This window comes from Diadema setosum, chromosome 1, assembly GCF_964275005.1.
Source record: "Diadema setosum chromosome 1, eeDiaSeto1, whole genome shotgun sequence".
NCBI lineage: Eukaryota > Metazoa > Echinodermata > Echinoidea > Diadematoida > Diadematidae > Diadema > Diadema setosum.
This window is the reverse complement of record NC_092685.1, coordinates 48,995,859-49,067,947: the sequence shown is the minus strand read 5'-3', so window position 1 is coordinate 49,067,947 and position 72,089 is coordinate 48,995,859. Positions and strand designations below refer to the sequence as shown.

The following is a 72,089-nucleotide window of genomic DNA, read 5'->3' as shown; positions in this document are numbered from 1 at the left end:
CATGCAGAGCTCAGAGCGCTCAAAATGCCCCGTTTAGATGGGGTATGAACTGGAAGAGAAACCGTCGTAAGCCCCGAGGCCAAGGGGAAATGAGTATGATCGTCTTGTATCGTGCGGCTGGCTATCACCAGACGTTGAAAATGGTACAAAATATCATCCACGTCCTCCTCCTCCTTCTCCCACCAAATCCAAATACATAGGGGAATTAATACCATTTGTCATTGAAAAAATTAGCAGTTCAACCGAATAAAAAAGTATAGTACAGTCAAAGGGATGTAGTCCTTCAGAGGACTGCGTTTGGCAAAAGAATATACTACACAGATGAGAATGTAGGAGTGAAGCGGCATTACATAGGGAGAGTGTCGGGAGGCATTATAGTGACAGTCGAAAGGCACAGGTGAGCTGACGAAGGATAGTCAATCTGCCCGAAACGTCAAGTAATTAAGGTATATTAGAGGCGTTCTATGTTACGATCGTCGAGAATATTAGAAGCTCAGATCTGCTGTGGAGGTGTTCCATAATTATGAAAATGGTTGCGAGGATTTATAGGAGAGAACGGTAAGACCATGGCTGTTTCTTGGACTTGCTTGTAGATATATATATATATATTTTAGTTGGGCCACTAAGTGAAAGGAGTTGAGGCACGTGATGAGGATCAGGTCGTGGATTTAATTAGGAGTTAGTTTGGTTCTGGATTGTAGGTTCGGGTCAGAAGATGTGCTGTTTGATGATGTCGTGTGCTTCCGTAACAGAACGCTGGTGAAGAGGGAAAACTGCGTCGAAACCAGTGGCGTATCTAGGGAAAACGGCGCCCGGGGCAAGCACGAAAATTGCGCCCCTAATTTCTGAAAAAGTGTTCAACCCCAACCCCATCCCGGTAGGGACTTTAAACAAAGTCCACATGATGCTTTCTCAAGCACTTAAAAGGGATCTTTTAAGGGTGATTTAAATGTAATGAATTGTGATAGATTTTGGCGAGCGAGCGCAGCGAGCGAGCCGAAAATTTTTGTATTTCAGCTTACAAAACATGGAATTCTTGTCATTTTTTACTTACCAAATCTTACAATTCTAATCAAGATATAGTGACAGCCTTATAGATATCGATTTATACCAAAAAACTGACGAGTTTAAAAAATACTTTAAATTAGTGCGCGCGAGTGAGCTGAAATTTGTAAATGTCCTCGTCATCATCACGTATTGGCGAGCGAGCGCAGCGAGCGAGTCGAAAATTTTTGTATTTCAGCTTACAAAACATGGAATTCTTGTCATTTTTTGCTTATTAAATCTCACAATTATAGTGACGACCTTATAGATAACGATTTATACCAACAAACTGAGGACTTGAAAAAATACTCTAAATTAGTACGAGCGAGTGAGCCGAAATTTGTATATTTCTGCGTCATCATTACGTTTTTTTCTTATCTTTTTTGATTTTTTTTTTGCGCCCCCCCTCCCCCGTATGTTCGAAACCGTTGGCGTCCTCTTTTGATCCAATCGGCGATCGCTTCAGAACGAATGAAATTGCAGTCGCTGCTCCGTGTAACATTTTTCCTGCTAAATATAAAATGACATGAGTGAACACAATAGACATTATCATTTTGTCCGCGTCATCGTCACGTTTTGTTCTTATCTTCTCTTTTTTATACAAATTTTGGCGAGCGAGCGCAGCGAGCGAGCCGAAAATTTTTGTATTTCAGCTTACAAATCATGAAACTCTTGTCATTTTTTACTTATTAAATCTTACAATTCTAATCAAGATATAGTGACGGCCTTATAGATAACGATTTATACCAACAAACTGAGGACTTGAAAAAATACTCTAAATTAGTACGAGCAAGTGAGCCGAAATTTGTATATTTCCGCGTCATCATTGCATTTCGTTCTTATCTTGTTTGATTTGTTGTTGTTTTTTGCGCCCCCCCCCCGTATGTTCGAAACCGTTGACGCCCTCTTTTGATCCAATTGGCGATCGCTTCAGAACGAATGAAATTGCAGCCGCTGCTCCGTGAAACATTTTGCCTGCTAAATATAAAATGACATGTGTAAACACAATAGACACTGTCATTTTGTCATCATCATGTTCTGTTCTCACCTTCTTTTTCATATATATTTTGGCGAGCGAGCGCAGCGAGCGAGCCGAAAATTGTTGTATTTCAGCTCACAGAACATGGAATTTTTGTGTGAACACAATAAACATTGTCATTTTGTCCGCGTCATCATCATGTTTTGTTTTTATCTTGTTTGATTTGGTTTTCTGCCCCCCCCCCCCCACCATTCTCCCTCCCCCTTTCGGGCGAGTTTTTGTTTTCTTCTTCTTTTTCTTCTTTTCTTTTTTTCTTCTTCTTCTTCGTTTTTTTTTTCTTCTTCTTCGTTTTTTTTTTCGTTTTTTTTTGCGCCCCCAAGGAGTGGCGCCCGGGGCACGTGCCCCCCTTGCCCCCCCCCCCCCCCCCCTAGATACGCCACTGGTCGAAACTGACTATCTATGTTGGAGGGTTGGATTTTGTTGTTGGAGATGGTGCCGATTGTGAGATGGTGATGTGGTGTTTGGAGAGTTCTACGAGAGGTTCGTAATGTGGCGAGATGTGATGTTGTGCTTTAGCTCGAGGAACCTAGGTGTATCTTGCGTAGACCGATGAATCTTGATGCGGTAGACTTGTCTGTCCATGACCACGGTGGAGTTGCCCTTTAGAATATTGTCGGCTTGGTTGTTACGAAGATCTTCTGACTTCTTCTTTGATGATGGATTTGGACGAAATAGCGTCGGACAGAGCGTTGACAACTTTAAGTCGGATGCCAGCTGCGGTTTTGGTGAGAAAGCGAAAGTTTGGTTCTGTGCGGTGGATGATATTGGAAAAGGGACTTTCTTGGCAGAAACAGCAAAGTTGAGGTCTAGTGAGATGACTTTGTGTTCTGAGTCAGTTAGGTCGATTGGTGCTGGCTGAAGTTGATTACTGTTTGCTTGGTTGGTAGGGCGCGTCATGTTGCTTTAGTGGGTATCTTATTAGGCTGGAGACTCGAGACTCTAGTCGCGGAGACGTCTCTACGATGTTTCTGCGACGTCTCCTGGAATCTAGACGAGTCTCTCTGTAGTCGAGGGAGAATCGAACAAGTTCGTTTTTTTTTTTTTTTCTCAGAGACTTTTTCGAGTCTCCAACTGGTCTCGGAGGCGTCTTGGAGGCATCTCGGAGGCTTAAAAATCCATGTGGTGAAGTTTGGCACGCATTAAACAGTGACACGAGTAGGAAGTGCATATGGTTATTTGATGAGAGTCCCTTGACCTATAAAATTATGAACGTTTACTATTTTTTTATATGTTTAAAAAAGTATAGAAGATCTTGTATCCTCCACACAGATGCAATGGTGTAGTGATTTGACTTTAAAGAAAGAAAGATTTTATTTTGTTGCTAAATAACTGGCCAAAAGCAAATTTTTCTTTATAATAATATTTATGCAACCAATGAGACGTCAATTTGTTAGATGATGATGTCTACTCATCACAGCTGATACGCACATTGCCCTTTGGGTGACAAGACCTCCTTGCTCAATCAGCATATTCTTAGAGAAAAAAAAAATCTTCCTAACTCATTTCTTTAAACTAATCTTTTGAATTTTAAAATAGTGTTATCAATGTCATCCAAGACAAATATTCTACACTATATTTGACGTTAAAAAAATGACCTTTGTGTTCCTGAAAAGTCATGATCTTTGACATACGAGGTCTTGTCTCCCCATTGTATTATGTAATCGCAACAGTATACTGTTCAGTGAAAACATGAATTTTGACGCCGCTACCAACATTCAGTTTGTCTTATTTTAGTCTTTTTTTTTCATCTAGGACAACTTTAATAATGTGTGAAATGAGAAAATTTTGGCACGCAGTAAGTGGGGAAATTTACATAAGTATCTGCATATCTAAGAGACAAGGCAGCTACTTTCAAACATAAGGCTTTTTGATGTCATGTCGAATGAACAATCAATTTTCACACAGTTTTCCCAATATCCTGTTTCATTTTTCGTTTAAATGAAATCAGTCATATTACCCAGAAGAATCTGCTGCATAAAATTGATTCATCTATTCGTCAAGTATGAACATTTTACAGTATGTAAATCTTATTAGTCTGCAACAACAAATAAAATGCAAATTATCCGATTCTTCGAAAATGCGATGCTATCTTCTCTAAGATTCTTCCATCTTATCGTTAGGCTTGTAGGTGATGAAATTAAAGAATACTACTTGACATATCTAACAATGTGGAAATGTGAAGAGGACATCATGACGTACAAGAGCCTACTGTTAGAACGCTGTAATGTTAATGTGGGAATAACAAAGGTGTAATCTGTGATACTTCTCAATTTAAATCTAAACGACTGAAATCCTACTATGCATATAATTTGACTGTATCCAGGTGAACGGGTCAACATCGCAGTTCTTTCAGTTGGATTTTCAAACATTGAGGCAACAAATAATACTCAGTTGCAGTGTTATTGGAGCTCTCCATCCTCAGAAGCCTCTCGTGACTTTGGCAGGACAGCACCAATCCCCAGTGATACTTCACCTGACCTACCTGAAGCTGAATCTTATGGTGTCACACGCGTACTATTTCCATCCACTAATGAGTGGGATGTGCAGGGATTCGGAGCATTCTACTGTCGTGGTTCACAAGAAGGATATGACGACCAGACAATATCATCATTCTTCAAAAGAAGTGACGGTATGAATAAATTGTAATGATTGCTACATACAGTATGTAGGCCTACAGTTGGCAATATTATCAAATTTCTGATACTACAGGGCATCCTAAAACTTCATCTTCAGTTGAATAGAGCCTTATGGACAATGAGTGTACAGCTACCGTAAAAAGGCAAATTTAATATTGATTTAAGCTTACGATCCGTAAGCATTATGATGCCATTCCGTTCCTTAATGCAAGCACAAAGCCCTGGCAGAAGGAACATGCAAAAGGAAATGCTATATGAACACAATCATATTGGACTTTGCCAAAGGGATACAATATTATATTTTAGTGGTGTATTTGCCCAGCTAAGCTTGGATGAATTCAAAGAGTTCAAAAAGTTCAGTCCTCATTGGCCTCGTCATAAGCCTTGTATGGTTGATACAAATAGTTTTTGCGTACGAATGACGTTATTGCCATTGGCTTTTTATCTATGTGACCGGTTAAAAAAAGTAACAGTATGGTAATTTACTGCTGTGTAGCATGATGCCCACATATTTTGTAGTCTGGTAGAAGTCATCTAAGGATGCCACTTTTTGTTTTTGTTTTTGTTTTTTCAATGAAGACGATGTGTTTCGAGGACAAGTAGTCCTCTAATGTGAATAAGAGTAACAGTCTCATGCAAAACGATTTATATCGAAATAGGCATATTTAGAAGCCGTATCCTACATGCTCATAGTGACTACTTTTTCTAATATATATATATATATATATATATATATATATATATATATATACATAGATAGATAGATAGATAGATATCAGTCTAGTATGAAATTATTTTGCAGCTCTCTAGTTGGGCAGAAACGTAATCAACTAAGCTTTTTTTTTATTTTTTATTTACCACTCTCAGAGAAGTGGTTAGTTTTGAAAATGAATTAAGCATCGCAACTGATTCGGGCCTACCCAGAAGCATCCTTGAATTGATTGAAGGCACAGCTGATTAAGGTTTATATTGTTCCTTTGTATGAATGATGAAATCTGGCTATCACTGAGCACTTGTGTTCTTAGAATAGAATGTGAGTTTCCGGTGGTGTTGTTGTGTTTTCAGTGTGCGTGATGCACTCAATATCAGTCCAGCTGTGAACACTTTTGTACAGTTCTATAGTAGGGCTCTTCTAAGACAAGAATTATCTTAATGATAAAAATCGAAGCAACTATATAAATCGGTGAACTTTTAATTTGCACTCTCAGAGTAGCGATTACTTTCAAAATGAATTAATCATAGCCGCTGCCCCGGATCTGTTCAAGAAGAGTCCTTGAATTAAAAGAAGACACGGCTGATTAAGGTTTAGAGTGCTCCACACAAGAGGAGTCTCGAGAGAGCTGATGGGAAACTTTTGATATTTAACATGTTTAATTTGGGATTTTCCGCCCAACTTCATCAGATTTGCATTTGAACTCATGAATACGCGTTCAAGTATAACGATTTTCCTCAGCACTCTTTCATATACACTGTCTGGTCCTTCGAAACATTCAATTTTGTTTCATGGGTGATTATACAAATAGTGAATGGTCACGAGTGCAATGGTACCAGATTTCGCACGAGGTGAAAGATAGAGGCGCTCTATTCAACGAGGCGAAGCCGAGTTGAATAGTGCGCCTCATCTTTCACCGAGTGCGAAATCTGGTTCCATTGCACGAGTAAAGACCATACACTATTTGTTTTATACAACACATCGAACGTCAACAGATTTGGTACTCACAGATTCTTGCATTTAGCACAGAAATGGCAACCATTTTCCGTGAAAAACGAATGATTAGCCTCACGGTCGCAGTCACTGTATAACACTTCATGTGTATGTACGTACGTACTACATGCGAAACGAAGTTGTTTACAAAAATGAGTGACAAAAGTACGCGCTTGTAAGCGCGCTTGTATTTGTTGAGTGCGCGCGGCATATGTTTGTTTATTGTGACATCAGAGCGCGTGCAATAGAACATTTTGGTCGAACCAAAATTGCACGGCTGAGACATGCAGAGCGTGCAATAGAACGTTTCCCTAAATGTCATGTGATGGGCAATCGACCAATCGGATAGCTACATTCTAAATAGGTGTTGTATAATATACAAATATTCAATGTTTATGAGTGCGACGGTTCCGAATATTACATGAGCGTGCAAGTTTAACCGTTCTATTCAACGACGCGAAGCGGAGTTGAATAGAACGGTTAAACTTGCACCGAATGTAATATTCGGTACCGTCGCACGAATGATAAACATTGAATATTTGTTTTATACAACACATGATATCGAAATATTTAGGCATGGTCTAGAGTCTAGACCAAAATAGATATGCTTTAACCCTAAATAGGTAGGTCGAGAACTATGCGAAAGCCTACGCCTAACGTTATGCTTACTATAGCTACGTAATGTACGGTACTGCCACTGACTCGATCTGTGGTAGGTCTTGAAAAAAAGTCTAACTAAGCCCTATATATATAGGGCTAGAGAGTTTGCTTACCACTATTTAAAGCATACTGTACTAGACCACTTTCTTAGTATTTGCTGCTGCACTTCACTCATGATTACCAATGCGCTGCGATCCTCATCAGAGACGAGAACAGAGCTCGGGTGAGAAGAGGTAGGTTTACGTAGCCATGATAACGTAGTGGCATGACCGTACGTGTGTGAGTACGCGACGCATGGTGGACTGGTGGTGAACCGGTTGCGTGCTGGCACCATGGCCGGGCTGGCGCAGCGCAAACCCAACGGGTGCGCGTATACAGTGCCCAGCTAGCTATAGCTAGTGTACGATACACAAGTTCAGTGTGTCCTAGGGTCTATTGCTCTGCCGGCTCGCTTGTACCGTTCAATAATCGACTATTGCACTGCCATTGAGAGTGAGCGTTGGATAGCCGATTCCTCTGAATGTCATGTGACCCGCATTCATCCAATCAGATGGCAAGATTCCATACATGTGTTGTATAACATTGATTATTTTGAATTGTATTTCATTCAATTGAGAGAGAAATTCATTTAACAAAAATGACTAGAAGTTGTCTGTAAGTGATAGATGTTCGATTTTCCCAAATAATAATTTCAATTTCATTCATAGGCATACAATTTTGGTGTTCTATGTAAATTTTTCCACATTTTTTGTCCCCGCCGAACGAGTTCGAGCAGGGGACTATGAAACGGGCTCCGTACGTGTGTGTGTCCGTGTGTCCGTCCGTCCGTCCGTCCGTGTGTCCGTCCGTCCGTCCGTGTGTCCGTGTGTGCGTCCGTGTGTGATCAAAATCTTCAATTTGCTACTTCTCTGTCATTTATGAGCCAATTTTGATTCTGTTTGCTTTATATGATAGCACTACATGGGAGCTTTGAAACTTCTACACAGAATTTCAGTCGTGACCTTTGACCTTGACCTTTGACCTATATTGTACATTTTGCTACAAAATGCTACTCCTTCGCCATTTCTAACCCGATTTCGATTCCGTTTGCTTTATGTGATGGCACTAGGTGAGGGCTTCAAACTTCTACACAGAATTTTGACCTTTGACTTCTTTGACCTTTGACCTTGATTTTTGACCTATATTGCACATTTTGCTACGAAATGCTACTCCTTCGCCTTTTTTAACCCGATTTCAATTCTGTTTGCTTTATATGATGGCACTAGTTGAGGGCTTCAAAACTTCTACACAGAATTTTGACCTTTGACTTCTATGACCTTTGACCTTGATTTTTGACCTATATTGTGCATTTTGCTACAGAATGCTACTCCTTCGCCATTTCTAACCCGATTTCGATTCCGTTTGCTTTATGTGATAGCACTAGGTGAGGGCTTCAAAACTTCTACACAGAATTTTGACCTTTGTCTTCTTTGACCTTTGACCTTGATTTTTGACCCATATTGTACATTGGCTACAAAATGCTACTCCTTCGCCATTTCTAACCCGATTTCGATTCCGTTTGCTTTATGTGATGGCACTAGGTGAGGGCTTCAAAACTTCTACACAGAATTTTGACCTTTGACTTCTTTGACCTTTGACCTTGATTTTTTGACCTATATTGCACATTTTGTTACAAAATGCTACTTCCGGCGGGGACATATGTTACGCACCGCGTAATTTCTACTTTTCCTTGTTTTTTCTGAAGCCAGATCCCCTCTTTTGCACTGTCTTGTATGATAAAATTTCATTTTTTTTTTGCAGTTTCATTTTAGATTGTTTTTAACTAAATCGTATTTTGTATAATTATTTCTTTCAGTCGACTTTTTTTTCCGTTATGCAGTTTGTACTTTATCCCCCTTAATAGTATGGATGTAGCAATTACAGAATTGTCATTATTTATTTTCTTACATATCCACCGGCATGCATTATTACATTTTAACGCATGTATAGATCATTGCCATCTGATTGGATGAATGCAGGTCACATGAAACTGCCACTATCATTGCCACAATCGACCCAGTGGAACACCTTCTTTTTTTCCAAGAGTGTCGCCAGTTCTAGGTATAGTCTTGCTGATTGTCAAATGCTTTAACGAAAGCCAAACTTTGTCCGTATTCGAGATCTAAATCTCGAATACAATCCCCTGTCATGTATTCATGCGTAGGGGAGACCGGGTCAAGTTGTTACACGGGTAAGTTGTTACATGATCATGTTCTCAAAGTCTAAACAAAAGACGGCATTATAAGCGTTAAGATATCAAAATATATCAAAAGATCTCTGAGTGTTGAAGTTCATCATGTAACCATCCTATGAAGAAGTTAATTGGAAAACAAAAAAACGCTTTTTCATTTTTCTGAGTAAAATTTTGAAATATACGATATTGTTTTATTTCATCAACACCATTCAATGTTTGAATGTTTTCTGCTGTCGCTATAGGCCCTACACCAAAAGGTAGTTAGAATTTAGATCCGATATCTTTCTCTTTTTTTTTTAACACAGTAGTTAATTTTTTAGCTTGTACATATATCCATGTTTATCATTTTATTTTTGTTGTTGCTATACTTCGGAGTTTTCAGTGTGTAATTCAGTGAAATTATAACTCATTGTGAAGTAAAAACAGCAATTCAGGCTGCTGGTCCCTATGTTCTACTGTGTATCTTTTTAATATCAATAAACCACTTCAATTCAATCCAATTCAATTCAATTCACCTCCAGTAAGTGATGGGTTTGTGGCTGAAATTAGTATCTTTGGGATGTCTTTTGGTGGGAGTATAATACCATCTGATGCTTGAGTGATTGAGCACACATAAAGTTACGGAAATACGTACCGGGTCAAGTTGTTACACTGGTAACAACTTACCCGATCTGTTGAACATCGTTGAGGTGCAATGATCAATGGATCAAGGATGATATTCAGATGTTAAACGATACACTCTTCAATAATTAGATCAGTGACTTGCATGTGAACAATAACATTAACTTGGTGAAAAAATTGTTCGTTGCATGATTGGCCTACTGTATGTATTACTGTTCAGTACTCAATTTAATTTACTTTGATGTGAAGTAAGCTGGCATTGAAGTGAAGAGTAGACTTAATCTATCTCGTTATTTCATGACGAATGTTCTTAAGGTAAAAGTACGTCTTATCAACTTGTGTTTTAATGTAAAGATGACATCCCGTCAGAGTAGATACAAATGCACAGTCGTGCACGCACACTCTCAGAGACAGACAGACAGACACACACACACCCACATAGACAAGTACACAGTTATTCATTAACATAATTATATTCATTATCAGATCTGCTTTTACCCGATTTACGTGTACTTTCTGAATTGCAACAAAGTACCCCTCCAATGTATACTGTAACAACATACCCCAGCAGAAATGTTTACAAATTTGTGTTATTAATTCAGTAATATATCATTCATGTTTCCTTGGCTGACAAAGTTTTTTGTATATTAAGTTAATAGATCGAGCATATAAGGTATTCTCACAGAGAAAATAAAATAGATTTCTCTGTTTGGTTAATAGACGAACGTAAAAAATCATAACAACTATAGGCCCGGTCTCCCCTACTCTCCTCGAGTCCCCCCAATGGTCGTGTAGGCCTATGTCATGAATGTATTTGTATTACAGTGTATAAGAGCTGTTGAGTTGATGACGGTTTTCAGAGGAATAAAAAGGCCAAGGACCCATCTAAATGTCTATTTGGTGTGCAAAATTTCTTTCAAACACAAAAAGGGCAACGAAGAAGATAGGCAATAAGGAAAAACACTCCCCAAATTCTGTAATGATCGCCTATTTGTGCTTTTAGTTGAATTCCTCAACGTTCGTCACAGCATTGCTCGTGCCCGATTTGAATGCATTTCACGTGCCTTTTCAATTTGGACGCGAGTTCATGTACAAGAGCACCATGAAATTGCACGATAGAATCAGTTCAATTGAAATAGTTGGCTTTTTTAATGTTGATCTTGGTTATTATTTACCTTGTTTTTAGATATCTCAGTCATTTCAAAACCAATTTTCATCAAATAAACTTTTGATTCCCCTTAGAATTGCATGCTCTTTAACATCTCATAGAGTGGTTTCTAAATATCTCACAAATCGTTACAACCTGAATCCTCACCTCAACCAGTATACTGTACAGTATCTTTAAATCGAGTGCAACTGTGGCGAAATCTGGCGGGAAAACCTAAATATAATCATGTCAAAAATGTATGTCTTCATAGTGATCCTAAGATTAACTGGAGGACTAGCGGCATAGGGTAGAAAGAGTATATACCTAGATCTATACGTGTATTGTGTAATAGATATTTTCATAATATATTGATGCATTCTTCACAATGTCTGTGCATTAGCCTGCTTTGAGCCTGTGGATGGGAAATTCACCCGTACAGTGAATGTAGGTGACACAGGAGTGATGATTGAAATGAGAGCTACCAGTAATAACTCTCTTGGAAACCCTGTGTGGAGAAAGGATGGAGGAGACCCCGTGACAGGACAGGCAAACACCACGTTTGCGTTTTCTAATCCAATCGTGGCTGAGGATGAAGGCATCTATGAGATTTACTACAGTGGCATGCGAAGTCAAGGAAGAGGAGCCTTGTACAGATTGATTGTTCGAGGTTAGTCATTGAAGTCAGGATAGGTTTTGATGTACATATAAAAGAAATATCACAATAAAAATAGATATGAACTGTTAAGGCCGTGTCACACCTTTCTGGGCAAGCCTTGCGTGCGACTTGCAAAGAACAATTTTTACTACCCGGAGGTCCTCGCAGATGACCCGCACATGACAGTACCTAGCACGTATCTCACCCGTAGTCGCCTCTAGCAGTAAGACGCAAGTACGGAACTCGCCAACATCCTTGTTCGCCCGCAGAAAATTCTCCTGCGAACTGTAAAATCCCTACTCGCAACAAGCCCGCGTAGCTTACCCGGAAAGGTGTGACAGGGCCTTTAGATTTTCAATGTTTCTTAATCTGTCTGCTTGTGTCGGAACTTAACCTGGGGTCACTGTTTGATTACAAGATCATAGATATGGTATGGTCAAAATGCAGATTTACGCACATCGATTACAGTACCTTCATCTCCAGTTTCATGCATATCTGAAGAAGAGAAAAAAAAATCCATTTGCACTATGAGTATACTCTGTATATAAATTTCTTTACACATGCTGACAAACGCATTGGAATGGAAACTGACTTCTAAATGTAATCTGTAAAATGGCAAATCGAAAAGTCTCCAGTTTGAGCCTTGTTCTGTGTGATTGCAGTGATGAATACTTGAATAACGAAATACAATGTTAACTTCAGACGAAATTACAAATAATCCACACCCTTCTATCAAAAATGTACAGGTACTTGTTTGTTATGTTGCCAATCAGTCTATATCCATACGTTTGTCGTCCATGTACTAGGTGTTACAAAAAACATTTCCCACTCTTGATACTTAATAGTTCGAAAACAATATATATAAGATAAAACTGTCATTGATATGAGTAATAGCTGAATAGTGTACAATTTAGTTGGAGGTGATTTGAATATGATAACCTATATCAGTTTCATGAAATCCATGATTAATTTCAAAGTTAGGTCCCAGATTTTGGTCAAATTTTGACCCTCTGTACAAAACCTGGGGCCCGTTGCATAAAAGTTACCATTATGGTAACTTTGCCATCCAATGGTAACTACCATGGCAACAATACTCAACAGCCAATCAAAATCAAGAATTCCATGGAAGTTACCATTGGATGGCAAAGTTACCATAATGGTAACTTTTATGCAACGGGCCCCTGAACTTTACACAGGAACTTATGATGTATACGTGAGTGTGTACTTACAATGACCCTGAACAATGGACATGCATACCACCTGTTCAGAGCTCAGCTCCAATTGCAGGCACATTAATGCTTTATTGATTATTCATGATGGATTGCCCTGGGCACTGCTAGTCTGAATTCATGGCACAAGGTGAAATGTATGCACATGAAGAAAGTAAACACATGTTTCCATGTGCTTGCATGCACCGCATTTCAGAACATAAAAAGAGTGGAATTCCTCATGAATAAATCATGAACATTCCAATCCTGGCCATTGTTCAGGACCATTGTCTGGGCATCAACTACACACTCCCATACACACCAATTGACTTTTGTGCAAAGTTAAAGTTTTGTACAGAGGGTTGAAAAAAGAGCAAAATCTGAAATCTAACTGAAAAATTAATTTTTAGTTCAATGAAACTGAATTATGCTGTCATTGTAAAATTGTCCCCAACAAAATTGTACACTATTCAGCTGTTGCTCATATCAATGTCAAAGTGTTATCTGATATACAGTTTTTGAACTATTAAGGATCAAAAGTGGGAAATGTTTTTTGTAACACCTAGTATAATTGCTCGTGTTTTGTTACCCCATTATAGACCGAAACCAATAACATTTCAAACATTTTCAGACTCTGGCATAATATTATGTTTGCTTGTGAGTTCTTTTGCCTTGCAGGCCACTTGAGGCTTGTAATTTAACCATGTTGAATTACGTTATAACAATAATCATCTCCGATTCCATGATCAGTTTCATCTCAATGAACATTGACAATCCCTACATGCATCAAATTCCAGTAAAATGAAATATATCTTCATCTCGTTAGCCAAAGGGGAAGCCGAGTTTCACATTATGGTGTGACACAATGGACGGACCGAATTTATCTGACTACTTTTCTAACATCGACTACAACAACAAAAACACTAGAAAAAAGACTACGCGAACAAAGATACACCAGGATAGGGAAATCCACCCATTTAATTTTGGAATGTTTTAACGATGAACAGTCGAAAAATGATAATGAATTCATAGCATTTCGTGACACTTATACTTATGACGTCGTATACTGCAGTAAGGATATTCTTATGTAATTCTATAGAACAAAGTTATATGTTGATGCGACATGCATGATTCTTTTTTCTTTCTCTCTCTCTCTCTTCTATCTAGACTGTCCAGCTGGTAAATGGGGCCCCCCTAACTGCGTCAGAATCTGTGACAAATGCTACAATGGTGGACTTTGTGATGACTATACTGGCAGATGTGTATGTCCAAACAATTTCAGGGGACCAAATTGTTTAGATAGTAAGTCTATGGTTTACACCTATTTAAGATAAAATACATACACTGTACGGAAGATATGACCTTAGTCTGGACTTAGACGTAAATGGACATTGCTGATGATATCTTTACGTTGAATGCATAAATTGTGTGTCTAGGTTGAAGCAAATTCTATGGCCAAATGACCTTTTTAATGATATAATCGGATAAAGAAACGAGTCATTACTGGCATTCTAACTGGACAAAGGAGATTTACTAATGAAATCGTAAGGAATTAAGCTTACACCTAGCAGTGATTTTTATGTAAGTGACGAACAATGACACTGGTTATTTGCTTGCACAAAGCTTAATTTTCACTGAATTTTCTTTTTGAAGTGATTATTATAATTGAAAAGATTTCATGCATCACATAAAACATATTTAGAGTTATAATACACCAATGACAACAATTAGAAGGAAATGAAGGGCTTTACAAATGAATAACGAGTTTAGAATGTAGAATTATAATGAGAGAAAATGAGTTGATGGCATCTTTACTATGTCTCATTTGAAATTATAATTTTGACTGACATAGTTTCTCACAAAAACATGTTAAACTTAAGTGGCAAAGAGTTTTGTAACTATAAATGTTCTTTTAGTTGGACAATACCCTCCTATGTCTATTCAAATGCAGATTTCCCTTTAAAATGCTTCTCAACTAACAACCTAAAGCGTAGGTTACAAATAGAATAGTTGGCTTGTAAATTATTTTTCTGGTTACAATAAATGATGAGGTATCACAAAATTGCACATTTTACTTGCTAAAGAGGTTTACCTTCACAGTTTCTGTGAGGTCTGGGCCCAAATTTGACAAACACGGTCTGTAATAAGAATGCATTTGCAATGTAATCGAACCAGGAATGTACGATCAGATTTTGGACTTAGGCTTGCTAGTGCTTCACTAAAAGCAACGCTTCTAGGATCGCTTAGAAAGAAAACAAATAACAACAATTATGTCAATAAAACGTGTTTATGCTAAGTTGAACTATAATTATGTACCATTGGATCCTTTTATAATTGATATATATATATATATATAATGCTGATAATACAAAACATGATATTAACAGAAGGTCCTACTTGTTTTAAAATACAAACGAAATACAAACTCAAAGTAACATAACACTATTCATTTGGCCGTGTGTACCAGGAAAATATGGTGACCAAAACATAATACACACGGGTGGTCACGAAAAACCACACACACACACACACACACACATACACACACACACACAACCCCCCATATAAACAGAAATGCACGCAAGAACAAAATACGCAGTACGGAAGTACTGCACAAAGAAGAACTTCTGCTGTTAGCAGCATTTGATAGCAGGAGAAAACTCAAGTAAAGAAGAGTATGCCCTTCTAATCACGGTGCATTATAGTGCACTGACAATTCCTAAATCGCTTGCTGGCAAGTGTTGACATCTAGGGATTCCTATTTATGAATATTATTCCTATCATATATTCCTGTTATGCATTCCTATTCATATAGAGAGCTGAAACCAGCTGGAATAATTACTCTTGGGATTGCAAAAGTAATTTTGAAGGTGTATGGATACAAAGCTCGTTTGCCATTCATTTGCAAATTCATCAGCTCACGGGGTGAAATAGGTGTTTTACAACATGATCTGCAATCTGATGTGATGCGCCCTTCGGGCACGTCGGGCATACTAACGGCTGATTCTGAAGTATACATCTTTGCAGACACATTTGATGACTTTACCACACTTAGGTGAATGCATACATACATACATAGGCCCTATTACAACTCAATATTTACTGAATCATGAACTTTGGAAAAGGGTTGCAAATAGCTGTAAACTATATTGGTGTGTTACTGATTTCTTCGTAGTCTGCAGAACCGAAGGTGGTAATCGATTTGGACCAAACTGTGAGTTCAGATGTAACGAATCGGAGCACGCCAGTGCCAGTAGTCCTCATCAGTTTTGCCTTCCTGATCCATTCGGGTGTTCTTGTGATACAGGAACACAAGGAATCAACTGTGATACAGGTAGGAACCATTCTCCTGTGAGTCTATTAAGGCTTCAATCATATAGCAAGCCTGTATTTATTAGTATTGGTCTCCCCACTGTACATTTATACGCTAAGTACCTGATACAACTTATGCTACTTGTTTACTGTAAAATATTTTATGATGGAAGGTAATATGATTAATGAATAGCAAGGACTAAGAATGAGATATTATAGGGTATACCTGAAACCAACTGCTTGATGTGACATATCTTATGATGAAATGCATATGTTGAATTGAGCGCTAACAGCTCATTATAACAGCTTCATATTCAATTCAAGGCAATTGTGCACTTCAAGGCAATGCAATTCATTTTAATTGTCCAACAAAAATTTTTCAGGAAATTCAGTGCGGGTTTTTTACATACATGAATGGTTGTCACAGACGTCGAGAATACGAAATATTACATCATAAATAAATACCTGAATTCAATTCAAGGCAATTGTACACTTCAAGGCAATGCAATTCATTTTAATCGTCCAACAAAAATTTTTCAGGAAATTCAGTGCGTTTTTTTTTTACATACATGAATGGTTGTTAAAAACGTCGAGAATACGAAATAGTACATCATGAATAAATACCTGTACATGCAAAAAACAAACAAAGAAACAAACAAACAAACAAGCAAATTGGAAGAAAAATATCGTATACAAACACAATAAAAATCGCTTCAATTGGTTTTATAATTAGAACATAAACTTCCCAGTCTCAGCCCCCCTCCCAACTCACGATAGACTATGATTTGATAGCGAGGTTTTGGTGAAACAAATTTTACTGCCGTCTCTCGGACTTCTCTCGGAACTCAGACCTACCACGGTGTCTGTTTCTACGCTGATCCAGTGGCTTCGTTTAGGAGTCATTTCTCGTTGGTACCAATGTCGACAAATCTATGGGGGTGGCACGCGACGCCACGGCTCCAGCGAGTCCATGTAGTACACGTTGGTCATATGTAATTGGATTGTAGGATTGAGCGGGAGATAAAACAACCAGAAGTAATACCAAACAGACCGACACGACGTTCAAAAATTTGTTAAACATATTCACCACTATACATTAATCATACTGACGCAGATGAGAAGTTGAAATCAGTCTCCGAAGATGAAAAATAAGATAATAAAGGTTGGCAAAAAAGGCGAGAAGTAAATATTCGTAGTTCCACAAGAGCAGCGCCCTCTAATTGATTAAGTTTTTTTTTTTCTGATGAATCATTCATTTCTCTAAATAAGTATTGTTTCAAAATTTTTGTTTTAACATCTTTTCTGTCAATCACTAATAAAGATTGTACCAACGGAACCTATGGAGCTGGATGCAGTCAAACATGTCACTGTCAGTCAGGTCTTTGTAACAGATATTCTGGAGTCTGTAACAAATCTTCTGACTGTGAGACAGGCTGGTCTGGTGACAATTGTCAGAGTGAGTACTGAAAGTTCCTCCACCTTTCATTTGTAGTCTTATTAGAATCTACCACCTAGTGTTAAAGAGGTAATCAAAAAAAAAAAAACAACAAACAAAAACACTCCAAAAGAAAGAGAAAAATATCCCTACAGAACGTTCCAAAATTTGACAAAAATCGGTTTCAAACTTATGGAGGATTTAACATTTTGAACTTTCACATTTTTTCGGAAACTATTTCTTGATCAGTCCTTATGAGTATTCCAATGAGGGGAGTTGATGATGTCATGCCCTTATAATTTTTCATGTATGTTATATGAAATTCCGAAAACTGTTATTTTTATTTATAGCTAATACCGGCAAAAGCATATTTCCATACTAAAATATATCAGAGTGAACATTTGTTCTATATTATTTTGAGTATTATTATCATTTTTTAGGCAAGATTGCTGATCATCTTGTGATTTGACTATTCACAACGTATTTTCCGAAAAATTTTGAAATTTCAGAATGTCAGAACTTCCATATTTCTTATCTGATTTTGATCATATTTGCACTGTTCTAGGGGAATTTCTTTCACTTTCTTATGAAACTGATAAAATTTTGGAATGGATTTAATGATGGAAGTTTCGACAAACAAACTAGAGTCCAAAAACAAGTTATTGCTCAGTTTGCTGTAACTATATGTCATGTGTGATTTGCACTATAGTGCTGGGAGAACCAATTGAATAAACTAAACAACCATCTCATTAAAAATGGGGGAAAAATTCTGCAATTCATGGCAAGTTTAAACACAAGCTCCTTATAAAGTGGAGGCTACTGTATTACAAAGTTTGTTCACCTTGAAGACAGAGTAAATAATATAAGGTGGTATAGCTTCAGAACAGGAAAGATCTGAACTTACAATGAGTCCATAATCACTAGTGTCTTCCAAAGTAACTGTCAACAAGTGTGTATTTAGAGCCAGGATGGTTGTGATATTTGTCAGATAGATTTAATAATATGTTTGTGTTCCATTTTGTCCATTCTTTCATCAGTCCCAGATATCTGTGATGATGGTTACTATGGAACTAACTGCACATATAAATGCCACTGTTTAAACGATGTATCATGTGACAAGATAACAGGAGAGTGTTCAAATCGGCAGTGTGCTCCTTTCTTCAACATCTATGATGGAGTGAACTGCCGAGGTGATTACATAATGCGGTTTCATGGCTTTCTGATATTTTTTCCCGTGGCTTTTACTGAACGCACGACAAGAGACATTCATAAACATTATATACCTGTGCAGAAGCGGTACGTTTTTCTGTAATACAGCAAACTGCATCATATCCTGTGGTTAAACAATCAATAGGTATACTACAAAGGGTGCAAAATGCGTGGGATGTGCTAGATTATTTTGCAGTTTTCCTCATTGTAGTCCATTATTATGTGAGTTACATTGGTTGCCTGTAAATCCGAGAGTCATATTGAAAACTTTGTTGATTGTAGGCCTATATAATTTATATAGAGGTATTCATGGTTCAGTACCAGTGTACATACAGTCATTTGTAGAGTAAAAATAATAATTTCAAACATTATTCACCATCTCCGAAGTTCATGGGATCAAACGCTATTGAAATATCCATCAGGGAAATTAAACTCTACTGTTGGTGACAGGGCATTCTTGTATGCTGCACCGAAATAACGGAATTATCTCCCTCTGTTTGTAAGGCAAGCAGCCACAGTTAATGAGTTTAAAACAAGGTTAAAAATTGATCCTTTGAACAATGTTATGTTTGTTTGAATTATGCAGGTTATGATTAGTACTTTTTAATGCGCAGTAGAGTCTAACATTATAGTAGCTGCGTAAAAAATATAAATGTCCGTTATTGTTATCATTAAACTGAGCAAATTGATGACATTCTTACTTCTGGCTTCTGTAAGTTAATAATGACAGTTATGTTTCCCATCGGCTCCTTCTTGAAAAATATAGAAATCAATGCATTTTGTATAAAGGCAAAGATATCTGGAATATCGTCAATACATAATGTGACACAAGTACCTATTTGATCTATACCAAAATTTGATATAGTCATCATCCTTGTTGTATTGGCGGATAGTGCAAGTTTCTTTGACCCCGTTTACAGTGCGGGGCCGGGCTCGGCCGCGGCTCGGCCGTGGCCGAGTCCGGCCTCAATTGCGCGGCCGAGCCTCGCAATTTTGTCCGTTTGCACTGCTGGGCTCGGCCGCGCTTTTCATTCAAACCTTTCAATATTTTGTCGTAGTGGCGCTCTGCTTGTAAACAAACGTAATTTGGTATTGTCTGGTTTTCAGACCCTTTGCCAAATGAATTCCGTGGCGACGAAGTCGCCGTTCGGGCAAAGGCCTTTGCCGAACGAAAAAATCCTTTGCAGGACAAAACCATCTTAAACTATACTAGTTTTCCACGTTGAGGGGGTTAATATCGTGAATAGCTAAAGATACAGGCAGAGGGTTTGGAAGCCAGACTAAAATTGGCCGCGCAATTGGCCGCGCATTTGGCCCAGTTTGCGTTTACACCAAGAAGAGGCCGGGCTCGGCCGCGGCTCGGCCGCGGCCGAGACCACCTCCAGAGCGAGGCCAAATGCGAGGCCAATTTTGGCCTCGCATTTGGCCTTTTGCGCGTTTACACTGAAGCGGGGCTGGGCTCGGCCGCGGCCGAGCCGCGGCCGAGCCTCGCACTGTAAACGGGGTCTATCTTTCACTGTTCTAAGTTTGTTATCAATAAATCAAACTGACGTTGGTGGATCCATTGTCATTTCTTTGCATGATGCAACAGAGTGCCGTGGAGCATTAAATAAGAACATAATCATTATCTCATTATCATTGCTGTTATGAGAACTATTACTATGTTTGATAATTACGTCATTATTATTATCATTATCATCAGCATTACAAATAGTGATAGAATTGCAATGGGAGTTTTTATTATGATCGTTTTTGCGCCAGTTCATCAGTAGCCATCACAAAATAAAACATTGGACTTTTATTGATGTAAAAGTGTAGTCAAAGAATTTCAACTTGGTCATCATGCTAAATTCTAATTTGAACGTTGTGGAAAGGAGAAAACCCGTTCAATTAGGTCCATGGTGGTCCGCTCAGCTAAAATTTGTTCATATTTTTGCAATGGGAAGTAATTGAGAAACTTTGAAATAGACCCCGTTTACAGCCCGGCCTCAATTGCGCGGCCGAGCCTCGCAATTTTGTCCGTTTACAGTGCTGGGCTCGGCCGCGCTTTCGATTCAAACCTTTCATTATTTGGTCGTAGTGGCGCTCTGCTTGTAAACTAACGCAATTTGGTATTGTCTGGTTTTCAGACCCTTTGCCAAATGAATTCCGTGGCGACGAAGTCGCCGTTCGGGCAAAGGCCTTTGCCGAAGGAAAAAATCCTTTGCAGGACAAAACCATCTTAAACTATACTAGTTTTCGACATTGAGGGGGTTAATATCCTGAACAGCGAAAGATACAGGCAGAGGGTTTGGAAGCCAGACTAAAACTGGCCGCGCAATTGGCCGCGCATTTGGCCCAGTTTGCGTTTACACCAAGAAAAGGCCAGGCTCGGCCGCGGCTCGGCCGCGGCCGAGACCACCTCCAGAGCGAGGCCAAATGCGAGGCCAATTTTGGCCTCGCATTTGGCCTTTTGCGCGTTTACACTGAAGCGGGGCTGGACTCGGCCGCGGCCGAGCCGCGGCCGAGCCTCGCACTGTAAACGGGGTCTTAGTGACTGTATAAAAATGTTCTTAAATGAATTTTGAAATATAACATAGTGACACCAGGGTATGAAGAAAACTATTTAAAACATTATTGCAAGAAGGGACTGCGAGTTTTAGTCATGTGAATGTAGCACCTGTTATTTTCTTCCCTTTTAGGAATTACTAATGTCTTCATGAATGTCAAAGTGAATCCGAACCAGCCTTCATCCTTCACCTGTGTTGTTGAAGGAGACCCACCACCTAATGCAACAGATGTCAGCTTCTACAGGCTCGGCGATGGTGTGCGTGATGATTCCGGCATCAGTCAAAATCAGAGTTCTTTGGATGCATCTGGAATAAAGCGTTCGATAGTCTTCATAGTGGATCAGATGACTTCCGGACGATATGAATGCGCTATATATGGAAACCGAGCTAACCTCTCTGTTGATGCAGTGACTTACGGTAAGACAAATGTTCTGAAATATATTATTATGAATACTAGTATGGTTGGATGTGCGTTATGTTAACTGCAAAAGAGCGTTCTCCGTACTCTGTCTTGGCGTGAGGTCCGTGCAGCAGTCACATAGCAGGAGCATGGGAGCGCATAGACGTCGAGATACAGAAGAAGTTCCAGCACGTTTTTTTTTTTTAAGTTTCACTTGACATCTATACATAAACTATGTAAAAAAAAAAAGACACACACACAAAACGAAACAAATCAAAAAGCAAAAACAAGCAAACAAACAAACAAGATACAAAATATGATACAAAGTGGGTAATGACTAGAAAGTATGTCAGCATCTGTACATAAAAGACAGTCGTTCTCTATAGCATGGGAAATATGAAGGACCCACAACCTTGTTACCACGGGTCCCAGGAAAAAGAAAAATACCAATGTAACTTATTCGTTTCGCAATGAAGATAAGACACAAAGTACTGATGACAAAACTATATGAAAGCTAAAACAGGAAGGTACAAAGGGTAGAAGAATTAAAAGAAAAGACAAAGAAAAAAGAAAAAAGATAAGAACTGAGTGAGAAAATAGCATATAAATACACAAGTATACGAACATACATAATCTATACAATCAAGTTCATAACGAGTTCAAAGTATGAAGGCCTACATGTACTAGTGTAACAATTTTATGGGAACATGAATGCTGGAACCAGAGGTACTTTAAAAGCAAGCGTACACTTCAAATTGATCCGCCACGCATTGAAAGATGATAATGTAAAATAACAGATTAACTGATTCTTATAATCAGGCAAGTTATACTAATTAAAGGACAAGTTCACCTTCATAAACATAAGGATTGAGAGAATGCAGCAATATTAGTAGAACACATCAGTGAAAGTTTGAGGAAAATTAGACAATCGATGCAAAAGTTATGAATTTTTAAAATTTTTGTGTTGGAGCTGCTGGATGAGGAGACTACTACAGCTTGTGATGTCATATGCGTACAACAGTATAAAGACTAGAAATGTCGCTATGGCGACTGATATGCCTCCGCCATAATGCATGATTCTCCTAATAGGTGTAGATAGTACATGTGGACAATGTGTGATTACATTTTCACAAAATTGGCAAAATATTAAAATGACAAGTTTGTCACAAATGTGATGAATGTTCACCTTCCTTGACCTACGGTGTGGGTTTAATTGGATGAATAGGAGAGCATGTATTTGGGATTTAAGGACTTTAACTTGACTTGACCCATTCATACGTTTATGCATTGAGTAATTTTCAAGGTATAGAGAAAAAGTGCAATTTCTGTACTGAATAGTAAATTGTTACCATTTTCGTCTGGCCTTTGACCCTAAAATTCATAAAATAATCACTGTCAGGCAGAACATGCATAAATATGTAGTACATTTCAAGATAACTTGAGCCACTTCCGACATATGGAGGAAAAACTTAGTTCAGCACTTTCACTTTATCTTTGACCTTTTGACCTTTGAGGCAAAAACAAAAGAAAAAAAAAACTTTCCAGAGAATCTCTATTAGGTTATACATGCATACACCAAGTGTTAAAAAAAAAATAATCCTGCTGGCATTGCATAAACATGACGGAAATAATAAAATTTTGAAGTGTTGCCCTTGACCTTTGACCCCTGACCTTTGACCCCATTAACCCTAAATTCTCTAGATAATCACTGCCAGTCAGTACATGTATATATACTATGTTCCATGAAGATACCTTGAACAATTTCCAAGGTGCAGAGATAAAAGGTGAAGTTTTGATATTTTTACTTGACCTTTTGACTTTTGACCTCATGACCCAAACTTTCACAAGAGAATCTTAATTGGGTAATACATGTATATACCAAGTTTCAAGAAAATATCTTCAGGCATTGCATAGATATGGTGGAAATAGTGAAATTTTATGCATTTGACCTTGACCTTTTGACCTTTGACCTTGAGCAAGTGCACCCAAAAGTTGATAGGAACAATTTCACCCCTAATACACATACATGCCAAGTTTCATTTGGATACCTCAAAAGGTTTTGATAGTTACCCTGTCCACAAAATTCATTACGGACGGACGGAAGGGCGGACGGACAACCCGAAAACATAATGCCTCCGGCACCACTTCGTGGCGGAGGCATAAAAATGTAAAGAAAATTCAGTATAGTTTCACTTTTTTTCGCATGATAAAAGAGCACTTGACTTGCCTCTTTCTAAAGGCAGGGGGAATAATATTACCCATAAGATATGTCATTAAGGAGTCAAGGGAATGTGTACTTTTTTTTCAAACTTTTTTTCAAAAGATGAAATTTTGTGAAATTCTCTTTATATTTTCCTTACATTGTTGTACTCATGTGACATCATACGCTGCAGTAGTCTTCTCATCCAGCGGTGACTGCACAAAAACTTCAAAAATTCATAATATTTTAACGGATTGTCTGATTTTCCTCAAACTTTCAATGATGTGTTCTACTAATATTGCTACATTCTCTCAATCCTTATATTTATGAAGGTGAACTTGTCCTTTAACTAGCATTAATTTGAACTTCTGTTTGAAAATAAACAGAAGAACATTTGATGTGCGGGAAGATCATTCCAGACTTTTTTTTTTTTTTTTTTTTTTTTAGCAAAGAGTCTTGTGGTGATGAGGATCGAAGGGGATTCCTTGTAGCTTTTGTGAGTTTGAGGGGGCTTGGTTGCGAATAGCTTAGTAGACAAGGAGGACGATATGGAAGTCGTTGCTTTTCTGTATTGGTTTAGCCAATGAAGCCAAAGGTCCTCTATTTCCGTTTTGAGAAAATTTTACTGTTTTGTGATGGTTGCATTTCGTGCACCCACACCTCCCCCAAATTGTGAGAGATATGGCATTTAGCTCCAGTCTTGTACATTTTTCATCAATTAAACCAGGGATTTCTTAGGCAGTTACAGACCTTCTTGAGTCTGTCAAATGTTCTATTCTTTACTTATACTTACAATCATGCGAAGTGCATATTGCAGTGGCAACCAGTGGTTTTAATGTCCTCAAATTATTCAGTTTGAGGAAGTGTAAACTCTTTTGAGACTAAATTCAAACCGACGAAAATATAGCAACGAACAAAATGCCCACACTGATCACATTGCATGGCATGTATACATACATATAGACATGCTCTAGACAATCAGAAGTGACATATCCACCAAGCTACCCCACAATGCATCTGTGACAGGGCTCTACAATGGTGTTTTCTGCTTTGGTGATACCAAGAGATGTACATTTAGAATTTAAAGCCCAGGATTTGGGGTGTGTATCATAATAGTGATTGTATTTTATTTATTTTGTATATCAGGCATTGTATAGGTGTTCATACAGATAGGAGGTCTTCAAAATTTGATGATAATTAATGGACACCCTTCTATGAATAAATGTGTCATATACTCCCGCGTGTTATTAGATTTGCTAGCATTGTTAAATTTCTGGCAAAAAGGACCTGTTAATGTGACATTTATTTTTGTTCCTGTCATACACATATTTGTTTTGTTGCGAGGAAGCATTCATAGATGAAATAGTTAGTGGATCAGATTCGAATAGGTCTGAATTATTTAAAGTTGTTTGTTTCGTAGACAGATGATGATCTATTTACACATTTTATATAAGTGGTTCCATATAATGCTGATTGAAGGTTTTGTACCACTGCTGTTTTCATGCGAATAAAAATCTTCACAATATCGCTTCAAATTAAGTTGCTGCTGAATTTTCCTCAAATGGTGAAATTATTAATGTAACTTTCATGAAATTATGCATAACCCTTTGTGAACTCATTTATGGGCCTGATGACCACACATAAATTTTGCATAAGAATAGAAATTCAGTTTTGAGTAGGTTTCTATCTCAAACTTTTTATATGAGCTAGCGATGCTGGTGATTCTGTAACTGGTTAATGTTTTATGATTTATTTTGGACATCAGAAATGCAGCAGGCTTTGTTTAAGTCATGTTTCAGTAAAAGCCACAAAATCCAGTTTGCAGCCTCGTGTATAGGCCTATCATTTATGCCAATTTGCATTTGTAATTACATACAAGATAATGCACATCGTAGAATATGAAGTTCATGAGATTAGTATTTTGTTTGATTCCTTTCCTTATTTTTTGTGATATATCTTTCATAGTTTTGCCTGTAATAGAAGCTGCTCCAACACTGAATGCATCAACATTCACCTCTCTTACCATTGAGTGGATAGCTTGGAATGAGCAGAGTGATATTGGAGACCCACCTGTAAACTACACCATCTACTACAGGATTCCTAATGAAAACTGGATTGAAGGACCAAAAGTACCAGCCTCAATGACATATGTTGTATTAAGGGGTCTAGATCAATGCACTAAGTACGAGGTCAGTGTAGCAGCGGTCAGGAAAGGTCCAGGAGGGACCGGACCCAAATCCAACTCATTTGCAACAGTGACCGAGTGTCCAAGTAAGATTTTGTGGTCAGAAATCGATACTACCAGGATTGTAGAATAAAAGTTTTACAAAGCAGATCATTCTTGCTGCTATGTATTGCTACCAATATGAAATAATAAGATAACAAGAATGATGCTGCACCGATACTCAGACTAGGGCGTATAGTTTGACATAGTAATCCGTAAATCCATGTACAGTACAACTAGCAATGTAATTTTCATTCCTTTGCTCATGCTTATTTTCACCCTCTAAAGATTGTTTGACCTCAGTAATCTCTTCGCCCAAAGACACCTGAGACTAAAGCTGTATTTTGCAAACCACCTAACTCTGATAAGACAGACATTGACATATTGCCATTTAGAAGAACTTGTCAACCAATTAGAAATCAAATTCAGCAACATGTTATTATATAAGCATGCCTTTGAGCAAAAATTCCTCATAATGTAATACAGTAATTTTGCATGTTTTGTTGCTTTTTTTAACGCTATTAAAAACATTGAGAATTGGGATTCAGCTTTAAATAGACTGTTTAAAAAGAGTGTTTATTAAAACGGTGATGCAGCAAGAGATCGTGAGTTAACGTCATGTTACTGAAGCACCTGATATTTTCTTTCCTTTCAGGAATTACTAATGTCTCCATGAATGCCACAGTGAATCCAAACCAACCTTCATCCTTCACCTGTGTTGTTGAAGGAGACCCACCACCTAATGCAACAGATGTTAGCCTCTACAGGCTCGGGGATAATGTGCATGATGATTCTGACATCAGTCAAACCCAGACTTCCTTGGATGCATCTGGAATAAAGCGTTTGATAATATTCAGAGTAGGTCGGATGACGTCCGGACGATATGTATGTGCCTGTGACCGAGCTAACCTCACTGTTGATGCAGTGACTTATGGTAAGACAAAACATGTTCCGAAATATATTGTGAAGTATAGCTGGATGTGCATCATGTTTTTAAGTAAATGTTTGTGTTATGCTGGCATTTGCAGTTCACGTGAGCCAAAAGCCTGGAGAGCTATTAGTTGTTCTTCTAAACTTTGAAGGAATTGAAGAAGTCAAGTTACACGAATGGGTGCTATCGTGGCCCAAGCCTCTAACTAAAAATACACCTGTGCTAGATCCTACCCTCCTCGGCCCCTTCACTCAATCAAAAATAATGATAACAATGATTGTAGCGCACCCAATGCAATGTTTCTCAAGGAGGAGAGAAAAAAAAGGAGAGGGAAAGAAAATGATAGATACCAAAGAAATGTGTCAAATCGCTGAAGTACATGTTACTGTATTACATATTCTCCTGCCTGTTGTTAGATTTGCTAACATTGTTAAATTTCTGGCGAAAAGGACCAGTTTAGTGTGACAGTTTCTTTTTGTTAAAGTTATACATGTTTTTGTTTTGTGGCTAGATAGCATTTATAGCTGACGTAGTTTGTGAATCAGCTGTGGTCTAAATAAGTTGAAACTCTTTGTTACTTAGACAGCTGGTGACGTATTTGCACCGTTCATATAAGTGGTCCCATAATAATAGCATGCAGGTTGGAAGTATGACATGGATTTATCATTCATATACCAACAATGGTTTTGGGTGAGTGTATCAATAATGTAAGAGCGATTTGCAAATACATAGGAGAATGATAGCCTGTGTTTTACAGGGGTCTAGTGCTATTGCCCCCTGGGCAATTACCCCGGACCCTTCTTTTAACCCTAACCCTAAGCCTTTTCCTTAACCTAATCCTAACCCTAACCCAAACTCAATGTAACCCTAAAGCTAACCCTAACCCTAATCTTTATACTCTAACCTTGTCACTAACAGTAATTAGCCGTGGGGTAATTGTCCTGGGGATAATTGCCCTGATATGCAGTGTCAAGTGGAGGAATGAAAAAGCAATATTGTCATCTCATAAACAGCGTAATTATTTGTCCAGGAATAGCAACATTTATGCCACTAATGCTAATTGAAAGTTTTGTATCACTGCTGTTTTCATGCGAATAAAATCTTCACAATATCGCTTTAAATTAAGTGCTGCTGAATTTTCCTCTAACATGTCAAATAATGACATTATTAATGCACCTTTCATAAAATTATGCACACCCCTTCATGAGCTCATTTATAGGCCTAATTTTGCAAAAGAATACAAATTCAGTCATGTCAGTTTTGAGTAGGTTTCAATCTCATTTTTTTGTTTTAATAGGAGCAAGCGATGCTGGTGATAGTGTAATTGGTTAATGTTTTATGAATTCCTTTGGACATCAGAGTTGCAGCAGGAATTTTTAAATTCATTTCGCTCAGAACCTTTAGTCGAAAGCACTTTATAAAAATATTTATCTATTTTTCATTAAATGTCCTAGTAAAAACCACAAAAATCCGGTTTGTAGCCTCGTACATAATATTAACATGCAAACTTACAATGTTATAATCACAAGATAAATGCAGATCGATGCACAGCGTGGCATACAACGTTTATTGGACTGGTATGTTGGCTGATTCCTTTTCTTGTTTTTATGATATGTCTTTCGTAGTTTTGCCTGTAATGGAAGCTGCCCCAACAGTGAATGCATCAACATTCACCTCTCTTACCATTAAATGGATAGCTTGGAATAAGCAGAGTGATATTGGAGACCCACCTGTAACAGAATACATCATCTACTACAGGATTCCTGATGAAAACTGGATTGATGGATCAAGAGTACTAGCCTCAATGACATATGCTGTATTAAGTGGTCTAGATCAATGCACTAAGTACGAGGTCAGTGTAACAGCGGTCAGAGAAGGTCCAGGAGGGACCGGACCCAAATCCAACTCATTTGCAACAGTGACTGAGTGTCCAAGTAAGAACTTGTTGAAAGAAAGATATTATTCAGAGGGGTGAAGGTTCAGATGCGAGTTTCTTCACTTTGTCTCCCTCTACAAATTAAATTTGTTAAGATCGCATCTTGTTGTCAGAAATCGATACTACTAGGATTGTAGAATAACAGTTTTTACAATGCAGATCATTCTCGCTGCTATGTATTGCTACCAATATGAAATGATAAGATTGATAAGATAACAAGAATGATGCTGCATTGATACTCACACTAAGGTGTAACGTTTGACCTAGTAATCTATAAATCCATGTATACAGTAAACTAGCAATGTAATTTTCATTTCTTTGCTCATGCTTATTTCCACCCTCTTAAGATTGTTTGACCTCAGTAATCTCTTCTTCCAAAGACACCTGAGACTAAAGCTGTACTTTGTAAACCACCTAACTGATAAGACAGACAATATTGCCATTTAGAAGAAACTAATTGTCAACCCAATCACATTCAGCAATATGTTATTATATATACATGCCTGTAGGCAAAAAAAAATCCTCTTAATGTAATACAGTAATTTTGCATGTTTTTTTTTTTACGCTGTTAAAAATATTGAGAATTAGGATTCAACTTTAACACAGTGCAAAAAACTTCAGAAGCCACTGAAGATTTAATTGAACTTTAATATGACATGTTTGAATGGTGACCGACCAAATCACTCGTAGGTTTTGTAGAAAATGTAATTGAATCAGACTTGAAGACATGTGGTTGTGTAAAAAACATTCTCTAAAAGCTTTTGAAATAGAAGATATGGCAGCAGGGTATAAATAGTTTATTAAAACGATGATGCAACAAGAGATCGTGAGTAATCGTCATGTTAATGAAGCACCTGTTATTTTCTTCCTTTCAGGAATTACTAATGTCTCCATGGATGTTAAAGTGAATCCAAACCAACCTTCATCCTTCACCTGTGTTGTTGAAGGAGACCCACCTCCTAATGCAACAGATGTCAGCTTCTACAGGCTCGGCGATGGTGTGCGTGATGATTCTGGCATCACTCAAAATCAGAGTTCTTTGACTGCATCTGGAGAAAAGCGTTCCATAGTCTTCAAAGTAGATCACGTGACCTCTGTAAAATATCAATGTGCTTTATATGGAAACAGAGCTAATCTCTCTGTTGATGCAGTGACTTATGGTAAGACAAACGTTTTGAGATATGTCAAGTATGGTTGGATGTGCATCATGTTTTTAAGTAAATGTTTGTTCAGGGTTCAACAATGACGTTTTGTGCATTGGTAATACCAAAAGATGTATGTTTTGTGGATTTTGCTCAGGGTTTGTTTTTTGTTTTTTGTACATTATTGTGGTTGCAAAAATAATCTGACAGCTTGGATTTGGTGTGAAGAACCATTATTTGGTTATACGTTATGGTATCGAGTATCGTAAAGGTGTTCATAGATAGGTCTTCACGATTAAGACGTCCTTGTATGAATAAGCATGATTCATGCCCCCGCAGGTTAGTTAACCAAACATTGTAATATTACATTCTGCAAAAAGACCTGTAAGTCTGATTTTTTTTTCTTATTTTTTTCTTAAGTTATACATGTACATATTGTTTTGTTGCTATAGGTAGCATTATTTTGTAGATGAGGTAGTTCGTGGATGAGGTCTGAATTTCGTAGAAAGATGGTGGTATAATTATTTACACCTTCCGTATAAGTGGTCCCTAAGTAATATAGGCTACACGATCCAGTTTGAAGTATGATACAGTCTATGGTTGTAAGTGGGTGTATCTTTTTTTTTTCAAAGTAAGAGCAATTTGCAAGTAAGTAAGGCAGTTTGTGTTTGCAGTGTTTAGTTAAGGAAGAAAGAAACAATGCAATTTCATAAACAGCTCCGTTTTTAATTGATACGGAATATATAGCACCATCTATGGTAAATACTGATTGAAGGTTGTTATGTACCACTGCTAGTTCGTTCGTGAATAAAAGCTTCACAAACGTGTATAACTACAACTATCACAAAATGATGCATAACTCTTCATGAACACATCTAAAATGACCGCACATAACTTTGAATATGAATACAAATTTAGTAAATTTAGGTATCCATGTCACTACGAACAAGTGATGCTGGTAATTGTGTGACTGGTCAGTGTTTTATGAAGTTGCCACATTTCTTTCGGACAATAGAGCTGCAGCAGATTTTGTCTACTTCAGATTTCAGTAATAACCACTAGTTTGCAGCCCGTGTATCATTTATGCCAACTTACATTCAGAACTAATCATGCAAGGTACATGCACGTATGCACATCGTGACATACGAAGTTTATTACTGGTATTTTGGTTAATTCCTTTTCTTATTTTGACAATATGTCTTTCATAGTTTTACCTGTAATGGAAGCTGTCCCCAAAGTGAATGCATCAACATCCACTTCCCTTACCATTGAGTGGATGGCTTGGAATGAGCAGACTGATATTGGAGACCCACCCTTAACAGAATACATCACTTACTACCGGATTCTTAATGGAACCTGGATTGATGGACCAAAAGTAGCAGCCTCAATGACATCTGCTGTATTAAGTGGTCTAGCTCCAGACACCAAGTACGAAGTCAGTGTAGCAGCGGTCAGGGAAGGTCGAGGAGGGATGGGACCCAAATCTGACTCGCTTACAACAGTGACGAACTGTGCAAGTAAGTTCTTGAGATCAGAAACCGTAAGCTTCATCTAGTAAATATTGCCAGAATTGTACATACAATAACACTGTGTGTACAATGCAGTTTTGTGCTGCTGTGTACATTGCTAACAATAGGGAGCTTTATAGATTTGCGGCGCGGATGTTTGAGACGACGCTTGAGCTGGACGTTCTCTTCTTCCCTGCGTCGTGTTGAAAAGCAGATTTAGATTACGCCAAGACGCAACCTATAAAAAAAGTAGAAAAAAATATATAAAAAAAATGGCGTCCCCATAATACAATGATCGGTGCATGAAGTAGCTCTCTACGTCGTGAATTGACCGGACGTAAAAATACCACAAAAAGCGAAGTGAAAACTCAGACGACCCGAGCTATAAATAGATCGACTTTGTTACGCGATTCTGATTTTTTTCCCCTCTGCACGTCTCCGTCGCGAAAATCTAGAGCTCCCTAATATCGAGTGATAAGATAACAAAGACGGTGCTGAACTCAGACTATCGATATTTAGACATACGTGGTAGATGCATGCACAGTGCATCTAGCTGTAAGCAATTAACATTCGTTTGCTCATACTCATTTCAACCCTCTCAAGATTGTTTGACCTAATTAATCTCTTCCCAAATGACACAAGAGATTGTAGCTTTATTTGTTTGTTTGTGTGTGTGCGTGTGTGTGTGTGTGTGTGTGTGTGTGTGTGTGTGTTTTTTTTTTTGGGGGGGGGGAGGGGTTAAAGACCTAATGCTGATAAGACAGACAATATTGCCAATAAGAAGAACTTGTCAAACCAAAATGTATGTTGCATGCTTGTGAGCAACAATTCCTTAAAATGTATAATATAGGAATTTTTGCATTTTTTGTTGTTGCTTTTTTTCACTGATTGCAGTTATAACGTTGATGATTGTGATTCACAAGTTGATTCTTCTCTCAACATTCATGTTCAGATCTTAACCCCCCAGTCCTTGTCTCTGCAACAGCAAATGTATCCAGACAAATCACTGTGATATGGCAGGTATGTTTACTGTGCCTTGATATACTTAATAAAAGGCAAACAATGCTATGATAAAGATAATTCTCATCTCGTTATGTTATGTATAGATGGTAGTTGAAGAGTACATTCCACACCATGTAAGCTAATTGTATGTTTGTCATTACATGATGTAGATATGGATTCTGCTGTATGGGGACTATATATGTATTCAAACCCCATGTAGATTATAGCAAATTTAAACTTTGAATAAAAACCAAGGTCTTACGCAGCTTCTAAGTCTGTTCGTTGCCTCTCGTAATATTGACTCTCAACTATATCAATTGTGTCTCTAAGCATGTGTATTTCGATTCTGAAGAGTTCCTCTACGTTTTTGACTTATTTTTGAAACTTTATGTTAAAGTGTTTTTTGCACTAATTACAATTCTATAGCAAAGTACTGAATAAGATCTGACTAATTCAAGCATATTATTGCATCGACATAATAGTCAAATGGGACATTTGAAGATAATACAGTACTATTATAAAAATATATCATCAATCCAGAACAGAGTTCTCCGTGCTTGTCGATATTATTGAATGATTATCAACTTGCCTGTCAAAAGTATTCCTGAGTTGCCAGTTTTGTCATTTACTTAAGCCCTTTGATGGCTGTTACAAAGTATGTACAGTGCACTCCCGTCATAACGAACACAGTTGTATTGAAATTCCGGTTACAACAAAGTAAAAATTCACGCCGCAAAATTATCCGCTCTTTGTTTTTTATTGTTTATTTGTTCGGTTATAATGAAATTTCGATATAACATAAGAAAACTGCCGGTCCCGAGGACTTCGTTATAACGAGAGTCTACTGTACCTATCAAGTGACTTTACATATTTGTTGACTTGTGCCGAATGAAGGAAGGTTCTGTCCAGCATCTACGATTTAGCATGAGGCTGACACAAGTTGTTCTGCTGGACGTTGACTGAGTCGCAAGGTTCCAAGACATTTGCTTCTGCGACACGTGCTCCCATGAAATATCTGCACGCTAAGCCAAACGTAAATTCTACCCACAAACATAACCCTAACCCTAACCCTGATCCCACAAAAATAACCCTAACCCTAACCCTGATCCTCACATCAAACTAAACCTAAAACCCTATCACAACCCTAACCTTAACCCCAAGTAATAAGACCGGAGCAATTGTTGCAGGAGCAAATGTCGTGTCACCGAGTAGCAATACTTTGAGATCTCTAGGGCAGTGGCTGGTGTAAAGAAAGAAAGAAGTTTGATATTGCTTACTCAAGCCTTTGGTGAAAAGATAATTGCGTACCTCAGAAGCCTTTTTAAAACATGATAAAATGATGAAAGCGATATTGTGTTTCAAATGTTCTCAGACAATTTTCTGAATAAAATTGCCACCATGTACATGATACTTCATGTTCACATTTAGTGCATAATCCAAAAAAAAAAAAAAAAAAATGTCTGAAAACTATAGAATTATGAGTTGTAACTTTGTGTATCTTTTTTTTTTTCATGTAACTTCTTTGTCATGCGTACATGCAAATTCTTAATGGTTTGATCCCTTCAATCATTTTCCAGGCACGCCCCACTGGAACCAAAAAGTGCAGCACTGGCTTTACCAACTACACATTCCACTACACAACAGAAAACACACACTTCTCTGGATCTGAAGCGTTGAATAATTCTGAGGTCACCCAGACAGACCGAGAACCATATCTACAGTACACCTTGACAAACCTAGAACCATATCTACAATACACCATCACCGTGACTGCTATCAGAAACGATTCAGAAAGTGCAACAAGCAGTGAGGTCACTGTGAGGACACTAGAAGAAAGTAAGATATGTTAATATAGTGTTGTCTGTGATAATATGCCTAATTGCTAACAACAGCCGGGTGCATGTCACGAGACCGACACCCATGAGTCATACAGTCCACGAGTTATACAGCTCACCAGTCATACAGCCCACGAGTTATACAGCTCACGAGTCATACAGTCCAGGAGTTATACAGCTATGAGTTGTACAGCTCACGAGTCATACAGCCCAATAGTTCGACACTATAAAGCTAACAAGGCCCACGAGACTGACACATTAACTAATCTGTCGAACTCGCTGTATGACTCATGAGCTGTATGACTCATATGGACCTGTTTTAAATGTCGAACTCGTGGGCTGTATGACTCGTGGGTGTCGGTCTATAGTGGGATGACCCCCAACAGCCATGTATTCCAGATGTACAGTATATATACCAAACGTATATCTATACTTTGCATGCTCTAGTATGTTTTCGCACTGAGTGTAGCATGTATTACAAGGGGCCCTTTAATCATACATGTATTGACAGCTGATTGATATAAAATTTAATGTGTTCTTTATTTTTTACAGCAACCATCCATCTGACTTCTCTACTTCTCTACAGCTATCCTCCTTGCTAAGTTGATGCGTTTCACCTCAGACGTTCTCGAACAATCTTCACTCCCCCAAAAACAAAAATAAACAAACATAAAAACACTGATGTATACAGGGCCCAGATAATGGAATAATCTTTCCCGTCACATAACAAGCTGTTCCTATTTACTTTCCCAACGTAAATTGAAAGAGTTCTTATTGAATTCTTATCTCGTACACAATGAATAGATTTACAAAGTATTCTATATTATTACATATAACATTGTTCTATATTCATTACTAATATGTCTTGTCAACACGCTGATGAGCGCAATCTATGTCTTGTCGTTGCGCTCTCTAAAAGCACTCTGACGTTGTTTCTTTCTTTCTCTCTTTCTCTACTAAGAATTTAACGCCAGACGCGTGATAGCTCCATGATTGCGCATTCAACTTATGTGTGTGTGTGTGTGTGTGTGTGTGTTTTATGCTGAATACTTGTAGGTCCAATAACAGTCCTGTGCATGCCAAAGTACATACATTACAAAAAATCACATCCTATTCTGTATGCAAAATAAAAATTTGGCCACAGTCATTGTTCACCTTAAGTTTGTATTGTTAAGATATACCTCATTCTCTTTACTTTTTGGTACTAATATTTGCTTTGATCTGAGCTTTCTTATAAATGCTCTGCTTTATTCACAACCACTGATAAAGGCAGGGCTTACAGCCGAACAAACTTGCACCCCTCAAACTTCTCTAATTATATTTGTAAAATCTGAACTGTAATTTAGATATTGACCCATTATCAAAACTATTTCAATTTGTGTATACACGCACCGCGTACACACACACATGTATATACTTTTTATACACAAATTCACACACATAATATTATATATATGTATACAAAGGTTATGTTTGTTAACTATTATATTGACAAATAGTTCTCACATTATCTTCAACGTATAACATGATATGAGAAGTATGAAATAGATAGAAAATAAACCTGAATTATTGACACGCTATGCACATTCAGATCGAGACCACTGTACATACTCTTCACCCTGACCTTGCTTTCAAATATTTATTTTGTACCTGTACTATACATATTTCTTAAAAGGCACTCCTGAATTTTTTATACCTGGTCTTTTTATCAGCTCCACCCGCACCAGTTAATGTAGCAGTATCAAACAGTACCCAGGATTCTCTTATTGTGACGTGGTCTGCAGCCACTCCTATACACCGTAATGGAGAAATTCGGGCGTATAAGCTGCAGTATCGCCGTACGGCACCAGAAATGGATGATTACTACATTGTCAACAATGTCACTGAAGTACAGTATGATATGAGGTACCAGATTCTTGAACTCTCAGCTGGAAGTATGTATTCAATACAGGTATGTTTCTTGCCTAATTATTTTATTTTACCTGTCATAAACTCAAACAGAAAGTGCCTTAGTCCATTGTTTCACTTGATCATAACAATCACAGATACAACCATGAATTTGTAAAATTGTCAAATGACCCTTTCTGAAAGTGCTTTTAATATTGTAAGAGCTGATTTGGAATGATACACTCTAAATACACACAGTCATGTATTGGGGTGCCATTGGTTGATTAAAGACATGAAAATATGTATTTTGGATCATCCCTCGATATTTTGTGTTTGGATGTTTTCTGACAGTGTTCACTATATTTCTAAATTCAGAGTTTTCGTAAGTGTTATGTTCACATGAATCAAGACAAGTACTCCATGAGTCTTTGTGTATTGTGCCTGTTAGTTTCATTCACTCCAACATGACATTCCGAGATAGTCTCGATATTTTTGGCAAAAACGGAACTGATCCCAATGTCGAACTATTACAGGATTTCGAACACAACTGAAGCCATATTTCTGATTACATTCATTTTTTAAGACCTTTTTTTTTTTCGCCATGAGATACTCGACAATGGTAAATATAAACCGTCATCAAAGTTAAAACTGTTGTCGACTTCCTTTGATTTCGTGGGATATGAACATTCGATTTTGATGAGTTAAATTCTTACTGGCCGTCTCCTTCTGAGGTATGGAACTAAATAATTCATTTTAATGCTTGTTCACACATGCTTAGAAATGTGCATTGATTTCATCCCATTGCAACGAATAAAAACCTCTAGATTTGTAGGAGTGAAACCTAAAGAGCATTCGAATCTCAGGGACTCAGTGTTTGAAGTCCATAAGACCGTAAGGCAGATGTTGGCCAAGGAGACCAAGAAAAAAAAAATCAAAGTCCCACAGGACTGTACTGGTTCACTGCAAGTAAGAATTGTGAAAATGATTATGACGCTATGAAAGAAGTTTTCATTTGATATCAGTACATACAAGGAAATGGAAAGAATGGACCACTTATCAAGGCCTGTATGTCTCTTATAAACATGTATATTTCATCTTTATAAACTTTATATCCCACAGGTTCGCACCGTCAATTGTGCCGGTGAAAGCAACTGGTCACCTATGACCACTGGTGAAACAAAAAGTACGTTGTTAACGAACTGACAGTTGGGTTGATTTACTTTGGTTACATAATATAGGTTTTCCCAGCCAATTTCGCACTTTTGTCAGTCCATTTGATAAAACGTTCATTCAATTTAGCAAAAATCCTCATCACTGCACATTCTGTCATTCAAAATTGCAACTTGTTCGTTCAATGTAGCATTTCGGTCAATGAAATTCGCACATGTGCCTTTCGAATTCGTAAAACGGGCATTCAAATTGGCACGTGCTGTTCAGTCATTCAAATTCGCCAGCACTGGCGGAAAATGGTATTTCAGTCATTCAATTTCGCGTATGGGCAGTCAAATTCCAAACATGTTCATTCAAATTGGCGTAATGTTATTTCTATTTTGAAAAGGTGAGAACCGTGATTTATACGTATTTAAATGTGAATTTTTGTTTCATCCACACACTGTTAAGTATATAGTAAAGGTATCTTTGACCCTAAATAACTCAAGTTTGTTGTTCTGTAACGCCCCTCTTCTTCCATACATGTTATCAGAACTATACATGCCATGCTTGCACCAGTACCATAGATTCACTTCACTTTCTTATGTCCAGTCATGGCAGCACGAGTTAGATACAGGCGTATCTCTCAAGAAAACAGGGAAAGAATCATAGAAGCATTTGAGGGTAATAACCTTGAAAAATTGATGGCTAGAGCTGATCCAAGAACTTTTATTTATTCCTAATGATAATTAACGCAATCTAGCACCCACCAAATGAAAATAATGAAACATGCAGATGAAAGAAATATTCATGTAAATTGAAACCTCCTTCTCCCAATTATTGACAAAACAAACTTAACCCTAACTAGGCCGGGGGGTGGGGGGGCCTCCGAGGCCCCCCCCCCCCTCGACGTTTCGCGCGATGTATCGCTATCGCGAGAAGTTATCGCCGCGACGTTTCATGACTTTTTTCTTTCGAGTCTCCCGCATCTTTTGACACCAAATTTGCGATGCCCAGGTGCGCGGTTCCGAAGTTGCGCATAAATATGCACGTGCATGTCAGACAAAAAATTGCTCAAAAACGTGAATTTGTGTACAATTTTAATGCAAACTGTGTTTACAGACAAATTTCATAAAAGCATGATTATTTTGGGGTTTTATTGATTAAAATCAATTAATAACGCATTTTCTTGTTCAGAACAATGTCACGGACAAATTTCATCGAAAAAACGAAAAACATAAAGTCGAAAAAACAAAGAAATACATAAGAAATTCAAAAAACAATAAAATACTTAGGAAATTTTTTCTGATTGCGCAATTTTTTCTCTTACATTTGCTAAGGACACTAAAAAGAATATTTACACAAAAAATGTGCCTGTGTTGAGCTTTATTTAGTGATTTATACCAAATTGTCTGATTTCATGCATCATTATGCATAAATTAGCATAATTTAGTGTAAATGATAATTTTTGAAAAAATTAACTTCATGGTACTTTAGATTACATCACAGGCAATGCGTGTGCTAATTTTCGTCGCGATCGCGCGGTCGACGGCCGAGATCCGGAGGGGGGGCCTGGGAGGCCCCCCCCCCCGGCTCTATCATCTACCTGAATAGCCCGGCCTAGTTAGGGTTAAGATCAATGTATCTGTGAATGAAATAATGCTATCGAACATTATAAACACATACACTTATTTTGAAAGCACTGTTGCAAAGGTGATATCAGAATAAAAGCATAAACGCGTCTGCTAAATTGACTGCAGCAAATGCGAAATTGGATGCCCATTTTAAGAATGAATTCGAATGAACGAGCGCAGCGTTTACGTGATCATGTGACTATATCGTGCTAAATTGAATGAACGATTTGCGAAATGGTGCTTGTCTTACGAATTTGAACTGAAAAAGTGCTGATTCGAATGATGTAAAAGGTAATTTGAATGCTCCAAAATGAATTTGAATGAAAAGATTATAAAATTGAAATACCGAACATGCCGTCTAGTCTAAATTGTGCTAAATTGAATGCAGCAATTAGGAATTGGAATGAAAAAAGTGCGAAATTGGCCGGGAAAACCTATACTATGTATGTTTCTGCGCTGATTCGCACTGGATGCAGATGATATGACTGACTTACACTGTCTTTATGACAATATGAAGGCAATTTATTATTTCTTGGAATATACACCCTGGTTTGGGAACTTTTAGCACACAAAGTGCAATGCTTCAACGTCCTTCACCACAAAGGCAATGGATTGCACGTGCTTGAAATGTTTTAAACCTCGCATCACCAAGGTAGATTGCCATGAATACAGACATGACAGAGGTGAACAGTAGAAAGTTGGCCTATGTATAGCAACACATCAAGAAGACATAAGGGATGTCTATTTCATGTGTGTTTGTAATCCGTGTGGTTGTTGCAACTGTTTGCACAAAAACTAAATTCCTGCATGCATAATATGCATGCAAAGGGTTCATAATGTAGTGTGAATATGTGCATGATACCCCTTAGTACAAATTTATCTGCCACTTTGCAGTTGTGTATGATTATGTGTGTAATTGGTCCCGCGTACGTCACATCTCACAGTAATCTGTGTGTTACAGGCAAACCTGATACAACTGGTGCTGTAGCTGGTGGTGTCGTTGGTGGTGGTGTTTTCATCTTCTTCATTATTGTTGGTCTGGTGGTAGGCTTCATTTCCAGGAGAAGGTATGTTTTATTAGGAGCCAAAACCATCGATGCATTTTGCTTACTGCCGTAAAAGTTGTGTGTTCTTTACATTTCAACAGAGTCACTTCGGAGGAAAGGTTTGGCAACATAAAACTGCCTCTTAGCAACCAACACTAGAGCAGTATAGGCAAATTGTCACCATTTAACTATTGAATAAGTCCACAAACTTTCCAGACTAATTGTTTGTTGTTTGTTTTTGAATGGTGTATAAAGTATCTGTGCAATCACTGCTGGAAGAGAAGACTACTATAGTGTATAATGTCACATACGTAGAACGGTATAAGGGAAATAAAAAGAGAATTTCACAAAACTTTACTTTTTTGAATAAAGAAGTCGAATGTTCTCGTTAAAAAGTTAAAACATGTTGAATTTTCTTTATACTTTCTTTATATCGTTGTACACATGTGACATCACAAGCTATAGTAGTCTTCTCATCCCGCCGTGACTGAGCGGAAACTTCAAAAATTCATAACTTTTGAACGGATTGTCCGATTTTCCTCAAACTCTCATTGAATTGTTCTATGCTGCATTCACGCAACTCACATGTCTATGAAGGTGAACTTGTCCTTTAAATTTAAAGACCTATAATATATATCACATAACTGTTATACACAAATTGATAATTGCACTACATAGGATCCTTTCCCAGCCACAGGCTAAATTACATGATTATTGTGTTAGTGAACAAAATAACAAAAAATGATCACTAGAATATCTCATAATACGAATTGGCAAAGTTATTAATCAAGGATTTAGAAATTTACCGTGAATTGTATTGTATTTTATTGAATTTTATTTTCCTTCATATAAAGATTTACATACAAAGATATACAGTGTATTAGATGAAAATGGATACTTTAACAGAGGGATGACCTTAATCAGCGCTGCTATCATAACAGCGGTGTTTTAAAAAGGGGTCCCTTAGATGAGAAATATAAACAAACAGAATATCCACTAACATGATAAAAAGTACATACATTGAGATTAATATTTCAGATGATAATCATAATACACTTATACACCTCGATGATTAAAATAAGCATATAAACACAAAGAATAATTAGGAATTTACGTATATGCAACAAAAAAAAAAAAGAAAGTGAATGCCGAATAAACGTGTTAGATAACCAACAAATAAATTGATAGTTATTTACATGAAATCAGAAATACAAGTTTTTATACCCTTCAAAAGAAATGTGTGTAGAACAGGGGATTGTAACATATCATCCATAAATGAGGATAAAATATTACGGATTAAGTTAAATACAACTATGTTCAAGTTATTATTACGTCTAGGGAAGACCAATCTAAGAAAGAACGGATTTGTAAATTAGACACGAAGTTCGTAAGGAATTATTTTCATGATAACCCTCCTAGCGTGATTTTGAAGAATTTGCAATTGTTTGATATATTTCTTATCACTTGAATCAAGTATGATATCAGCAAAATGAAAAAGTAGCCTTGATCCATCAATAACTAAAGACAAAGTCTTTTCAAAATGAAAAGTTTATTGCACACATCCATTTGTAGACAAAAACCAGATCATTATACCAAGATTTGCATGTACACTATCAATATCATCATCAGAAAAATACTGAACTGAACAACTAGGAAAAAAAATATCTGAATAAATCACTGATAAAAACGATAAACAGAAGTGGACCAAGAATCGATCCATGTAGGATTTCAAAAGATATGGGTAATGGAGCTGAAAGCTTTGAATTAAGTGAAGCACAAATGGATCATCCCTTCAGATAATCGGTAAACTATGGCAGACACTCATCTGATACACCAAAGTACAAGCAAATCGTGATCAATGCAATCCAAACGCTTTTTCTTTTCAAGTCTATGACTACGATCCCTGTGTGTTTCCCTTATTTGGCTTTCATGTATTCATCGGTAGCTTTGACTAGGATGTGACGGTTTAATGCTTTCACATAAATCTAAATTGTTCGGGAAATAAAAATTTATTTTCTTCAAGATAGACCATAAATTGTTTTTGTACAAATCTTTCAAGCAGTTTAGAAACTGGGTACTGCTGAAATGGGATCAAAATTATTTAGAGAATTAATAATACCAGATTTATGAATAGGAGTAACCTTTGACATTTTCCGTTTTGGGGGAACTTATTATAGGTTAAACGAGACACAATAATGGGAGCGCTCAGAAATCCCATCAAGACTAACTGAAATACTTTCTCTCAAATTCCTCAATTCTCTATGTACATCATCCTCAGAAAAGAAGAAAAGAAAGTAAATTCTTTTTCCAGTTATTATTTTTCACAGAAGATGTTGATAAAAACAATTTTGTCATACACCATATTGAAGGACAAGTTCACCTTCATTAACATAAAGATTGAAAGAATGTAGCAATATTAGTAGAACACATTGAAAGTTTGAGGAAAATCGGACAATCCGTTCAAAAGTTATGAATTTTTGAAGTTTTTGTGCAGTCACCTCTGGATGAGAAGACTACTTCAGTGTATGATGTCACATGCGTACAACAATATTATACAAATAGTGAATGGTCACGAGTGCAATGGTACGAGATTTCGCACGAGGTGAAAGATAGAGGCGCTCTATTCAACGAGGCGAAGCCGAGTTGAATAGTGCGCCTCATCTTTCACCGAGTGCGAAATCTCGTTCCATTGCACGAGTAAAGACCATACACTATTTGATTTATACAACGTCCAAGTAGATCTTTTTGGTCTAAGTAGGCCTAGAAGTCTATATATGTATGAAAAATATGCCCATACTTACATGTGGATCCACTGCGATTCTCTTTCTGGCTTGTGCAATCAGTGTAGATTGATACAGGTCACAGCTATACTAGCGCTCATACACGTACACTAGCACTACGTAGGCCTACGTACGCGCATGCATGTACCGCACACGTACCTGCGCTAGCTGCATGCGATCCTCAATATGCAACACACAGTACACGCAGTACCGTACAATTTCTCGAACCGTGGAATAGAACGAAAAAATCGAACCAAGCTGCACGCAAAAATAGAACCAAAATTGCACGGCGCGTTGAATGGAGTACTTATTCAATATCACGTCACCAACAATCTTCCAATCAAATTACAAGGATCTACTTGGACGTTGTATAAAAGGAAAATATAAACAGAATTTCACAAAATTTCATCTTTTGAAAAAAGTACACATTCCCTTGACTCGTTACTGACATAAACTATGTTATGGGTAATATTGTTCCCATTGCCTTTAGAAAGAGGCAAGTCAAGTGCTCTTTTATTATTCGAAAAATGTGAAAATATGTTGAATTTTCTTTACATTTTCTTTATACTGTTGTACTCATATGACATCACAAGCCCTTAGTAGTCTCCTCATCCAGCGGTTCCAACACAAAATTTTTAAAAATTCATAACTTTTGCATCGATTGTCAAATTTTCCTCAAACTTTCACTGTGTTCTACTAACATTGCTGCATTCTCTCAATCCTTATGTTTATGAAGGTGAACTTGTCCTTTAAAGATTATTAAATTGGCTATCAACCTGGTAGGTTTATACAAAGGGAACTTAGCATGAGTGAACACAATCGTTTTTGGCCTGTAAGGCAGAAAAGTAAAAATTGCAAAAATTTACATATTGAAATTAATTTACCAATACCATTTAAGATAACAATGTAAACAAAAGACCAATTTAACGCAATGAGAGACATGGATGAAATAGCAGAAATAAGTTTCCGTTCCCTTGTTTCTCTTGATATTCTAAAACAAAAAAAAAATAGTGGGGAAACTGAAGAGGGAACATAAGAACTTCTATCAATTCATACGTTAAATGACATAGAGAGTAAGCCGCAAAGGTGAGTCAGTCGACAAAATTTCTTCGTTTCACTTTGTAATTGAGGAATTTAAGAACGCGAGAAATTTCAAGAACCAAATATTATTTCAAATTTTCTTAATTTGTAATAATATTTCAAATTTAACCTTCTTTGTTATCATAACTTCTTTTCTGATGACTTTTGACTATGGATTTGACAGAAGATCCTTCATTTTCCTCCATTATGCTTCGCCTTTCTTTACCTTCGGAGGGGATACAGAGACATTATAGTGATCATAGGTTGATTTTTGCAAATTTATATACATTTTTATTGTGTTGAATTTGTCTTTTGTTCTCATTGTTATGTGGAAGAGCACATACGCCTGAATAACAACTTGTCCATTTTTGCAATTCTTACTTTTGTGCCTTTGAAGAGAAAAACTTATGTGTTCACTCATGTGTAAAGTTTCTCTTTTCATTGGCCTGCTAGGTTGATAGCCAATTAAACTACCTTTAACATGGTATGTAAAACATCATTATTAGCCAAATAGTCTATGAGGGAGATGAACTTGAAAAAGTGTTTACCTTTTTTTGTTGAGTGTTAATGTCATTTTTAAATTGTGACACAGTGGTTTGGACAAACAAGCAAACAAACAAACAGCCGCAGAAAACTATCAAGCATGTAGGGTCTACACTATACTAACTATAGACTGAAATTATAGACTGAAAAAAGACTGACAAGTTTGGTGATCTGTTCAATTCGTGATGTTATAGATCACTTCTGACCATTTCATTTTTGAGATGTCCACGTTCATCAAAGCACAGTTACAACAAGTTTTGATAGAACAGACTGGCAAAAAGGCTATTGGCGGGCATTAAAGGCTCAGTTTAGTTTGTCTAAGAAGACACAAACATAACCAGGAAAAGGTTGCACAATATATATATATATATATATATATATATATATATATATATATTAAATATGACAGGAATTCCACATCCATTTCTTCATTCAGATTTCTTCATATTTTCACATGTTAATGTAATTTGCTCTGTACAATTCTTGTCTCGATATACAGGAACCAGAACCAAAAACAGCTTAATAACACAGATGGTGAGCAATATTTTCAACACAACTCTTCGTAGATGTATAATACTTACTTCGTTGTGCCGAAATGAGAGCGGCTATAAAGAGATTATATATAGATTTACCCTTGTATTGGTAAATTACTCATACAAAAAAAAAAACCAATACAAAACAAAACAAAACCCAAGTCTTGTCAAGAATTCTGAAAAAGGAGAATAGCTGAAATGTAACAAATTCGTTAAAAAAAGAAATGAATGAGTAAAAACTATCAAACCTCAGATTAGAAAAGGAGATCATAATTCACCCAGCACCAAACCGAAATATTACCTTTCAGATTTAACGACGCAATCTTGATGCTGACGAGTCTCAAAAAAGTAATCAACTACTAGTATACGAATCGAAAATTCAGCAACCCAATCCTCCTATATGGTGCATTGCAATCTTTGTGATGACAATAATGGCAATTCTTTGGAAAAATGTGTGACATTTTATATCATCTCCGACGAAATGAAACAAGTCAGTCTGAGAGAAAACGTTTCTCACTTAAATGTGTGCGGCATCAGTTACACAAACGGCAGCTGATGGGTGAAAACCACATTTACAAATTTTATTGTTTATCATTTATTACCAACATAATTCATTTTACACTGTAATTCTGTTATCACGTGGATACCATATTAAAGTTAGGTACTAATATTTAATTGTGCATTTGTTTAATTGTATCAGGAGGCAATCATTTTACACCTGATGAATTCCTATTCTACTTTTGATTTTTCACTAAAACATATTTTCTTGTGACATTTTTGTTGATCCTGCTGTTCTCATCTTTTTATCCTGGAATTACAGGTTCTGCCACAGAGCAAGGCCATACTGTTGTGTGTGAAAATGCTTATGCTGGTGTAACAGAAGAAAACCTGTATGAAGGTTTAAAAGATGTTCCAGTCATTGAACTGACTGCAGCTTTCTCTAACCCAGAACGCAAAGAATCTCTGAATCCCAGGTACTACCACAGCTACCGGATGTTTCAGAAGGATGAGGGTGGGAATATAGAGATGAGTACCTTCAAGGGGCGTGACTCCCCCAGTTGTAGCAAGAAATGGAGTGGTAGCCATGACAACCTTGATGAGCCAGAGATGGAGGAGAGTAACGAGGATAACATCTACTTGAATCTTGCAGCTCCTGGTCCTATAACTGTCCATGAGCTCCAGGCGTACATTGAGCACAAGAAGGCAGAGAAAGGCAATGGACTCATCCAGGAATATCGGGTATCGTTATTGTGTTCACATATTTTCTCAACTGACTAACAATGTGCTTTTACATGTCCTTCAGTACAGAAGTCAATAGGCGCCATACTAGTACATGTATCTGCATACAGATTCAAGAAACAGCAACTGTGGAAAATTGAATTATACAAAACAGATTATGAGCTCAATTAAAATGTTGAATTCACTTCACCAAGATCGCTGAACAAAATGCCTGTGGGGATGCAGTATTATGAAATATAAATCACTGACTTCAATTATTAAATTTGATCCAAAATTCCCATAACTATCATATATATATATATATATATATATATATATATGTGAGATATGAGAAAGGAAGGAGAAAATCGGTGCGTAGCTTTGACATCATTATTCCTCTTACTGTTCCTCCTTTTCGGAAAAGCGCAAGAGTTGAAAAATTGGTCTCCGCCGGGACTCGAACCCGGGTCTTTGGCATGGAACGCCAACGCCTTAACCGCTCGGCCACGGAGACGTCATAGCGGTTCAGGCAGACCCAAGCTCGAATACCCGACGGACCAACCCTTCAACTCTTTGACTTTATGCACACGTTCCTTTTTGGGGCATATATAAATAAATATAAATATATATATATATATATATATATATATATATATATATATATATTGAAACAAGAAAGGGAAAACTGACCAGAAACAAATAATAAATAGTGAAAACTTTGAGCAAAGAAAATGGGTTTTCATCGGGATTCGAACGCGAGACCTCCGGATTACTAGACCGGTGCTGTATCGACTGAGCTATTGAAAGCCCTATATCCGTGTTCGTCCCAAACCCTTAACTCTCTTTGCTCGTGTGGTCAGAAGCTATAGTGTGTGTATGTGTGCCACACACACACACACACATTAACCTGACATAAACCCAAAGGATGTAAATCAACTTTTGAATAAATGCGAGGGATCGCCGAAGCGATGCAGCTTTTTATTTTTTGTAATATATATTGAAACAAGAAAGTGAAAACTGACCAGAAACAAATAATAAATAGTGAAAACTTTGAGCAAAGAAAATGGGTTTTCATCGCTCAAAGTTTTCTCCTTTGGGTTTATGTCAGGTTAATGTGTGTGTGTGTGTGTGTGTGTGTATGTGTGTGTGTGTGTGTGGCACACATACACACACTATAACTTCTGACCACACGAGCAAAGAGAGTTAAGGGTTTGGGACGAATACGTGTGTATATATATATATGTATATTATATATATATATATATATATATATATATATATATATATATTCAATGGGAGCACAAATGGATTATGCATTGTATCAAAAATTGTTTTCTATTGTTAAGATGCTGAAAAACAACCAGCTTTACCCATGGAATGTGGCATCAAAGGAACAGAACAAGTCCAAGAATCGGTTCAAGAACATCATAGCATGTAAGCCTCTCAAACAATTTCATGCCAATTGACTAAGAATGTTCTGTCTTTGCTCGAAAGTATGCCTATTCACACACACAAAAAAAAATGTATAGGCCTATCGTACTAGCTTTTTGTGTCTTGTTTCACCTGTCAGTTTGGACGCTAATTTGCCTGGACCCTGTTGTGACTCAAGTGTTCAGATCTCTGAGTTGAGCATAGACTGATTTCTGTGCTTCACATGCATGTCTGATCTCGGTTACTGAAAGTGTCAAGGTGTTAGTTACGAGTCTAGTTTGATCAATGCAATATCTATGTCTGAAGTGCCGCTAACTCCGGTACGGTTGAAAATGATATCAACATTCAAAATGTTCACTTCTGTATACATTTGCTGTTGTTTTGCAGCTGTGTTTAAGTTCAGAGATGTTAATATTTGTTCAAGATTGTGCCAAAACTTTTTGGAGATGTTTAGCAGTTTTATGTGAAATCATGTGACAGAAAACATTAAAATGTTGACTTGTTTGTTGTGCACTTGCATAAGTAGGATTGCTATGTTTTGTTTTTAATCAAAGCCATAGCAAACTGTTTGTCTTTGTCACGGTGCAAAACTTCTTCTCACAACAATTGTTGTTTGTTTGTTTTTTCTGTTCTCTGTTACTGTGTTTATGAATACACTTCTTAGTGTTGTGGATTCATAATTTGTGTATAGATGTCAGTGTACCAACTCACTATAACTGACACTTAGTAATTACGATGCAGATGCCAAATATCCCATCAATGTTTCAGCAGTCACAAATGTGGCATGAGCTGTAGACCACTATTGACAGTATTAGATTTTGAAGATGTACTAATAGAACTGGTTTTGTTTTTCGCACACACTTGTTTTGAATGATGAAGGTTTTTAGTGGTAACCTATCTTACAAAGTCATGTATTTAATGCAAAAGAAATCCTGCATTTGTTAGAAGATATATATTTTACATTACTTGTTGCAAAAATGGCAGCCTACAAATGACGGTGTTGTATGACATAACTGAGTTTTTACACATTGCCAACAACGTACATCTATAAAAACCTGTTTATCTTGTGGTTCTTAAATTGGACAGACGATCATTCCAGAGTTGTTCTGGAGACTGTGGATGGTGATCCCCACTCAGATTATTACAATGCTAACTACATCCACGTGAGTATCATAGTCATTCCATGACTACAATTTTTTCAGAGGTGTAGCATAGGGTTTGGTATCAAGCAAACATTATGAGATATTCTCCGTGAAAGAGGAGAATGTTTGGATCACAATTTTGTTATTTCAGATAATACCTACAAAAGCTAGTTCTAGACTGATAAATGCATTCGTGTGGTGCTTCAAGCTGTCTCTCTGTAGCTCACTGCCTTCTCTACAATATGGCTTATAAAATGAGTGATGTACGACAAATAAAATCAGAAATCTTTCTGATAACATTTCCCCTGGTAAGTTAAAGACAGTTTACCCATTTTTAACGTTTAAAGCAAACATTAAAATCCTTCTGACTGAAACACACCGTCTCTTATGTTATGATCATGGGATCATGGACAGACCACTACTTAAAATTCATATTTCTTTGCAACAGAATTTCAGAGGAGAAAAGGTGATTATTGCATCACAAGGTAAGAAACTACTATAGATATACAGGATGCAATCATATGTGGTGTATGCAATTTTGTTTTTAGATTTGTTACTAATCCTTTATTTTATATTGAGTTGTGTGCATATGAAATTTATGTGACATGCATTTTTAAAGAAGGTTGAACTGAAAAATGAGGGTAAATATAAAGTAGCGACATTAGAATATGAGTGCTGCCAATGTGCATATTTACATTTCTTTGTGATTTGTAGTGTTCTTCGTCCTGAAACTGATGTTGAGAATTATGACAGATGGATTCAACATATTGCTTAAAGTACTGTATGACAATTTCAAACGGGTGCACGTCACGAGACCGACACCCACGAGTCATACAGCCCACAAGTCATACAGCCCATGAGTCGTAAAGCCCACGAGTTATACAGCTCACGAGTCATACAGCCCATGAGTTCGACACCATCAAGCTAATAAGGCCCCCGAAACTGTCACATTAAGCCCCGTGTTATATCTGTCGAAGTCGTGGGCTATTTTCACCTAGTGTCGAACTCATGGGCTTTATTTTCCTAGTGTCGAGCTCATGGTCAGTATGACTCGTGAGCTGTATGACTCATGGACCTGTTTTCAAAGTTGAACTCGTGGGCTGTATGACTCGTGGGTGTCGGGCTCGTGGGGTGGTCCCTTTCAAACAAGTACAAATCTCTTCCTTATACCACTGCTGGGATCTCAAAAGCAGACCACTTTGCAATTTACTATGATAAAAAATTATTGTTCTCATGTCACTATCTACCAAATTGAAACATTAAAAGCCTACAGAAAAGGACAAACCAGCTGTCATGTGTGTGTTCCACATAAGTAAACAAAAGTGTTTGAAATGACTGGTACTGAACAAGGCATGCTTTAAAAGGACAAACAAGAAGTAGGAGAAAATACAAGATTTTGACTGAATATCTATATCAGTCATGATTTATCAATTTTGTTTAACTGTTGATGCAAGACCCGAGTAATGAAAGTACTGGGTATTATGTAACTGATGCAACACGTAAAATGGAGCTTTTTTGATACCATTTGATTTTTTTTATACCAATCTTGCAATGTTACGGGAATGTATTCTAAAAGTTGCAATCCCTATCAATTGTGTCTGATATCATGTTCAAGATGTTAGTGTTCTATAGGTGATGAAATCTCAAGATTTCAACCATCATCATCTAGTGATATGTTAGAACTTTGCGTTCTGTAAATTCTAGCTGAAATGTGTGTTTTTTTGTCCTATTATGTGCATATATTGACTCAATACCACAAATTGATCAATATAATGAAACAAGATATGCATAGGAAAGGCTAATAGGATACTTATGATTGATTTGTTCTCATAAGCACATTAAGTCAAATACCAGTTCTGGATATACAAATATTTCATTTCTATGAGAGTTACCGCCGCCATGCAATTAATGTCTTCCCCCATGCACACCCCAAATAAAATGTGCCTGTGACAACAGCACTTCATTCATTTTCTGCATGGTATAATGTAACTGTGTGATAATATTTGTTATTGTCTTCAATTACTTTGTTGTGTAGCACCAAACGAGGCATCACTGACTGATTTCTGGAGGATGATATGGCAGGAAAATGTTGAGACCGTTGTCATGGTGACAACTTTGACCCAGAATGGAAAGGTCAGGATCACTTTCGTTTGAACAATGTTCATGATAATAACAGATAATGAAATGAGTGTGTCGTTTGATCGTTGATTGTGACCACAAAACTGCTTACAACTCAAATTCAAGGCAATAAAAAAAACCAACAACAAAGAACTTCTATACTCCTTGAAAAAAAAAATAAACTGTTGCACCCCCTATGCCTCTGCCACAGAACAATGTTTTATGATACTTTTATTGTCACTTTGCAAGTCTTGGATAGTTTATTGGCATTGTTAATGATAACTAATGAATTATATGGACTATTATTCTTGATACCTGCTATGACAAAGCTGTCCTTATGTATAGGAACTGAAATGTAAAGTATCTCTTTTTATTAAGGACCAATGCACGCAGTATTGGCCAGAGGAGTCCCGATCCATCAACATTGGAAACTTCTCCATTTTCTTGTCTGAGGAACACACATTCTCTGATCATGTCATCAGGGAGTTGGACGTTAAGATGGTAAGATGTCTTCTCTTGAACTTGAAATCTGCATGTGAGAAATAGATCTTCAATGAGATATAACTTAAGCTACGGTCACAAAGATTCATACGAACGATGCTTTCGTACGAATGTCACTGTTTGTACGAATTCTGAAGTTCGTACGACCACCTTACGAAGAGAGGGATTCGTACGAGGTTAAAAAAAAAAAAAAAATCTTGGACAAGACCATCGACCAGGCTACAAACTTACGAATGGTCTACGAATGTTCTACGAACGCTGGTTTCGTACGGCCTTCTTAAGAAAATCTTACGAAATTGTCTAAAAATTGTTCGTACCGCGTTCGTAGCAGTTCTTGATGGTATTTGTGATCGAGCCATTAGCAAGTATGTTACATCATCTTAAAGAACCCCGACCCTCCTTAAAAAAGTAACAGAGGACAGTCACTGGGTAAAAAATCTATTTTGCTGCACAGTAGATACTTAGGCTTTTGGGACAATCTACAGTGTGCCCCTCCTCCCTCCCACCCCCCCCCCCAAAAAAAAAAAGATGCTGAAGTTTGCTTTGTATTGCTTTGTTTTGAATGAACTCATAGCATAAAAAAAAATCAACAACATCACAGAATTATTGCGACTACAATCACTTGAAAATTGCAAATTGCCATGAACCGCTATGTTTTTAACTCCTAAAGGCTTGTTTTAATTTCAGGTTTCATTACACCTGCTGAAATGTAAAGTGTAAAGTCCACTTTCACTACTTTATTCAATTTGCAGGGAAGAGGTGAAGAGAAAAGAACAGTCACCCAGTTCCACTATATGTCCTGGTCTAACAAGGATGTCCCTGAGAACTACACAACTCTCCTTGACTTTGTTGACGTTGTTCTCCGTCACCACGCTACTATGCCTCTATCTAAAAGGAACAGACCAATGCTTGTACACTGCAGGTTAGTATGCAGCAGTCTGTGCTCCGTCGTCTTCACGAGTTACTTGTAATTTCTGACTTTAGTCACTGTTTAATGGTGAATACAGGAGATGTGTTTAGCATGAGAATAATTGGGCAGAAATACATTATTTCACAGAAAGTGTATTTCTTTTGTTTTGCTCATGCAAAAAAAAAAACGAAGAAAAGAATCTGGTAAGAATATTTCCTTAGCGATGAATTACAAGAGGGTTTTTGTTTTCATTCTTTATTTCATAATGCATCCAATAACTGTATTTTTACATTAAAAAAAAATCAAATACTGCTGTAGACTTAAAGGCGTTTGTAATGGATACATGTAATAGGGGTTTGTAATGGATTAATCTTCTAAACACTCAATCTATTCAGTTTGAGATCTTTAAAACTTTGTAGTGTTGTCCTACAATTCACAAGTGCCTCATATTCTATGGTATTGACATAATTATTGCATAGTTCTTGTACATGCTCCATTTCATATTCTTGAAAATTCTGTTTTCTTTTGCTTGGTTTGGAAAACTGATAGTTTGCTGTGATGGCCTACACACTTGTCATTTGCTGCATATACCAGTGGCTGAATATGACATCATTAGCTTTTTTTATGTTACTTCTCTGTGTCTTTCCTGCAGCGCTGGAATAGGAAGAACAGGTACCTTCCTCACCCTCTATAACATGCTGTTTATGATGCGAGAGACTGGAAAGGTGGACATCTTTGGCTTTGTCAACAAGATGAGGGAAAACCGTATCAAGATGGTAGACACACAGGCAAGAACATGCGATTCATTTTGACTTCTCCTATTTAACCCTGACATTGAAAAATACTTGTGCAGCTTTCAAGCCTTTCTTAATATTCTCTGGTCATGTTTTAAAAACACTCTTGCAAAGACAGTTAATCAGAATCTAAATCCTCCTCCTCTTTCAGGATCAGTATCTGTTCATCTACAATGCTCTTCTTGAAGTCTACTTCCTGGGCCAGACCCACACTCCTGTGGCACAGTTCAAGAAGAAGCTATCTACTCTGAACAGAGTGGACCCAAAGACAAAGAAAATCAACATTCAGCTTGAATATGAGGTAAGAAAAATTGAGCAAAACCAATGCCACCACACACAGCTAGACTTTTGTTCATGACTGGCTGAATAAAATTTTGAAAATGTATACATTCTCTTTTACCTTGGGGAAAAAATGATGAAACAGGGAAATGAGAGAACATTCCTGCAAGATCTACCTCAATGCAAATATGTTGTGGTGGAATGTTGCATAAACATATGCAGAGATAGGCTGACATGACAAAAGGCATCTATTGTCACAGTGATCACTTATCACTGCACTCATAAATGCTGAGGTTATTATAGAATCACCCATTGCTTTTCTTCCGAGGACAATTTCGAGAATGCTCTTTTAACTTGAGAGAATAATTTATCTCTTACAGTTGCTCGACTCACTGGCACCGGTTCCTCCAAGGAACGCCTTCAGAGGAGGAAAGATGCCTCAGAACAAGAACAAGAACAGATTCCCAGACATCTTGCCCTGTGAGTCACTGCATCCAACTGATGGAACTTGCACTTAATAAGAAAATAATTTTAATCATTTCTCCACTTATATTTCTTTTTTTTTTCAGTATTCGGAGAAAATAAATTCCTTTTTGGAGAGATGATGTTCAAGAGATGATGTCAATATGATAGCGGTAAGAACAGGGCTGGTGCTGCATTTTTTTTTTTTTTAAATGGGGGAGGGAAGTTTATATTTCCTGTGCCACTAACAGTTTCATCAGCTGACAAGCAAAAAAAAAAAAGTCTTACCCACACTTTTCTCCTGCCACTTTTTGGTTTCATCAGTTGACAAACAAACAAACAAAAAGACAAACAGACAAACATAGGCCTTTGGCGGCAATTTTATTGATGGTACAACTTCTGGGGGTTAATCGGCAAACAGGCTTAACCACAATTTCTGGTGCCACTTCCAGGGGAAAAAAAAAGTAAGTGGAGCCCAAAGTGGTTAGACCCTATGTATTGTGAAAAAAAAAAGTGGAGGAAAGGGGGGGGGGGGGTCTGAGCCTCCCCCTTGCACCTGCCCTACTTGAGTGGGGGGGGGGGGGGGAGTACCTTGTACTCTGCTCATTTGTGCATTATTATAATACATATCACCGTGATTTATTCTTTGTACCTCAAGTGGAGAGAAAGAGACCATGTCTTATCTCAGAGGGACTTGAAGATTCCACCGATTACATCAATGCATCGCTAATGAATGTGAGTATTGATGATTACCTCACCTTTTCTAGGAGTTCATTCAAGGCCATAGTTTCCCATGACATGTTGAAAACAGACAAAATCAAATAGATATGACAGAAATGGGTTTAGAGAAACTATACATGACTTATACATAATTTACTGCTTTGAAAACTCAAATTCAGATTTCAAAAAAATGGTAACCCCCATAAAAAAAAAAACCAAAAAAAAAACAAACATTGCAGTGGATTTTGTATCCATATGATTAAGCAGGTTTACTGGAAGATTTCCACTTCTTGAATGCTTCAACAGAGCAGACAGAAACAAGAAGCAGACTGCTTTTACTACTACTTATTGTCACTTCTGTTACTACTACTTCTGTCGGCACTACCTGGTGCAATAGGTTACACTGTTATCATTTTTCTATTTTTTATTTTACCACTGCAGCCATCACTCTGCTTCAATAATTGTTGATTTTTTTTTTCTTTGCAGACCTTCACAGAAGAGAATGCCTTTGTAGTTACCCAGGCTCCCTTGCCCAATACAGTAGTGGACATATGGCGGCTTGTTTTTGACTGGAAGTGTCCTGTCATCGTCATGCTTAATGAGCTTGACCCGTCTGATTGGGTAAGTGGCAACTCCAAAGAACCAGCATATACAACCGGGCAACAACACCCCATGTGGTACATCTTGTCTTGTAAACAATTGTTGACAAGATAGGGACCTGTACGATATTCCTTTTTTTTGTACTAACTTTCAACTTTATACGTTCTGAGTAATTTCTTAATATACCTTATGACTTTTTAGCTCACTTTAGGCAAAAGACTCAAGTAAGCTATTGCAATTATTGATCATCCGATGTCGTGTCTGGTATGTATCATGAGCTGTGCTTCATGTGTAAACTCTTTAAATTGTCAGCTTCTCTTGAAAACCCCTTGATGGATTTTCACTTCACTCAGCAAGAAGCATCCCTAAAGTTATGGGATCTTGCCCGACCTTGCCTCACCCAACCCCCTTTCCTCTGAAAGGTGAAGCATATAATTATATTCCGACAATGTCCTCACGACAATGCAGATGATTGAGCGTTGAAAGTGTCGGGATATTCGATCACTTCCATGTCAGAATTTTTGTCACATTGAAAATTTCAATGAGAAAATTTAGCTCTCTCCCGAACGTGAAGAAAAACCCAGAAGTATTTAGGAATGAAATGGAAAAAGACAGTGAACGGAATCTTTCAAGAACATGTGCAGAGGTTGCCAAATGAATATGGGTGTACTAAAATTTTTTCTGCCTTTCAATCATGCCCTTGTGAACGCTAGGTTTTACAGATAATCTGAATTGTTATAGTTATTATAAAGGATTCACCATGTTCCCCGAGGCATTATGTTAACATAGCCCATGTTTAATTACTATCACTTCATTTTACTCCTCCACCATTTCAGACATGTCCTCAGTACTGGCCCAGTTCAGGCACCATTCAGATGGGATCTCTAAAAATTACACGAGTAGGATCTTCGAGTGAACCGCACTTTACCCGCGATACCTTCACTGTCTCAAGCAAGAGAGAGGTTTGTATAAAATTTGAAAGCAAAACTAGATTTCAGGGTTGTCGTGCTTTCTCTTTTCTTATACATAGCAGCTCTATACTCTTGGGGGGGGGGGGATGTCTGTGTCTATGTGTGTGTGTGTGTGTGTGTGTGTGTTTCCATTATTTCCAGTTAATGCACTGAGGAAAAGCTTAGAATGGCATGGGATTTTCGTGTATAATTAGAATTTTGTATCATATCAAAGAGACAAAGCTTCAAGCCCATTAATGCTCTATCTAGTGTGTGAGTGGATGGAAAAACGTACGGATGAACCAAGAGACTGAATTAAAAACCACAGTGGCTTTATTATTGCTCGATTACTGCATTTTTGGATAAAATCATTACAAGGTAATTGACAGATGTTAACATGATACAGCCATCATACCAACATATGAAATCCAAACTACCGGTACTCTAGGTATGAACTACTAAGTAATTTTTGCACAAGGCAAGTCTTATCATCTTCTAAGAGTACTGTAATACACAATGAACGGAAATTAGATAGTCTTGATTAATAAGATATGAAAACCAGTTACAGCAACATCAGCTTAGATTGCTAAGATGGGGATGCTAGTAACAATGTTGAAGTTTAACATTATGCAGATGATAAGGATTCCTCTGTTGGCCATTTTGTTGTCACAACCAGAGTGTGACTGTGACCCAATTCAGACTGCTTGGATGGAGTGCTGCGAGCACATACCTGAGATCTCGAATGTCACTCATCCACCTTGTGAGGGCAGCACAAAAGGCAGTCAAGATTGCCCACAACTCAGGTCCAGTCATCGTCCACTGCATGTGAGTATTACCCCTAGTCTTCTGACTAGGTACAGCATTGATGGTTCCAATAGAAAACTCTTTACTAATATGGATAGCTTCTGTGTTTAACCAGCAACAAACTCTTTTTTCTTTCTTTTTTTGTTATCAAAAGGCCATATTTCTGCCTAATATCTAAGTAACAATATTTAATGTATAATCAAAGAAAAAAATATTCATTAAAGACCTGACCTTTTATTGAATATTATCCTTCTCAGAGCACAAATACTACAAACCAAATACTCTACATAGGTAAAATGGATTGTTTGGAATTACCCTCTGTCTTACAAAGCTGTATAGATGTTGTTGAAGTCATCTTTAAAACATTTTTTTTAATGATGCAATGAATACAGCAGACCCGGCTGTTGGTACCCATGTATTAAGTTATGCTAGTTTCAAACAAATGCTGGAAGATTCTGCAAAGCAGAAAATTATTAGAACTCTCTAATATCATGTCATATAAGTAGATAAGACCCCTTTTCATGCTATCCCCCTCCCCCCCTTTTTTTTTACTGCATACACAGGTCTTTTGAGCAATGTGGCTAAATTTTGGTGTGATTGCGTGATTTTAAGTCTAGTGGCTGAGTAGTATTATGTTGGTTTCATAAATAGATGTGTAAAGTGCAAATAGACACTTCCTACCCTCACATTATCCGTCTGGATTCGATCATGAAATTCACTTCACTTTCGGCACAATGGTCTGTCTGATATGAGCAAACATAACTATGAAAGATAATGACCATCACACTTACTTAATTGAAAAAAAAAATAATATAAACCTATATAATTGATCACACATCATCGCTCACATTTTACATGAATTGAAATATGGTTGTGGTTTTATAAAGTTATGACCTTTCATCCTCCACAGAAATGGAACAGGTTGGAGTGGAGTGTTCTGTGCTCTGTGGTCTGTGATTGACAAGTTCGAGAGAAAGAACACGGTAGACATCTTCCATGCAGTGAAGAATCTGCGTGCCAACAGACCAAACATGGTGGAATCACTTGTAAGTGTCTCATCAAGGATGCATGTAGGCCTATAAGATGCGAATATGACATTCTCTATACAATTTGTCGTATGTGATGTGGCAAGTCTTGTAGCGTTGAAAAACTGTGATGGTTTGAGAGGTCTCCCTCTGACATAAATTTTAGGCTCGTAATTCCAGTATGATGTACATGATTTGAAATTATATTTGCAACTCTGTTTTTTTTTGACATCATAGAGCATTGTCAATCCAATTCTTTCTGTCTTAGAAAACATTGCTGCCAAGAAATAATTGAAGAGATTGCAGGAGTTGCAAAGATGAAATTGTACGCAGTTAAACTTCAAAACAATTCAAGCATATCCGATATTCTTGATAATATCCCATATCCCTCAGACACAAACAACTCGCACTCACCCTGATATTACATGTAGGTACCAGTGTAGGAGTTTTGTGCCTAACATTTATGTATATGGAATGATTTAGTTTTAATTTTTTTTCTCAATATTGTGTTATCTGCAGGACCAGTACAAACTGTGCTACGATGTCATGAGCAAATATCTATATGGGGAGTCAGCAGGAGAATGTGTACGTGGATATGCATACTTTTTACTACGAGAGTTGGAAGGGGAGTGAGGAAACTTACTTTGTTTGTTCATTTTCCATCTGCTCACGAGAAGATGGCTGGATAGCCCATATTCAGCTACGCAAAGCTGGTCTTTCATGGGGTCCAGTTGGATTTGAGGTGGGACCAGTTCACCGGGTTATACACCCTACTCTTTGCGATGAATGAATGAAGCGGGATCTTTTACGTGCATGAGTTGTTACTCTCTCATACCCGGGATCTCCATTTAATGTCCTATCCGAGGGACAGAGTGTTTTGCCTCTTGCTAGAGGGGACGGTATGCTTTCACACAACATTGCTCAGTCCAGACTCGGCTTCGAACCCGGGCGGCGTGATCGTGAGGCCGACGCGCTACCGACTGAGCCAACTCACCGCCCAAAAATAACAAGTCACAGTACAAGTTGAATATTAATGTATTATTATCCTAACATTGCACCATTTCCTTAAAAGTAAGTTTTCTTTAAAAAGATAGTATAGAATTATCATGCATAATCAAATTGTTATGAGAATCATGTAGAAATATTCAAATTTAGTAATTCTTTATTTGTAGATAGGGATCAGTAAATTGTGATTCTGCTCAGTTTAAGTGTGTATGTGTCATGTATGTGTTGTGTGTAAGTGCTTGTTTTATTGAACATTGTTGAATATGAAGTGTTATGGCAGCACCCTTCAAATTCAGCTTACAGCTTTGACAACGAAGAGGAAGTGAACTTTTCTTGGTTACAACCAATCTTCCACCCCGATACTTGTTAGCGGCAGACTGATGCCCACCAACTCAAAGCTAGCAATCATTGCTTGCTAAGGATTTTGGTGTTCTCAATAGAACATACTTGAATGATTATAGCTGATGCCCACGGAAACCTCCTTGATTCTCAACTTTATAATGTACATGTACTGTACAACTCATCAAAAATTAGATAAAAATAGTGAGGGAGAACTCAATCTCATTGAAAAAAAAAAACAACAAACGAATTTCTGAGTTGTTAAGTCAAGGCTCTATTGCTGTCTGTCTTCCTCGTTACTTTGCCTATGGACTATTGCTTATTTAGACCTCAAGAGCAGCCATTATGAAGAGATTGCCAGATTTTCCTGAAGCTGGCCATGACCATTAGGCACATTCTATCCATAACTGACTCAAAGTATCTATTCTACCTGTCTGTCTATTGTGGGTTTGTGAGGTTTGTGAAGCCAAGTCACAGGATTCTGTTGTATTAAAAGTGCCATGGCAAAACAATGTCTTAATAACTCAGTAAGGTTTTATGGTACTATAATAGTGACTATTTGTGGACATTTATTGGTTGCAAGACAAAGTGCTTAATTTGAAGTTAGTAAAGGGAAAAGTTTAGCTTTCCTGGCCTTAAATGGGAATACTGACAACTTATGGGATTAGAATTTTGTGAGAGACTGAGGGAAATGATCACCACTTGCTGGAGAACTTATGTGTAAGATGAATACAATTAGTCATGTATCGATATTACAATGCTTATCGAATATTACCTAAATGTACAAGAGTAATCTGATGATGTACATGTAGTCTAGATACCTTCGCTAGAGCTTTGTTTGTGTTCATGTGCAGTCATCCCTTACTTGGTCCTCAGCTCTTGCATTGTAAAAGTAGTGCTTGTGTACTATATGCGTGAATGTACTCACAAATTCATTTTTCTGTGAAATATTGATACAATCAGGATTACATCGGCCCTAGTGATCTAAGAAAGGTGGATAGTGGATGATTTTAGAAATGATGCTGATTGTGGATAGATTCATATTATATCCTAATTGTTTCCAGGTTTCTTTGTAAGGGATAAAAGTGGATATCAAGCTGGAACACACACTGAATGAAGCAATAGCAGTTAAGAGTGTTTATATATCATGTGGATCCTCGTTTGAAGTCACGAACTACTGTGGACTGCACAAGAACCAACAGGACTTCACTGAATCTTGTATCCCCAACTAAAATCACTTATACATGTCTTGAAGTTATCAGAATTAACACAATTGCACAAATGAATAAAGATTAAATGTAGATGATTACTCAATTTGTGAGGTAGACAAAAATTAATATTGATGCATTTTCAGTTTGTGAGGTAGATAAGAAGGTGTAATATTGATGCAATTCTATTGTGTGAAGTAGACAGGAGAGACCAGACATAATACAATGCTTACACTTGCTTTAGATGACATGATTATGTAGCAGTTCACTATGTCAACATGCATATATAAAAATCCATATTCAAGACACAGCTATATTGGGTGGACAAGCATTAGTGATCTTAATAGCATGTACATCGGTGAACAACAGTCATCATTTTACACAAGTCACGAGAAACAATGACTTTATGTTATCACTAGTTTGTTTTACAGTTCTTATGTCATATATGTAGATAGTTCCCTGGGACCAATTAAGTCTCCACTAGATTTTATGATGGATGGTTTGAAGTGGTCAGAAGAAATTTTGTGTACCAGGTATACAAGTCAGCTTTCTCCCAAATGTGTGTAGATGTACATGTAGAATACTGCGATCAATTTTCCAGTAAGGTAATCTAAGAGCATGTTCTTAAACTTAATTTTGGCAATGTTCAGCTTGTGATTTGCTCATGTACTGTGGCTATTCGATCACCTCTGTCCAAAATATTTTCTGTGATATGTATGTACTGTAGATTCACTATACTTATGCAATGGCAAATAAAGTATTACAAGGAGTGAATTAATTGTGCAGGTCAATGCTATTACATAGTCAGTCTATGTTGGCATAGCGTTATTTGCCACTGATGTTAGTCTCACATGATGACTATGATTTAAAACATTATATTTAAAGGAGACTTCCGGATGATTTTCAGACTTTTACGTTCGAACAACTATAAATTAGTTATAAGAAGTACAGAGTTTCAAAATTTATAGTCACTGGAATGAGGAATAAGAATGCTTTCAAAATTTATAACAAAATGCATTAAACAAGGATGACATCATGACAGCCTCACCATAGGAATGCGCGAGCTGGGTCTCAAGGAAGCAGAACCAAAGATGAAGGCATGCATAGATTCGACACAGGTGAACTTGTTAAGCAAATGGTATTGAAATGGAATTACACTTCTACATTTCTGAAATAATCGTACATATTACGCGAGACTCGTATGCCATCATATATGTATTCTGTTCAGTGTAATTTGTGTAATATTTTTCAGAGTACTGGTTTCTCTGCTCAAGGACCACAATAAATTCCACACATTTATACATCGAGCTGTTGATTTATGTACTACATGATTTGAAATTGTTAAAATTGTCTGGAATGCCTCTTTAAGCACGCTTAAATAATCTCTGTATGTAGAAACGCACAGCTCCACTTTAGGAAGCTGCTAGCTGCTGATCCAACAGTTTGTGCATAATATGATATGTTACCATTCGTAGTGTTTATAATCGCACCGAGTGCCATATGCAGGTCATTGGTTTTCTTTTTTTTTAATAAACCTTTTTAACACGAAGAATGGAAAAAAAATATGATCAACATGTTTTTGCTCCTGGTTTTCATGTTGCCGAGGAAAAGAGGGTCTTCTTTGCTTTAAATTAGTTTTAAACAGGATCAAGACTCATATAATTTCAATAGTACTTGATTTTATAAAAATCTCCTCCAAATATCATTTTTTCTATCATATCATGGCTTGTGCTTCCTAAAAGTCTTTCACTGCCAGGTTTGTGCAATGAAGTATAAAACAATTCTTTATAAGTGCATGTCAAGAAAACATAATTTTCTTACCTTTTCTCTGCATTTTCATGAATCTGCTATACCATTATGTTTACCAGGTTTTACTACATTCAAAATTTAGATTCAGCCAACAACATAGCGTGGGACTTTTTGCACTTTTAAATATGATATGATCAAATGTTAAAGGTACTGTTTACCATAGGGAACAGTGATTTAAAAATGTTCGCGTTATCACATTAAGTTGATGCATATGTGTAGGTCAGTTGTATCACAGAACAATACAACCTTATAAAGCCTGAAATATAAGCCTGAAATATAATCTCTATTTTTCCCAATAAACCAGAATGTATAGACGGTTTATCTAAAGACAATTTTATTGTACCTATTGTTCACATTTTGTATATTTACTTAACATTCATTATACTGATTAACATTTTTGCGTCAGTCCCTAACTCACATTTAGGAACTATTGTGAAGCATTAAAGCTGGGTTTTTGTTTCATCTACAATGGTAAATTTTGCCTTTAATGGCTCTTCTAATTATACAAAATGTCCCCATTAATTATGTACATTGTATCTATTCAGAGAAAATGCATACTGCAATCAAACTGTATAATATTCTTGCCCAATCAGAACTGAAGAGGACAAAACCAATGAGCATATAGGGCCTGCTATTGATGACTTGTATGATAATGATCTGGGTGATGTTCATCATTCTGCAGGTTTGTTAATCTAAATACGAAATATGGTTCGTTATTCCGTAACACACAAATTTTGTATACTATGTTTAGAAAGAGTCCAAAATGAAATAGGGTTCATTAATCCAAACATCCAGTGCGTTATTCCGCAGGTTCGTTAATCCAAAGTTTCTTGATTTGTGATTTGACATAAGGTTCGTTATTCTGAGGGTTCATTGAGTTGAAAATGGGGAAGGAAAAAAATAAAAATGGAGTAGTGACAGACGGTAAAAGTACGTGTAAATACACACATTGATCATTAAGAGATTCGTTAATCCAGAAATTAAAGAAAAGGGGAATATTACAGAACTTTTAAAATTACGAACTTTATTTCGTTATCCCGATTAAGAAACCTTCAAAATGACCCGCATTTCATTTTTTTTTTAATGAACAAATCTTCGGTATAACAAACTATGTCATTTTTGGAATAACGAACTTATTTCATTTTCAGATTGACGAACCTTCGTAATAACGAATTACCTTATATTCATGTCTAATTTTCAAAATTACGAACCTTCGGAATAATGAAAACTCGGAATAATGCCACAAAATGTTCAGAATAAAGAACATCACCCGAAACAGCATAGTCTTGGGATTGTCTTTGACATTTTGACTTGCAACACTACTCCAGCGTAAATCCACATCCTGGAGTTATAATCAATTATTTATATATATATTTTTTTATATATTCTTTTTTAATTCAAGACATGAGAATGAAGTATTTAGTGATATTTAGTGAAGGATTATTGACTCGCCAGTTAAAGTTATCTCGAAGATTTACAACTGTTCAACCATAATGTAACTATCAGATTTCGTTCATATGGGGTGCTTTTAGTATGTTTTTCAGCACTGTGCTTTAACACATATAACACTAATGATTAAGAAGAGTTAGTGCAACAGTGTAGGCCTATATCAGCATATCATCACACAAGCAGAAAATAATAATATTCACAAGTAAGTGTGAAACACTATTAAAAGCGTTGTGATACATATGGATACCACATTTCCTCACCACAGTAGCTCTGACATGCAACTGTATAGTGTAGTTTGAGGGGAAATCATGAAGTCATATTTTGATTTAATGAGGAAAGTCAGTTTCTCGAGAAATGAATGCGTTGGGGATGAAGACGGATCATGGAGTATGGACCTATCTAATTTTATCTGTATAGACTCCTACAGGGCTGGCGCTTCGTTTTTTAAAGTGAGGGGCAGACTTTTTTTTTTTTTTTTTTTGGAAATGCAGGATGGAGTGGAGGGGGACCTTTTGCTGCCACCTCTCTACCAAAATCGGCTGACAAGCCAAACAAAAAAAAAACAAAAACAAAAAACAAAAACAAAGAGTCTTCACAGTAACTGCTTTGCTGCCACTTCCCTCCAACGCTCCCCCCCCCCCCCCCCCCACCGGTTGCGCCGGCTCTGGTATATATTGGCTGGTATACACTACAGGAGTTATATCGATGCAGCAATAACTGACCAACCTCTGGAAAAAAAAAAACCAACAACCCTGTATAATTATTGTTCCATCAGTAATTGATAATTTAATTTTGCTCTTGAGCAAAGTAAGTCAACATTTACCTTCCCAAATAGTGCCAAATCAACTTTGCGGGGTCACTGTAAAAGGTAATTGGGTTTCAGGCATAAAACTGTGTAGCTGTATCAGAAGGTAATATGAATCATAATACTAAATGTATGAAACATTTTATACATATATTATTAATATTATTATCATCATTATTGTTATCATTATTATCATTATGATTATAATTATCATTATTAAGGGTATCCTTATTTCCTCAAATCATTCATTGCAGCCCGAGTCTAAATTACAAATGATTTTACCAAAAAAAAAAAAAAAATATGTATACAGTATTATATATAAATATAAAAAAAAATGATATCACATAATTCAGATAACATACAAGCTCATAAAAACAAATACAATTTAATATGGCACATAAACATAAGCCAAGGTATGATGTGATACTCTTTCATTTTCGAAGTGCCCCCCATAAAAAAATACCAAGAAAAATGCCAGTTTCACACAGAAAAAAAAAAGTGTGGTCGATGTATTGTCATGAATTAAAAAAAAATACAAAAAATAGCAAAATTGATACGTCAAATGAATGACTGATCACAACATTACTTCAAATAATTCAAAATTATAGTACTGTAACTTATAGCATGATAATGCATTTCAGAAACAAAATACAATGAAAATAGATAAAACTACAGTGTAGATATGTTGCTATGGTCACTGGTATTTGTCTCGGCCACATTGCTTGGTTCCCCCAACAGATCTAAAATATGTCTAAACAATGTGGAACGAAGGATTCACACAACTGATAAAACATTAAAAAAAAAATGAATTATTTCGAAGGACTTAAACTATCATTGAAGGTGATTAATACCCCTGCTTCAGCAGCTCAGACTCTTACGAAAAAGAACTGAACCAGGGTTTGTCGGGTACAAACACAAAGGGCGTTTTGCACAGATACACCTATAGATCTTCATACACATGAAAATTGACCTTAATAACTTAGATGCTTCAGTTTGATACAAATATGTCTGGTTACCATGGCAACGCTTTTTGTAATACTAACACAATGGTGTGTTGCATATCTGCACCTATAGATAATACGTACTAAATTTGACCTTATATATGCTTGAATACTGTGGGAGTATATATATCTTATATACCTTATATTGTATTATATATGTGGTATACAATTACACCTGTAACTGGTAAACACACAGCTTTCACGCAAAAGTCGCGTTCAAATGTACAAAATAGTGATATAACGATCGCGATCTATTATTAATACCCCTCTAGATTTTTGCAAGCCCTCACACGAACAGAAATATCTCGCTAATTTAATTCGAGACATCAGATGATGTGATGAAGGAAAGTTAGCCTAAAACAACAGGGAGTGGCCATCGCGACACTTGTCAATAGCGACAATCTTGCTGTATCTAGGAATGCCTGACCATGCAATATGGCACCATTAGTACGCCCAGATTTCTCCATGTATGTTTGAGATAACTCACAAATAATCATACAAGTTGTATAGTTGAACGGATACAGTCACTACAACCTAGTTTAAGGTAGAAAACTGCGATTTCTTCGTGCCGAAAAGGTAGAATAGACGAGGAAAAAGTACTTATACATAGGCATCACTGAAAATGCAATCACATCATATTACTTTGATGATTAATTTGCTGATGTCAATACACAGTTTAATTGTATATGACACATATTCAAATTCACTGAAAGTGATTTACGTATAAATTTTGGTGATCTGATGTCTACCCAGCTAGGTGCCTACAAGAGATCAGTGCTGTAACGCACCATATTGGATTCAGCCTCGAACACTGTAAGATCCAGAAGTTATTCCGACATAACACATGCCACAATGTACAGCATGTCCCCCCCCCCCAAAAAAAAAAAATAAAAAATAAAAAAATACAATCAGATTTTTGTATTGAAAACTTCTAATATGATTAGACTGTCTAAATGATTAAAATATTAGCATTTACACCTGGTCGGACGGACGGATGGACGGACTGACGGATAACCCGAAAACATAATGCCTCCGGCACCACTTCGTGGCGGAGGCACAAACATGAAAGGGAGGCAGAATTCACTCCTCATAGGGTCACGTATTACATCAGGGAGGTGGAAGAAAGACACCTCCCTAATTACATGTATGCGCTACAACGGTTTGCTTCCTGAAATGGTCGCCGTCGTGGCCGTTGGGCTCCATGGCGTACTACACCTGGGCCCCGTTGCTAGAAACTTTGCGTTTAAACGCAACTTGCAACTGATTGTCACTGGCCAATCAAAATCATTGTTGCATGCATGTCTTCTTAATAGGGAAAACCCTGAGCCAATCAGAATGGTTGTTTCAAAATTAGCAATTATTTGCAATTGATTGCAACTTTCTTGCAACGGGGCCCAGTTTACGTGTAAGTAGAGGTCAGTGTACTGCATGCGTGCAGTGTTGCACATGGTGGTCACAAATTTTCAGCATGCATACATGCATATGGACTGTAACTAGATGTACTGCTAACAAGTGGCGCTGTTCGCGCAAAGGACTATGGGAATGAAAAGGGGGCAAACGCTTATTCGGGAAGCCACGCAATGCCGTGAATTTGTGTAGTGACAGTGGAATTCTCAGGGCTTTTAAACATATTTATCATTACGTTTTTAAACTCTTTTTCATTCTTGAACATAAGACAATAGAACAAATTTTGTTTCATTAATGTACATGGCAATGGTGACCAACGGAACTCTTTTTATAACATGACGAGAAGCACGACGAACGTGTAGCAAAAGTTATAATAACAGGCCTACATGTAATGGATATTTTTAACCTATTGTTATCTTATCACAAAGAATCAGTGTTTTTAAAGATCTAAATTTATGGAATTGCCAGCTAATACTTTTATTGCCAACAATCTGTTATGCATACGTATAATCTATACATCTTTGTAACCTGTCAGTTTGCTTGCACGATATACGCAGTGATCATTGCTTTCATTAGTAAAACATATTGTTGTATGGGGCAAAAAAAAAAAATGAATAGAAGAGAACAAGTAAAAATATTTTTGTGGCATGTTATTTATTAAGTGACATAAAGGAATACATGTAGGCCCTACTGAGGTGTAAAGCCTTGTAAACATGGTAAAGGGAGGGAATAACATTAAGACACATATCCAGAGAACCCTAGTATAATCATTCGAATGAGTGTTGATTGTAAGTGATTATTTGGAATTATATTTTTCAATGAATTCTGATATACACTATCATGATTGTGATTTAAATTGTTGAGTGCGTTATGGGAGAAAATGGGATAGAGGAAGAGATGGGTACGTGTTGAGAACTATGATTCATATTCATATTTTTTTTTTTTTAAGTAAGAGATAGCACTGAAAGAATGAGCGTTTCTGTATGCCTATCTAGAGAAGATTTCACTTTCTTTCAGTTCATTCATTCATTCATTTTATGTTTTATTTTCATTTCCAGAAAAAAAAATACTTAGGTAATACAAACGTCAAATGATAACATATCTTGTAACATATAATACATCTTGTTTCAGTTCATCGTCTCTCATTCATACTTTCATCCCCATTTGACAATTTATGATTTTTCAATAATATTTTGTGTGTAGGGCCTACATCTTTTTATCAAAGACCCCTGCTCAGCTGTTCAGTTATGCTTTTAATAATGCATTCTTTCTGTCAAATTAAGTTACTTTTCTTTTTTTCCTTCACTTTTTATACTACCCTGACTCCATCACACACCATTGGCGATTTTTTTTTCTTCAGCCACTATCATGTTCAGCCTCTCTATCTCCTTTACATTTTTCTATTTTTCCCTCTACTTTTACATTTTCACAAAATTTCCAAGTGTTTCTCATCCATTCTTTTTCATTTTAGCAATTTCCTATAGAGACGCACTAAAACATGGAAAAAGATGCATATTTTAAATATTATTTTGAAATAACCTGTCTCGGTTCAGAAGCCTGGTTGTATTTCCTGGGTTCGGCGCAGCCTTGAAACTTGAGACTGTTAACGTGGGCCCATTGATGTATCTGTGCATGGGAAGAGCAAACTAAAAGAAAACACACTAGTTATATAAACGATTCTTTCTGTTCTGCTGAGCTATAGCATTAGGCCTATGCTTATTCATTGTTTGTAACAAAATTGTCATTGTTCTTGCTGTACAAACCTTTTGCAAAAACAATTCGACAACAGCAATACAATAATCAAATTTTGTTTTGATAATTACAATTAGCTTTGGCGGCTTCATTCATGCCAAGATTATCGCTCACACATCTCTGTTCTTGTCATGATTAATCCTGCCCGGCGCCGGATGGTCCATTTACAGTAGGACCTCGATTATCCGGCCATCGATTATATCTGGATTCTCTGTTATCGGGACGTCGACTGGCTGACATTTTTAAAATGTTTTCATGTATTTTTCAGTGCCCAATCTCACTTAAAACAAACACACATTCAACCATTATCGTGCGAACACAGGACGGAAAATATTCCAGTCATCACAGCGGACTGTAACTTTTAAGTCAGTTCGTGAGATGACGTCAAAGACTGGTGCCGCTCTTGTCACTGGCACTGAGCGCACAGCAATTGTTAGAGTGCAATGCAGCAGCAGCAGTATTCAACGAGTTACAGTATCAATCTCATTGTCAGTCAATATCAATCAAACAAACAATACATGAAGAGACAAAGAAGGATGTTTTACTTTATATTTCGTTTCATTTCCGTATCATACAAAGTATGAAACATGGCAATGCCATGCAGATAATCACAATATGTGTATACCCCTTGCAAATCTAGAAAGTGCTTTATTTGAGCATTTATCTCTTGTCCGGCCAAATCGACTATCCAGAGGCCCGCCAGTCCCGACATGGCCGGATAATCGAGCTCCTACTGTGGCCTCTTCACGGCCATGCATGGTACTCAACTAGCATTTCGATCGTGATGGTGATGTGAGGAAGAGAGACATGCGATATTAACGCAGTGTGTCTGTAGTCCTTGAAAAGACTATTGTGTGACGAAGGAAGACCCACATTAAGCCCATGGAAACTTGCACTTGTGAAAACTTTCCAATAAGATTCGTGGTAGAACCATGCATAACTACTTATGGTGTTACCGCGAGCCTACAATCGTCTTCGTTGTTTCTAGTGGCCTGTGGCACTCCTACGTAAACAAGGAAGTGCCTGATCAGATTTAGTGTTCAGCAACACAATTGCAAGGTAACTGTGACATCAGAGTTACCATACAGGAGTATAGATTTCAACAGGTAATGATCATCATGTCAGCGATGTGGGGATGTCGATGCGATTTTGGTCTTTGCAGACTGCTGGAATATCTTGCTGTTTTCATCACGTTGTGCCCTATTTATCTCAAAGGTTTGTAAAATATGTAAAAGTTAAACTGTGCCGTTTTATGAGGGTACACAATCGTGTAGAATTCAAAGAAGTCCTTTACCATGAAGATGTAATGATAAGGATAGTGTAGTTAATGTTTTGATGAATAGATATATTTCAAAGTAGAAGCAGCTCAACCAGAAATAAAAAAGAACATAGGAAAACCAAAGGGATATTCTTTAAAGTCTAGAATTTTGCAATGGTGGGGGGGGGGGGGGGGGGATGAAAGCAAATTGCTGGAGTATACTTCTCGGCTGTCCAAATCCAAATCGACAAAATGGATCAGTGCGTGTATGAGTGTCCATCAGTGTACAACTGTGTTTTATGATTGATTTGATTACATTTCATCTGCTTTTATTACCTCCGCCGGTATAGGTAAAACCTTCGGCAGGGGGAGGATAATTATGTTTTCGGGTCCGTATGTCTGTTTGCCTTTCTGTCTGTTTGTGTAGGCCCTAGAACATAACTCGATAACTGATAAATGAATTTTCTCAAAATTCGTAGGGTGTGTTCATAATGACGTAGGAAAGAAACGATTACATTTTTGATCGTGAGGTCAAAGGTCAAAGTTCATAGGGGTCGCAAAAGGACGTAGATCCAATAAATAATATACGGATGATCGGATTTTCATCAAACTTACAGACTGTTCATAATGAAGACATAAACAATTTAATTTGGGCGTTATGAGTTCAAAGGTCAAAGGTCATTTGGGTCATAACGAACATGAAATAGGCTTAATCTCTCAATAACTAAAAAATGGATGATCAGATTTTCCATAAAAATTAATGTACTGTGCAGATGTCCCTCTACCTCTGTGTTTGTGTTGAAAATACTGCCTACGAAATGGCGATATCATAATCATAGCTGCTTGGTGGAGGTCTGTCAGCAAGTGGAACGAAGAGATATAAAGTGTTTCAATGTATACTTTGTACTATAGAGGACACAAATCAGTAGAGGATTGTCAATTCCGTATTAATTTTATTGCATCACAAATGGGAAAGACGTGATATTGCAAAGTATAAAAGTGACTTCAACGCGGAAAAACACAATACAGGAGACTATCGTGTGCACAGCTGAAGACTTGGATGGGGCTCATCTTATAGATTGATTACTCTTCCGTTACTGAAACATTTACACTACCATATGACGTATAGGAAAAAATCAAATATGCTAGGGATGAGGCTGGTATGTGATGATCTACTATTTTGTATGTGTGTGCAGGTGCAATAGATGTCGGTTGTGTATAGGCCCTACGCTTAAACCGAAGTCGCTTATCATTGAATTTTAGCGAAAATGTATGAGTGTGCAAGTCTGACAGTGCAAGGCAACTTCTTTAAATTCTGAATGCGCACGTATTTTGGTGTAAAGCTTCCGCGTGTATTTAAAGGTTATTATCTGAAAAAAAAAAAAGATAATGAGAAATCTTTATATGAGGTTGTTTTAAATTTCCATTGCTAGCACTATACAGTGCGCGTCGAGGACCAATGTGATCTGTTACAGCTTGTTTATTCGAAAGTTTATGTTACATCGAAACAATACAAGTTTGCTAATCCAAAAGTGAAATCAAATGTGTTCATTCACATAGAAAATGAATTACATTGTAGATTCTTCAATCTAAATGTGTAATAGAGGACCCCATTTAAAATAGATTACAAACAGGGAACCTCGGAAATGTATCGTTAAAAAGTTTGTATGCTGATGTTTGCGTCAACTTCGTATGTGTCTGTTGTCTTTGAAATGAATTACTTTTATTTGGCGAAAGAAGACCCACAAAGAGTATGGAAACCGCTACTTGTGAAAACTTTCCAATGTGAAAACCACAAGTACTTACACATTGTGTTACC

General features: G+C 37.1%; 1 protein-coding gene across 1 annotated transcript; it reads left to right on the top strand.

Annotated features, from left to right (window-relative positions):
- The first annotated feature begins 11,547 nt into the window (after positions 1-11,547).
- Positions 11,548-58,870, top strand: LOC140244301 (receptor-type tyrosine-protein phosphatase mu-like). Its single transcript, XM_072323977.1, has 31 exons — positions 11,548-11,752; positions 14,116-14,250; positions 16,124-16,282; positions 17,582-17,716; positions 18,733-18,885; positions 21,586-21,708; positions 26,019-26,324; positions 26,933-27,211; positions 28,834-29,142; positions 30,020-30,142; positions 31,495-31,803; positions 32,747-32,814; positions 34,374-34,632; positions 36,344-36,582; positions 37,638-37,701; positions 46,104-46,522; positions 47,848-47,935; positions 49,019-49,095; positions 49,523-49,559; positions 51,110-51,207; positions 51,571-51,693; positions 52,416-52,615; positions 53,256-53,391; positions 53,549-53,698; positions 54,057-54,156; positions 54,797-54,873; positions 55,345-55,479; positions 56,295-56,420; positions 57,085-57,233; positions 58,123-58,258; positions 58,757-58,870. Exons 1-31 carry the CDS (start codon positions 11,548-11,550, stop codon positions 58,868-58,870), a joined length of 5,031 nt encoding a protein of 1,676 aa, XP_072180078.1.
- The last annotated feature ends 13,219 nt before the right edge of the window (positions 58,871-72,089 follow it).

Coding starts and splice junctions, on each gene's coding strand:
- LOC140244301 (XM_072323977.1), top strand. CDS start 11,548: ATGATTGAAATGAGAGCTACCAGTAATAACTCTCTTGGAAACCCTGTG. Junction 56,421..57,084: donor CTGTCTCAAGCAAGAGAGAG/GTTTGTATAAAA, acceptor TGTCACAACCAG/AGTGTGACTGTGACCCAATT. Junction 57,234..58,122: donor CCAGTCATCGTCCACTGCAT/GTGAGTATTACC, acceptor CATCCTCCACAG/AAATGGAACAGGTTGGAGTG.